This window comes from Schistocerca piceifrons, chromosome 3, assembly GCF_021461385.2.
Source record: "Schistocerca piceifrons isolate TAMUIC-IGC-003096 chromosome 3, iqSchPice1.1, whole genome shotgun sequence".
Lineage (NCBI taxonomy): Eukaryota > Metazoa > Arthropoda > Insecta > Orthoptera > Acrididae > Schistocerca > Schistocerca piceifrons.
The window spans coordinates 726,815,680-726,887,768 of NC_060140.1; the positions used below are offsets into that span (position 1 = coordinate 726,815,680).

The 72,089-nt window shown below is 43.0% G+C and overlaps 1 protein-coding gene and 2 non-coding genes across 3 annotated transcripts; 2 read left to right on the forward strand and 1 right to left on the reverse strand.

The window, feature by feature from the left end:
• The first annotated feature begins 11,058 nt into the window (after window positions 1-11,058).
• On the forward strand, window positions 11,059-45,304 carry LOC124789346 (protein yellow-like). The gene is made up of 6 exons (XM_047256671.1): window positions 11,059-11,209; window positions 19,434-19,715; window positions 22,388-22,587; window positions 24,046-24,225; window positions 36,818-37,135; window positions 44,829-45,304. Exons 2-6 carry the CDS (start codon window positions 19,451-19,453, stop codon window positions 45,147-45,149), a joined length of 1,284 nt encoding a protein of 427 aa, XP_047112627.1. The 5' UTR covers window positions 11,059-11,209; window positions 19,434-19,450; the 3' UTR covers window positions 45,150-45,304.
• Window positions 40,618-40,692, reverse strand: Trnas-cga. Its single transcript has one exon. It is a non-coding gene; the product is annotated as a tRNA-Ser (tRNA).
• Window positions 40,857-40,931, forward strand: Trnas-cga. Its single transcript has one exon. It is a non-coding gene; the product is annotated as a tRNA-Ser (tRNA).
• Window positions 45,305-72,089: the final 26,785 nt, after the last annotated feature.

Genomic DNA, 72,089 nt, shown 5'->3' on the forward strand with positions numbered 1-72,089 from the left:
CCATACCCTTACACGTCCATCCGCTCGATACAAATTGAAACGAGACTCGTCCGACCAGGCAACATGTTCCAGTCATCAACAGTCCAATGTCTGTATTGACGGGCCCAGGCGAAGACTAAAGCTTTGTGTCGTGCAGTCATAAAGGGTACACGAGTGGGCCTTCAGCTCCGAAAGGCCATATCGATGATTTTCGTTGTATGGTTAGCACGTTGACCCTTGTTGATGTCCCAGCACTGAAAACTGCAGCAATTTGAGGAATGGCTGCAGTTTTGTCAGGTTGAAAGATTCTATTCAGTCGTCGTTGATCCCGTTCTTGCAGGATCTTTTCCCAGCTACAGCGATGTCGGAGATTTGATGTTTTACCGGATTCCTGATATTCACGGTACACGTGGGAAATGGTCGTACGGGAAAATCTCCACTTCATAGCTACCTCGAAGATGCTCTGTCCTATCGCTCGTGGGCAGACTGTAATACCACGTTCAGACTCACTTAAATCTTGATATCCTGCCATTGTAACAGCAGTAACCGATCTAAGAACTGCGCCAGACACTCGTAGTCTTACATCGGCGTTGTCGACCGCAGTGCCATTTTCTGCCTGTTTACATATCTCTGTGTTTGAATATGTGTGACAATACCAGTGTATAAGACTTCTAACTCATAGTTTGGTGTGTAGATTGTTATCAATATGTACGACTCTTTCCATAGAAAAAGAGGCACTTTAAAACATCCATTGTGCTTCCTGCCTCTTGTTGGTGGACTAACAAGAAGGCAACAAAGCAATCTACTTTTTGTATTTTTTGTATGGTATGGTATGTGAAGTTCAGAACTCAAATATCAACGACCCAATCAAAGCAACTTAAAAACTTTCGGGTTGGAAGAGGCTGATAGGTAAAGTAAGTAAACTGTTTATTACTTCAAATTCAATCGTCGTAACTGCGAATACATTTATCTTACTGCCAGTAAAGCTACTCATTGACTTCATGGAAAATTGTTTTCGGCGGTCTACGGAACCATGATTGAACTCAGGCGTGCACCTCATGATCTGAAGCAAGTCGACGAGCACGTATGTTTTTCTCTAGGGCTCTAAAGAATGGATCGCGATAGTATGGAGGGCAGAAGGAAACTTCTGCAGTATACTCGAAACAGCAATGGCAACACATGTTTCGCCTGCTCTGGGAAGCCCTTTCACATACTTCGTATGGTCCTGATTTCTCTCCAAGTTACTTTCGTATTTGTGTAGTCCCGAACAAGGACTTCCTCGGCCGTTGCTTTGATTTGGACATAGACGTGCACTCCTTGGTGTAATGGGATAAACGTATTCACAGCTAAGGTGATTACTTTTTAAATGATATACAGTTTACCAACTTCTTTCCATTTGTCTCAGTTTAATTTTACTGCCCTTTATAGGAACAATAAGATGTGCAGTTTTCACAAAAATAATAGTTAAATGAGTTAATTAACATATATTTAAACGACGTAGAAATTGTAAGTGAACGAAAAAACAACGAAAACCTTATGACGAAAACGAGAATCTATCCAACGATTACCAGTCTCGAGTATTTCAATATTTTTTCTTTGTATTCAGCGATTTGTGGCGAAGCTCGTAGAACATGCAGCTTTGTCTAAAAAGTTGATTCCGACAAGTATCAAACAGACACCTCCCTTTCTTGCATCCAAACGAGCACTCTAGCTCAGAGTCACACTGTTTATCGAAAAATCTACCTCTATTTAGCTTATTAAAGATTGTAGGAAAACTCCAAAGTGGATTTTCTCGAGAATTTTTGAGAGTTACATCGAACTGCTTCGGGTTATTGATATATGAGTTCTGGAATTAAAGCGCATACATACAAAAAAAAAAAAAATACAGAAATCCGACTGTTGTCTCCTTGTAAGTAAATTTATTTACATTGAAGGTGCTCTAGCACGTAACCAAAGGCTGATGATAGTCGTTTCACAGTGAAACATTTTCTAAACAGTGTTCTTTAAAAACGATTCAGTTGTGCGCAATTTTTTGTGTCGACAAGTTTGTTATCCGCTAAACGGACTGAGAAATGATGAAGAAAGGCAAATATTTTGCTGATAATTTTAGTAAAATTGCAAGTATTCAAGTATTCGTATGCAGTAAAATAGCTTGGCAAGAGCTGTAAGATGCTGAAGATACACTTACAATGTTTTCTTCTTGAAGTACACGAGGTTTCTGCCTCCTTAGATTATATCATATGCCAAAAAATGCTGTTACAATTACCGTTAATCATAGAAAACTTTCGTCTGTAGGTCTAGACTTGTGCGATTCGAAAAATGAACATTATTTTCCAGTTAAGCAACCAGATACATTGTAATAGCATCTACAAACGAACATAAGTATTCGGTTGGTGCATAAGTTCCTAGCGTTTTTCCATAAGTTTAATAAACACAGGAGATATACAGCGTACATAACAGAGACTTTAGACAGTGGATGCAGGATGACTGCCAACTCAACTCCTGTACAGTGTTTTCTGTCAGTCTAGGAGAATCCAGGCGGACGTTATCATGATGCAGCATCACTTCACAATGTCTTCCTTGTCACTGTTTTTCGATTGCGTCTACAAGATGTCTCAGCTGTCGACAATAAATGTCAGCAGTGATGGTTACACCTTGGGGAAGCAGCTCGTAGTACACCACAGTGTCGCTGTTCCACCAGAAGCATACCACTGTCTTGCCCTGACAGATGCTGCTTTGTTTGGTCTCAGACAATCCTTTCTTTCCCTTACGTTAGTATAAATACACAATTTCGCGTCACCAGTAACGATACAGGACGGGAATGGTCGGTGTCGATCACGATCCAACTGATGACGGGCACACAGAAATGCACATACGGCCACCCACAGAGTTTGTGATTTTGGCTTAGAGCATACAGTACCCTTACACCCGAGTTTTGAACCTTCCCCATTGCATGCAAATGTCGTACGATGGTGGAATGATCACAGTTCAACGCTTTAGCCAGTTCTCCAGTACACTGACATGAATCATTGTGGATTAATGCGTTTAAGCGATTTTCATCAAACCCCGAATGTCTTCTGAACGTGGAGACTCACTAATGTAAAACGATCTTCCTTAAAACGAGGTAACCATTATCTTGCCGTGTTCAGCCCAATAACATTATCCACATGCTCGGCGCAAATGTTTCTCGCTGCCTCTGCTGATATCATCATCCCTCTACTGAATTCAAACATAAGAATATGTCGGAAATGTTCCAGTTTCTCTACTTGTAACGCCATTTTCTAGCGTCCATAGTGCCACTTGCTACCCCCGAATGACGAAATTATGATGCGTAAACTAGAATAGCAAGAGCAAACTACAAATAAAAAAGGCAAACTATAAATAAAGCCATAGCAGTCGGAATACCAACACGCAAAACAAAAACACAATGTACTTATGCACTACCTCTGTCGTTGATCCCATAGTCCACACAACGAATCACTTGTTAGAGCTCTGGCTAAAGCAGGATGTACATTGAACATAAAATGATTGCGACGAGTTATTTGTCTGGTGGACAGACTGATGGCGTTGTACACAGGTGGACACTTGCCCAAGTGGAGGCGTGGTAGCCTACAGCGCGGACTCATTTGGCTTCCGGCTGACAGTGACCGACCTCGCTAGTGGAGCCTCCAAACATATGGGCTTGAACATAGGCTTATAATACGCAAAGTCATCACAGGCAGATAGCATAAAAGAAACAGAATGCCGAGGGCATCTACCGCCACTGCCAGACTTACGGAGTAGACTAACAGTTGTCATTCGTTTTTATTATTAGAGTTTGTCGATGTTAGTTATTTATGAACTGTTGTAATCTAGTTTGTCAAGTTTGTTTACAAATATGCTACACTCACTTAGTTGTTGTCAGTAGTTTCAGTATCCGTCAGTAGCTCAAGAGAATGCGATACCCCTCTCGCGTTTTCTTGCGACTAATAAGGTAATTTACACTGCCATATGATCAGTACTTATTGGTTTGCACAAAGTAATCGGCTACTCAGACTCCATACGACAAGATCCAATTACATTCTGTTAAACGTTCCTATAAGCCTCATCTCATAATCACAAACTGTTGCAAGTAGTCGATCAATAGCATGTAGGTATGTAATTCTGAAATATCAATGAGCCTTAACTAATTGGAAGTTGGCCTCACAAGGGCTCAGTACAACACACTTGTTAACAGCGCTTATGTAGGTCATGGCAGTGCAGTGGTGTGTGTGTGACAGTACGCAGTCAGTTGTATGGAAGCTGCACAGAAAGATGGCAGAATGTCGGAGAGGTAATGTTGTCTTTCAAAGCGTGCATGAAGATTCTCAATTTGTTGCTTTGTTATCACTTATGTTCAATGCGTATACAAGGAATCGTGTTGCACTCGCAGCCACCCTTTTTCTGTAATATGGTGTAATAACAGTGGTCGTAAAATACATTCAAACCAGCAAAGGTTGGAGACGATTGTTACTCCTTGTCAACGACAATCTGTTTCAAAGACGACAGGAATTGCTGATGTTTGTGAATGAAGGTATTCAGTTTCCAAGGATATGCGGTGTAGAGAGCAGCTCGCAATGAACATATGGAGTCAGGTACCTCGCAGAAGCCATTGCTCACATAAGGCTGCAAGTCTTCGAGGGTCCGAAAAACACAAAAAATGTCCAATAGGTAACTGTAGACATGTGATATGGTCTGATGAAGCGCGATTTGCCTCTGTTTAAATGAGGCAAGGGATCGAATGCGCCGGTGGTCACATGAACTGTTTAACGTATACTGTCTGGAGTATAGACTTCAGGCTGGAGGTGGTTCTATAATGTTTTCGGAGTGTTTTTGGAGTGTATTTCGTGTGATCACAGGTTACTGTCTCCGTATACCTAGTTGTTTATTTCAAAATTCTTGCTGGCCTCTTTCGTCTTTCATTCTACATTTGCCAGACGTAACGTAGGATGAAATGTCTGGCACTATCTGGAAAAGCAGGTGGAGCATAGGAGTCAATACCCCCACAACGTAGTAGCTCCGCAACAGCATATCACCTGCGAGTGGATTCAGCTCCACATGTCATACCTGAGAAAACCCTTTGGATTCTCTTTCTCGCCGACACCGTTATCAAGCCCAGTGTTGGTGTGCATATCTTGTTTGGATTGAGGTATAACATCTCCCTGTTCTAATAAGAATATCTAGCTCTGCTGTGTCTGCTAAGTCCAGCTACTCATCCAAGCACAAAGGAAACTGTAAAACATTGAATTGAATACCCTGCTACTCTACTCAGCCCTTTTTTCTTCATTTTCCAGTCTTTTACTTCAATTATTTATTTCTTTTTGACTGGATAGATGTGGCCCTCCACGAATTCCTCTTCTGTGCATCGTCACAATCTCGAAGTGGCCTTGGCATATTGTTCACAACGCAGTCGAGACGTTGTGACTGAACGCTGTTCCACTTTCCGATGGCGGCCCCGAGGTTGACCATGTGTGACGACAGCTACCATAACGAAGCACGCCAGGTTCCAACTGGTCCAAATGGCTCTGAGCACTATGCGACTTAACTTCTGAGGTCATCAGTCGCCTAGAACTTAGAACTAATTAAGCCTAACTAACCTAAGGACATCACACACATCCATTCCCGAGGCAGGATGAGAACCTGCGATCGTAGCAGCCGCGTGGTTCCAGACTGTAGCGCCTAGAACCGCACGGCCACTCTGACCGGCTCCAACTGGTCCCAAGCTTCTCAGGTAACGGTGGTACTGCCATTCCGTGGAATCTTACCTCCTGGAGGAAGGTGTGCCCATGAACGGCACCGTGTGCACGTTCATTATTTTTTTTTTTTTTTTTTGAATGATGAAATCATCGGGGAGATGTTGACCGACGGTCTGGACAATAATCTAGACGATCCTGTTCTAATACTGAAGAGCGATGAGCACCGTCAGGCATCTATACATGATACTGTAGAAATGCATGACTGATGCACATCTGTACTGAGTCGTATGACTTTTGGCGTGTCCGAGAGAAGCATTAGTACCCTGCCGCTTCCCCACTCTTCTCCGACGAACACCAGGCGTCAGTAAAACACTGCTTTCACGCGAAAAGACTCGTCATTGACAGATGTTCTGCTCCAAGTGTTCCATTATCAACAGTCACGTACCACAACGAGTGGGACACAAAAATAAATAAATAAATAAAATGGAAATGATCGTATGGCATTGTTGGCCGGGAGTCCCCATTCGGGGGAGTTCGGCCGCCGTTTTGCAAATCCTTTTTAGGTGACGCCACGCCGGTGACTTGCGAGTCAGTGTGATTATATTGATGAACAAGGACACACAAACACCCAGATCCCTGCCGGGAATCGAACCCGGGCCCCTTGCGTTGTAGGTGGTAACGCTACCGCTATGTTACGGAGGCGGACAGTGTAACAAAATATGTACACGAGAAAAATTATTTAAACAGAAAAAACTGTGGGTGGTTGCACAGGACACCACAAGAAACGTTCTCCTCTAATGTCACAATTACCTGCGAGGGTTTTCATCCGGTGTACGGCTTAATTGCTCTCAACATTCAGCTCCTTCACGAGCAACTGTTAATCCATTTGACTTACAGCGTGTGCACATCCTGGAACTGGATGATTATGCACCCTGATCACTGCATTCGCAGTATTCATGTAACAGCTTGAAAATGCATCCTACACTTCCGTTCTTTGTGCTATTTACAGATGAGGCGACGTTCGGAAACATGTGCTTCTGATTCCAAGTTAAACTATAAGTAACCTTTACCCGGTTTGATATCTGAGATAAGTTAGGTACTCGCAAGCCGCCGAAGTGCCGCCCAATAGAAAGACATGCACCAGGGCATTCAGCCACACGAAATAATTATTGTTTACAGGTCCCGGTACGTAATAAAATGGATCATCTGTACCCGTCCTTGCCCACTTTTTTTAGTATATAGATACCAGTTTCCGTGACTCAATATGCCACCTACTGGCCGTAACTGACGCTGAGGTGGTGAACTCCAATCACATACACGATACAATCAGATAATAACATTTATGAAACAGTTTCCGTAGACTGTTGTAACAACGACGTTGTGTCTACAATCATCAATTATTATTATCTACTAACATAATTCAGTTTGTACGGAATCCTCAGAGCGCGAGTCTTACTCACACTTTTTCGGTATTTTAGGTAAACTATGCCGAGGTGGATTATATACGTGAGTACTCTTCACATAGTGTGCTACATAACGAAGGGTCATTACGCGCTTCCCTAGGTAATTATATGAGACAAAATGCGGTTTAAAATCTGAAAGATGAGAGTGTCCTCGCTATTTACGAGTAGATCATAAACATATACATAAGCATCGAATCAAAAGCGGAAAGCAATACTTCCACCAGAAATTTCCACGACCTGAAGTGTTGCCAGTTCCTGCAGCTTCTTGTTACTTGGCTTTATTTAAGTGATTACAAAATCAAATCAAAATCACGCATTGGTTAGCCAATTTGGACGTACAAGTAAATGAATGTATCGAAGAGGTCGTAATCAGCCTTCAACGAATCAGAATTGTCTTTCAGTCTGAAGATACTTGTTCACGACATAATCATGAACTGTCCTTTTGTGTATGTTAGAATGCTTATAGTGCGCTTGCTTAAGGTCTGAATTCGGCTAACACTTCAGGTAATAATATTTAACAAACTGACGCTCTTCACCTCTAGTAAAGCGATTTGAACAATGTAGCCTTGCACCGTGATTCCAAATCCACATTAAGCATGACTTTCCTTCGCTACCTATTTTAGGAGAGTCGGTGTGGGTTGGACCATGGCAGAGGTGAAAGTCACGCCAGGTAGAAACTCTGTAACCTGTTTGTTTCCTTCCATGAGATTTCTTTTGATATTAGTGAGCTATTTGTCATTCAATGTCGCTTATTCATTAATGTATCTGAACTCCAGCTGTTGAAATAATTGGTTCAGGGCTGGTATTCGAGTAAGGTCTCTCCTTTTTCTGGGTGTGACTCATTTGAGACGACGCAGTTCCATTGTTTTATTGTTTCCCCAAGATTACACACTCATCAGTCTCCACGAAAAACAAGTGTTTTGGTTCGAACCTTGGTCTGGAGCTAATTGTTTCCATCGTGTCATTTTAGGCTGTAGCACACGCGCAACAAACTGCAGGTGTCGGACGGTTATAATTTTTTATGTCTCTCTTTGCTTTTCAACAATAACGATTGGTGCCGCTTTCGACACCCGGTGAGAAGTTTCAGGCAGACCTAGAACTTTTAGCCAAATCGTTTCAGGTTCATACCAGCCACATTTAGTTACTAATGAAAAATAATTCCATAGTCAGCGCCTCTTTGTGTTTGATCAATGACGATGATATGTGCAGGGTTCGACTCCCAGTCAGCAAAGAACTTTGTGTCATGTTATTTTTATTTCAGACACGTGCACATCTCGGTGCTGGTGAAATTAACCAATTTTTAAAGTCTATTCGCGACTAGACGTTAAATTTCGGTAAGGCAAACTTTCTTCGTATCGTCATTTCAGTTTCAGTGATCTGTCCTCTGGTGACAATTTTTGATAGTTAACATTCGACTGTGCTTCGTTTACAATCCGATTAAGTTGCAAGTTCGAATACCCATTCAGCACAATACTTTATGCCGTGTCGTTGCAAGTTTAAACCTGAGCGCACATTGTGACTTAAGCCATGACCTCCGTCGCTAATTAACAGGAACAGCAGTTGTTGGATTGGAGTCCCAGTTACCACCCCAGTACAAAACCGTATTAAATGCAAGTTCATACTGATACTTGCTTTTTGAAACGTCATTTACCGTAATAAATTTGAGTTTACAAGCGAAATAGCTTTGTCATCTCTAATACTGTGTTCTCAGATGTTTCCATTATAGTAATACTAATTTGTATCTGGATTGACAGCCATACAGAGCTGTTAGTTCTTGTGACCTCTTGTAGTAACCATTTTTTGTTGTCAAATGACTGTACCGAAAAGAAGAAGACCTGCAAGACAGTTACGTTATGCCGGTGGTACACAACGCATTTCAGGCCGTTCGCGCACTTTTGAGCACGATAGAACATAGTTTAAGGTGTGGTAGTGTAGTGTATTCTGAACATAATACGTCATATGAGCATTTGTCCTCTTCCCAATAGCCTCCGAGGAAACTAATGAAAAGAACAGGGAACGGGAAAAATTCAGTGATAGTAAGTGAATCACTGTGATTTAATGTTTTGTTTGGTTTTGTACATATCCTCACAACATACGTCACTGCATTGCATTTTGCAGCTGTTGCAGACAGATGCTCTGTTGCTGATCTGACCCCATTAAACCAGTCGTTTACTTAAACACACGTATGTAAAATATGAGTGATAAGTTCCATGTAGTAAAGAGTGACCTATTTGCTGTTCCGGTCGAAATGTCCGAAATTGGAGTAGCATCAGCTCAACTGGTGTACATGTCAGTTGCCGTGAAGACACGTCTGAACCCTGCTGCTAGAATGTGCGCAGAACCAAGTCAAAAAATAGGGAAAAACGTATGTTTGCAGAAAAATGACCTATGTTCAATAAAGACCACATTATGCAGACTAACGTCACTTTGATTGTATCTGCATGTGAGTGCAGCTGAAGAAGGACATGCGAGTGACGTGCTTCGTTTTCAAATATCTGTATGACGGATACAGCCGGAAAAAGGGCGTATGTTCATTTGAAGATTTTTGGTCACAATCATCAATACTATCACCTCTAAATCTGTATACTTTTCCTCCTGGTTCACCCTGTATACTTTCACTGTGCTCTACAAAATACGGAAACATCTGAGCGCAACATAGATGAAGCTTCAGTTGACGATATACAAAAAAAAAAAAAAAAAAAATGGCTCTGAGCACTATGGGACTTAACTTTTGAGGTCATCAGTCATCTAGAACTTACAACTACTTAAACCTAACTAACTTAAGGACATCACACATATCCATGCCCGAGGCAGGATTCGAACCTGCGACCGTAGCGGTCAGGCGATTCCAGACTGAAGCGCCTAGAACCGCACGGCCAGACCGGTCGGCGACGAAATACTGACAGTTCTCTACTGCTACACAGGTAGTGCGTCGTGCTTCTTCTACTGACCCCGAGTCAGAACTAATGTGTTCTTTAAATGAAGGTATTAATTTTAGAAAACTGTATATAAAAGAATTTTCGTAATTATGTAGATTTTTTCGTAGTTATGAATAACTAATAACTGTCTGTTACGTGAAGTATCATTTAAATCAACGATATTGGCCTCAAATTAAATGTATTCTTTTAGCATTATTTACTGAATTAAATTCAAGTATATTTCGGTTTGTTAGAAACTAAAAGCAATCACAGGACACACATTCCCACCGACCGCCTTTCCCCATAGCTGTCTTTCATTACAACGTGTCCCTCCCTCCCTCTGCCACCCTCCACTGTCACCCTTTTCATTCCGCTGTCACCTCAAGAAACAAAAATACCCTCCGTTGATCTATATGGCAGGAAATTTCAAGTATTAAAATTAGTTTATAAAGGAGGCATTTGTTGCTGAGTAACTGATCTTTCAAAATTATTGAAACCTGAGATTCTTTGTACGTTTGTAGGTATCAACGAGAATAGAAACTGCCAGCTGATATGAAAAAAAGATCAGTAATTAGAGTCTTAACTGAGGATAAATGTCTTTCTTAGAAAACAAATCATTATATTCTTCATCAAAATAAGAAAAGAAAAGAAGAAATAACGAGCTGAGGCAATAAAAGACGACAGTAAAAACTTGTGAAATGTTAGAATTACTTTCCAGTTGTTAGAAACTTCTATAAGCCTTAGAAAATCTTGGGATTTCCACTTTATTAAAAAAACGCGAAAACCTACGATATAAGCTTGGAGAGGGTACTAACCAAGGCAAAGTATAGTCTTTCAGAACCGGTTGGTTACGGAGTGCACTAAGACAAAGTGTCGTCGTCCTTCACTGCAGCTTTCAGAGCCGGTTTCAGATAAGATAAGTGCCACCGTCCTATTTTCAGTATCGTTTGACTTTCAGTCAACCGGTAATATTCCGATTATTTACACACGTAAGTGAGCTACGGCAGTATGTTGTCAGTATAAAAATGTGATGGCGACGGCAGCATCAACGTCGTACCTTCAAAACACAGATTTCATAGTTACATCTGGCGATTACGTTTACTGTTGGCTAACTGACACGTTTCACTAACTTCTGGTGAGTATCGTCATCAAAATTCCCTAATTTTATTGAGTAGTAAGATAGGCGAGACTTTTACCAGAAATTAATGGAACTGCATTTATGCAGTACGTTAATGCACTAATTTGCTGAACTGATCTAATGTTTGTCATATGACATTTATTAATTACTGTAACTTAAGCATTAATAAATCGCGATATTTAAGTCTTAGCAAAGTTTTCATCCTCTTGTTCCTCTATAGATCTAAGTTTACGAAACCGTAAACTGTTGTTTGGAGTTAGTCGCAGTGTGGAATCACGTTAATGAATCGACCGTTAACTGCAAGTTAAAAAAATCGTTGTAGTAACTTATGACACCTCCACTTGCCTCGGTGTCAGCTGCGATTCTCTGTGATACTGAATGAATGAAGTCATCAATCTGTAGGTGAATGATTCTGCAAGGATAAGTGGGTTACCAGTACAGACTCACTTGCTGAAGTTGCGAAATGTCATCATGTTTGTGAGGGTGGTTGTTGTACGCTTCAGTCCAGAGGCTGGTGTGATTCAGCTCTCGATGCTACTCTATTATGTACAAGTTTAGTGTGTTCATCTCTTGCAATTCCTCCTCGATTTTCACCCTTCATGCTGCCCTCCAGTACTAAATTGGTGATCCCTTGATGCTGCAGAACATGTCCTGCCAACCAATCCCTCCTTCTAGACAAGTAGTGCCACAAATTACTCTTCTCCCCAATTCTATCCAGTACCTCCTCAATGGTTATGTGATCTACCCATCTAATCTTCAACATTATTCTGTAGCACCACATTTCGAAACCTTCTGTTCTCTTCTTGTCTAAACTATGTTTCGTCCACATCGTCCACGTTTCTCATCCATACTTGGCTACACTCCATACAAATACTTTGAGAAAAGACTTCCTGACACTTAAATCTATACTCGATGTTAACAAATTTCTCTTCTTCAGAAACGCTTTCCTTGACATTGCCAATCTACATGTTATATCCTCTGTACTTCGACCATCGTCAGTTATTTTGCTCCCAAAATAAGAAAACTCATCTACTACTTTAAGTGTCTCATTTCGCAAAAAAATTCCCTCAGCACCACCTGATTTAGTTAGACTACATTCCATTATCACCGTTTTGGTTTTGTTGCTGTCCATCTTGTAGCCTCCGTTCAAGACACTGTCCATTCCGTTCAACTGCTCTTCCAGGTTCATTGCTGTTTCTGACAGAATTACAATATCATCGGCTAACTTCAAAATTTTTATTTCTTCTCCGTGGGTTTTAATTCTCCAAATTTTTCCTTTGTATCCTTTACTGCTTGCTCAGTGTATAGATTGAATAACATCGGGAATAGACTACAACCCCATCTCGCACCCATCCCAACCACTGCTTCCCTCTCATGCCCCTCGACTCTTATAACTGCCATCCCAAAGTGGCCGTGCGGTTAAAGGCGCTGCAGTCTGGAACCGCAAGACCGCTACGGTCGCAGGTTCGAATCCTGCCTCGGGCATGGATGTTTGTGATGTCCTTAGGTTAGTTAGGTTTAACTAGTTCTAAGTTCTAGGAGACTAATGACCTCAGCAGTTGAGTCCCATAGTGCTCAGAGCCATTTGAACCATTTGAACTGCCATCTTGTTACTGTAAAAATTGAAAACAACCCTTCGCTCCCTGTATTTTACCTCTGCCAACTTCGGAATTTGAAAGAGAGTATTCCAGTCAACATTGTCAAAAGCTTTCTCTAAGTCTACAAATGCTAGAAACGTAGGTTAGCCTTTAATTAATCTATCTTCTAAGGTAAGTCGCAGGGTCAGTATTGCCTCATGTGTTCCTACATTTCTACGGAATCCAAATTGATCTTCCCCGAGGTCAGATTTTACCAGTTTTCCGTCCGTCTTCTGTAAAGAATTCATGTCGGTATTTGCAGCTGTGACTTATTAAACGCCGCGCGAGATTAGCCTAGCAGTCGGCACGGTAGCTCAGCGTGTTCGGTCAGAGAGCTGGCTGCAATAAAAAAGCTGAGTGAAAAGATCAACAACGAACTTCTTTAACGGACGTAACGTGACGTCCGCGACGACGAAATACAATGAACCATAACGAGAAAGACAAGAAAGCGGTCTAAGGCGCTGCAGTCAGGGACTGTGCGGCTGGTCGCGGCGGAGGTCGAGTCTTCCCTCGGGCATGGTTGTGTGTGTTTGTCTTTAGGATAATTTAGGTTAAGTAGTGCGTAAACTTAGGGTCTCATGACCTTAGCAGTTAAGTCCCATACGGATTCGCACATTTGAACATTTTTGAACTTATTAAACTGATAGTTCACTAATTTTCACACCTGTCAACACCTGTTGTAATAGACCCCCTACGTATTCCTTCCTCCTTTTGCTTTCCCTTCTTTGCTTGGAACTGGTTTTCCATCTGAGCTCTTGATATTCATACAACTGGTTCTCTTTTCTGCAAAGCTGTCATGAATTTTCCTGTAGGCAGTATCTATCTTACCTCTACCGATATATGCCTCTACATTCTTACATTTGTCCTCAGCCATCCCTGCTTAGCCGTTTTGCAGTTCCAGTCGATCTCATTTTCGAGACGTTTGTATTCCTTTTTACCTGCTTCATTTACTGCATTTTTGTATTTTCTCCTCTGTTCTCATCTGTTACCCAAAGATTTCTACTAGCCCTCGTCTTTTTATCTTCTTGATCATCTGCTGCCTTCAGTATTTCATCTCTGAAATCTACCCACCCTTCTTCTATTGTATTTCTTTCCCCTGTTCTTGTCAATCGTTCCCTAATGCTCTCTCTGACACTCTCCACCAACTTTGGTTCTTTCAGTTTATCTAGGTCCCGTCTCCTTAAATTCCCACCTTTTGTGAGTATAAGACTGAAAAAAAAAACATTCTTAATAATGTTCGACATGTTCATTACTACACCGCAAATAAGAATATCCGTCATTTCGCAATCTACTGGTCACCCTTGTGGAAGCATGCTTTTACAGGGTAGTCATACAACGTTATTTACATTTTGCACAATCTAGGCTCTCACTGCTGACCTTTCTGTGGCTATAAGTATTTTATTGGAAAAGAAAGTGGAAAGTAATGAATGGTTGTCAAATGGCTCTGAGGACTATGGCCGGCCGGGGTGGCCGAGCGGTTCTAGGCGCTACAGTCTGGAACCGCGCGACCGCTGCGGTCGCAGGTTCGAACCCTGCCTCGGGCATGGGTGTGTGAGATATCCTTAGGTTAGTTAGGTTTAAGTAGTTCTATGTTCTAGGGGACTGATGACCTCAGAAGTTAAGTCCCATAGTGCTCAGAGTCATTTGAACCATTTTTGAGGACTATATGACTTAACTTCTGAGGTCATCAGTCGCCTAGAACTTAGAACTAATTAAACCTAACTAACCTAAGGACAACACACACATCCATGCCCGAGGCAGGATTCGAACCTGCGACCGTAGCGGTCGCTCGGCTCCAGACTGTAGCGCCTAGAACCGCACGGCCTCTCCGGCCGGCAATGAATGGTTGTAGCCTGTTAGTTATTAACTACGTGATCCGTTTCTCGTAATGAAACCCAAAGTGCGACCTCTTAGTTCTTGCCGCGCGACAGAGTTGAGAACTATGAATAGCAAACTAACTCAAGGCATCCCCTGCTAGAGGTCTCTGAGTGAGTTCCGATACGCAGCAGTTTAAATCGATTTATTCTTATAATGCTTTCTGCATAATATTTACATCAGATTCAGGTAACAAAAAAGTTCCCCACTTGTTGAAAATTAGCTTACGTCATTTATTAGGCCGTCAGTGAGGCAACATCTTCCATCTCCGTAGCTGAACAGGTGAGTGAAACGTTCGTTTGATAATTACTTTTACAAACTTCAAACGGGAGCGGCTTATTTCCAGTTACATGAATGGTTACTGGCACAAATTTTTGAATTTGTTGCATGTTTGAATACTTACTAGGAGCAGCCTCTCTTTGCAATAGCAGTCACAGTATGTGATCAAAAGTATCCGGACACTCCCAAAACCACACGTTTTTTGTATTAGGTGCATTGTGCTGCCACCTACTGCGAGGTACTCCATATCAGCGACCTTAGTAGTCATTAGACATCGTAAGAGAGCAGAATGGAACGCTCCGCCGAACTCAGGGACGTCGAACGAGGTGAGGTGATTGGGTGTCACTTGTGTCATACGCCTGTGTGCGAGATTTCCACACTCCTAAACATCCCTAGATCGACTGTTTCCGATGTGACAGTGAAGTGGAAAGGTGAAGGGACACGTACAGCACAAAAGCGTACAGGCTGACAGAGACCGCCGACAGTTGAAAAGGGTCGTAATGTGTAATAGGCAGACATCTATCCAGACAATCACACAGGAATTCCAAACTGCATCGGGATCCACTGCAAGTACTATGAAAGTTAGGCGGGGGGGTGAGAAAACTTTGATTTCATGGTGGAGCGGCTGCTCATAAGCCACACATCACGCCGGTAAATGCTAAACGACGGCTCGCTTGGTGTAAGGAGGGTAAACATTGGTCGATTGAACAGTGGAGTCACGAATCACGGTACATAATATGGCGATCCGATGGCAGGGTGTGGGTATGGGGAATGCCTGGTGAATTTCTTCTGCCAGCGTGTATAGTGCCAACAGTAAAATTCGGAGGCGGTGGTGTTATGGTGTGGTCGTGTTTTTCATGGAGGTGGGCTTGCATCCCTTGTTGTTTTGCGTGGCATTATCACAGCACAGGCCTACATTAATGTTTTAAGCACCTTCTTGCTTGCCACTGTTGAAGAGCAATTCGGAGACGGCGATTGCATTATTCAACAAAGTCGAGCACCTGTTCATAATGCACAGCCTGTGGCGGAGTGGTTAGACGACAGTTACATACCTGTAATGGACGGGCCTGCACCGAGTTCTGACCTGAATCCTGCAGAAAACGTTTGTGATGTTTTGGAACGCCGAATTCGTGCTGGGCCCCACCGACCGACAACGATACCTCGCCTCAGTGCAGCATTCCGTGAAGAATGGCCTGCCCCAAGAAACCGTCCAGCACCTGATTGAACGTATGTCTGCGTGAGTGGAAGCTGTCATCAAGGCTAAGGGTAGGCCAACACCACTTTGAATTCCATCATTATCAATGGAGGGCGCCACGTACTTGTAAGTAGTTTTCAGTCAGGTGTCCGGATACTTTTTATCACATAGTGTATGTGTAAACTACTGCTTCTTGTATCGACACTTGTGTCGTCCAAGTGTTTGTTTGTCTGTTTTGGTTAGAAAAGCTCATTGTTCAGTTAGACTGTCAGTGAGGCAGCCCTAACCGTTCCCGCAGATGAACAGGCGAGTAAAGTTTCCGTTTGCTAATTATTTTACGAGCGTCAGGCGAGAGCGAATTATTACTAGTTTAAATTAATTTCTTACGTGTTTGTGTGCGTACTAGGCACATTCTAGCGTAGTGTACAGTTTTGCCATCTTTGGTAAGGACAGCGACTGTGATTGCAGTGTTCGGATGCGGACTGAGTTAGTGACGATTTGCTACAGATCCAGGCGTTGCTGGCTTCTGTCTTGCAGCTTGAGGCTGTTGCCAATGTTCCTCACTGTGAGATGCCAAACGTGGAGATCCGAGGGACGTCTAGCACAATCCACGTCTCCCAAAATCGATCCAATGCTGTTTATGTCCTTGCTACTGCCCGGGCGGAGGCTTAAAACTCACCAGTGGTTGATTGGGTTGTTTCCGAAGTGTGACAGGCAGCAGAAGACTTTCCAGAGGCCTATCGAATGGTCAGACAAACGGGTTCAAAGTACTGTCTTGGGTGATACAGGCCCTGAGCCACCGCTTGTCACATTTTAGAGGAAGCCTCTCGCCTTCAAGGAGCGGACATTCACACAAGGCGGGATTACTCGTAGTCGTAGCTCCAATTTTAGGCACTTAACGAGGGCCCTTAGGTACGTGGCTGCTAAGGAGGGGACGAAATCCAGTGTACAGTCCGCGTGCGTCCAGGGGGAAAACTTCCAGGATGTGGAATGGGTCCTCCCACACGCCATGAGGAGAACAGGGTGCAGTCAGTCTCTAGTCGGTCCTAATTATGTATGCCGCTTTGGGTTGGAGGAGTTTCTATCCGCTTCGGGCATTTAGCCGAATTAGCTAAGACTGCCAGTTGTGCCATCCGCGGGAATAGCATCGACGACATTACCGATTGCCGACCTTTGTTACAGAGCAAAGTCTGAATCAGGCAACCGTGTAGGCTGCTGATTCCTCATCTTGCGTCGTAGAGTGCTGGGCTATCAGGTTCCGCTAAATAGGCGACGCTACATACGCAGGGTAGACGGAGGCTGTATGGATTGGAGTGGAAGGTTTTTTAGGTTAGAGGGTCTCAGCAAAGAAGAAAATGTCAAAGGTTGCCGGTCAAAGACCACACAAGAGCCACAGAAATTATAGTATAAACTCCGACAGCTATGTTGAGAAAAGAACAAGAACTCCATACGTCAATGCGACGGGTGTTCAATAAATAATTGGTATTATTCGAGATTTCAATATACCATATTATTCCCAATATTTCTTGTCTATAAAACCCTGTATTTCCTCATAATATCCATTCAATGCGAGGTCCTTACGCCACCTTACTGAGAGGGCCCGCATGCCTGCATGTTACCACTCTACTGGTCAACGTTGCAACCAAACGCATCCTGCATCGATGAACTCCCCATCGTCCACAATCGCTTCCTGTGGAGTGCATTCATCATTGAAAGATGTGAAATACTGGCTGTAGGGTGGATGAGAAAGAAACTTCTAGGGTGCGGAAACTTCTGTGAGGGCCTTTGTTGTCATGAGAAGGAGAAGTTAGTCTGCATTTTTATGGCGACGAAGACGCTCAAGTCGTTTCCTTGATTTCTTGAGGACAGCACAGTAAACTTCTTAGTTGATCGTTGCAACGTGCGGGAGAATATCACACAGAATAATGCGTTCAGAGTCTCAAAAGACTCCCGCCATAATTTTGCTGGCTGAGGGTGCAACTTTGAACTTTTAATTCGGAGGAGACATGGTGTACCGCTACTCCATGATTGCCGTTTTGTTTCCGGTCCGAAGTGATAAATCTATATTTCTTAACCTGTGACGATGTTCGACGAAAATTGCTACGAAAAACCACATAGTGCACAAGCAATTCCTCACAAATGGTCCTTTGTCGCTCTTTATAGTCTTCTGTAAGGTGGCTAGGAACCCAGCGGGCACGCGTGTTTCACTACCCCAAATGGTGGACGAGTGTGTCAACAATACAGACGTCCAGTTGGGCAGCGAGGTGTTTGTTTGTGATCCATCGATCAGATCGAATGACAGTGGCCGCAAGTTCCAACTGTTGTGGATTGGCAAGAGAGCCAACCCGGTATGAGAGGAAGACGAAAGGCACGCGTTTTAGCTCAAGCAGGCTGCCGTGAGGTCTGGAACAGGTCAAGGAAATTAGACTAGCAAAAAAGGACGTAGCTGTGGAATACTTAACTTTAATCCATAAATGGTGAACATCGCTCTGGACGGTACATGTTTTACAGCATCAATAGTAACTGGTAATGGCACCTTGCTAGGTCGTAGCAAATGACGTAGCTGAAGGCTATGCTAACTACCGTCTCGGCAAATGAGAGCGTATTTTGTCAGTGAACCATCGCTAGCAAAGTCGGCTCTACAACTGGGGCGAGTGCTAGGAAGCCTCTAGACATGCCGTGTGGCGGTGCTCGGTCTGCAATCACTGATAGTGTCGACACGCGGGTCCGACGTATACTAACGGAGCGCGGCCGATTTAAAGGCTATCACCTAGTAAGTGTGGTGTCTGGCGGTGACACCACACCAACACAGCAGGAGTCACAGCTATCGCGGACTGCCTGCATGCGGAAAATCGGACAAGTTTGTAATACCGACGACTCACCGTGCTTTTGTTCACTGACAGTTCTCCGAGGACATTCTGCAAGTCCTATTGACATTTGCGATACTGTAGTTTTCCGCCAAAATGGACTCAATGACAGTTCTCTGCTTGGAACACTCCTCCGTTATAGACGCCATGGCCGTACACCTTTTAATGGCTTGTGGATACCGCAGTTAACTGTGTCCTTCATGCAAGAAGTGGTAAGCCATGTTACTGTTAATACTTTCTCTAGCGTACAACATAATATAGAAATACCGATTTCCATACTGATGGTGATTTCGCACGTTAGCCACTACATTGGTAACAGAAGTTAATTACTCACGTTTTTTGACATTAATCGTGTACTCAATCCACAGGTGTGTAACCTAAAACAATGGCACGCAAAGATTGTGGCATTGCACTGCTGCTGCTGTTATCGCTAGCAATTGCAGGTGCACATCGGAACCGAAAAATCAAAAAGACAGCGGTTAACAGCGACGAATTGAAGGACGATTCCAGGTCAGGAGAACCTGAACTAGTGACCGTTATTGCCTTAAAGGAGGCGAAATTCGACTTTGGTGACAACGCAACGGTGGAGCAATATCTACGCGACAGCGGCAACTACGATCCCAAATCTGTTCTACCGTACGATGTAACAGGTGAGTTACAATAGCTGTTAGCGTGATACTACCCTTTTGTACAGTCAATCATTCAACGGAATACGGTTCTAGGCGCTTCAGTCTGGAACCGCGCGACCGCTACGGTCGCAGGTTCGAATCCTGCCTCGGGGTTGGATGTATGTGATTTCCTTAGGTTAGTTAGGTTTAAGTAGTTTTAAGTTCTAGGGGACTGATGACCTCAGATGTTAACTCTCGTAGTTCCAAGTCTAAGTAGTCCATATTTTTTACTGTAGTTGCTACATCGTCATTCCTGTAAAGGAGCGCTATGAAATAGTTATTATCTATATACCCAACCTTAAAAGTAAAATAACCTAAGTAATACTTCTTTGTACAACTGCTTTCGGCTGCACCACAGCTCATAACCTGAATAAAGTAAATTCAGTTTATTGATCATTCAGTATTTCGAGGAGTGTTCGGAAAGTAACGCAACAAATTTTTATCTGAAACCAGGATAATTTTTTTAGGATTTCAGAAAACCACATTGTTACCCACTCTACTGGCTATAAAAAATGTATTTTTGAACAAAATCTCCATTCAGTGAGACGACCTTACGCCACCTCACAGGGAAAGCCTGTTTGAGCATATGGTACCACTCTAGTGGTGGACGTCAGAGCCAACGTGTTGCTTCAGTAACCTCCCATATCGTTCACGTACTGCTTGCCGCAGAGTGCATCCTTCGTTAGGCCAAACAGATGGAAGTAGGAAGGTACGAGCTCCGGGCTGTAGGTTGGATTGGGAAAACTGTCCAATGGAGGTTCGTGAGAGCCTCTAGGGTGTGCAGACTTGTGTGAGGCCTTTCGTTGTCATGGAGATGTTCATTCTCATCATTGTGGCGACCAACACACTGAAATCGTTTCTTCAAATTCCAAAGCGTAGCACAACACGCTTCAGAGTTGATCGTTGCACCGCGAGGGAAGATATCAAACAGAATAACCCATTCAGAATCCCATATAACCGTCGCCTTGACTTTACCGGCTGAGAGTGCGGCTTTGAACTTTTTCTCTGGAGGAGAGATATTCTGGTTCAAATGGTTCAAATGGCTCTGATGGCTCTGAGCACTATGCGACTTAACTTCTGAGGTGATCAGTCGCCTACACTTAGAACTACTTAAACCTAAATAATCTAAGGACATCACACACATCCATGCCCGAGGCTGGATTCGAACCTGCGACCGCAGCAGCAGCGCGGTTCCCGACAAGAGAGATATGGTGCCTCATTCAATCGACTGCTGTTTTATTTCCGGTTCGAAGTGATGAACCTGTTTCATGGAATCTAACGATTTTCCATAAAAATTTTGCCACGATCAAACTCGTAACGCACATGCAGTTCCGTACGGTTGGTCCTTCGCGGTTCTTTTGGTCTCCTCTTAAGCGGCGAGGAACCCAGCGATTACACTCTTTTGAGTAGGCCAACTCATGGACGAGTGTTTCAGCACTGCCAACAGAGGCGTCGAGTCGTCCAGCGACGTGTTTGATTGTGATCAGTCGATCACCTCGAATCAGAGTGTCCACAGGTTCCAGTGTGGCGGAATCACAAATGTGTGCCGACAGCGGTCACACGGAAGATGGGACACCTTTGTGCGACCTCGTTGCGGTGCAAACGAGTCACCCACCTTTCGCTGAATTCTGCAAGCGCCTATGAATATCCTCCATGCTCTGGTTTTCTGCTAAAAGAAACTCAATGACATCTCTTTTTTGGTAATTCTCGTAATTTACAGACGCCATTTTCAAGGGTAACTACACCGCCCCCATCCATCAGCTTTGTTATGGTATATCACATCAACAGCACTGCGTTGTAGGGTTGCCACAACATTAAATGTTCAAAAAAAGTGTTCAAATGTGTGTGAAAACTTATGGGACTTAACTTCTAAGGTCATCAGTCCCTAGGCTTTTACATTACTTAACCTAAATTATCCTAAGGACAAGCATACACACCCAAGCCCGAGGGAGGACTCGAAACTCCGCCGGGACCAGCCGCACAGTCCATGACCGCAGCGCCTTAGACCGCTCGGCTAATCCCTCGCGGCGCCACAACATTACAATACTATCAACATTAAGTACCGTCTTCGAGTAAAATAAGTAATTAGCTATAATTTTCCAACAGTTTGTGTGTCTTCACAGCCACTGAGTTGGCCCTTCCAAATTTTGACTTGACTGTAGCAATTTATTCATATTTATTACATTATTTCTGCGGCTTTTATTTCAGAAAGGAGTAAATAGGATCATTTTCTACATCAGTCGCAAAATTTATTGTCAGCCCATGGCAGTAGAAGAACTTTTCTTCAAAAGTCTCCTACAAACTATCTCAAGGTTATAGCGTACATGTATGTTTGCAGCTTTTTAATGTCTTCATGGATTCTCTTCAAAGCATCACAACGACCATTAGTAGGGTTTCCCATATTGCAAGTAAGGTAAAGCTAATAGAGAAAAGCTAAAAACCTCAAATGTGTCCATATGACACATCTATGACAGGTCTATATGGAAATGTTAATAACACGAAGAGACTGAGATACAAGTTGGTACAGGGACTGTGTGTCATGCATGGGACATGCAGTAGATTGCAGCTCATTCGTTTTTCTTTAACTATAGAACAAACCCTCTGTTGACTCGTCAAACGGATGGTACTAACAACATCTCCTCTATTGACTGCAGTGGACACAGCAGCTCGCAACCGCATATTTGTGGCGACGCCACAGGTGGCGCGAGGCATCCCGGTCTCTCTCAGCACTTCCCCATTCCACGATCCAGGCAGCTCGTCGCTGAAGCCGTATCCCAGCCTGGACGTGCATCGCACAACAGAGGATACCATCACAGACTGTAACACGCAGCTGGTGTCCGTCTTCACTACCACGGTGAGACGCGGGCGCTAGCGTTCCCAACTGCCTAACATTCGCAGTGCTGTAGCCAAGCCACCTGACTTTCGAATTAATGGTGTTACTAACAAATAATTTGAATAAAGTTTATCGATATGGATTTGAGAGGGGGTGGTGAATAATTCAGTGGAACCGAGAGAAAATTTAGTGACTGCAGAGACATGATGAAATGTGTCCAGTAGCCTTACACACTGGGTCCATCCCTATTCTTTACATACAGTGTATGTCAGAAATACTGAGAAAGACTTTTAGAAGTTGTAGAAGTTACCTTGAGGAAGAATTCGAGAACAGGAACCAGATTGTGGAAACGTCATCCGTCGGTGCTACACAGCTTAGAACTTACAGGCGCCGGCACCTGCCATTAGGCCACTCCTTTGGCAGCCAACGTGACTTTGTATGCTAACGGACCATGGGCGATACGTCTCGCAATGTTGTTTGTTATTCAGTGATCGCGACTTATTGACACGATCACGTGGAACCATCTGGAAAATCTCAACAGTTTCTCCGTATAGAAAAGACAAAAATAAACTGCAGCTGGAAACCCGTTTCCAAAACCGTAATTCACCAAGGCAGCAGGGCAACACAATAATCGGAGACTAGGCCTGTCTACACTGCAGATGGCTCCATCTTCTCCATTGTCGATCGTGCCAATCAATGGCGATCACTGAATAACAAACGACACTGCGAGTCGTTTGACAAAGTTCCGTTAGCATACAAAATCACATTTGCTGACGAAAGGGTGGCCTTGTGGCAGACGCCTGCAACTATAACTACGACGCCACATAGTATCGTTGTATGACGTTTCCAGACATGGGCTACTATCTTCCATTTGTGCCTCAAGAGACTGACTACAGCTGCTTGAAGTTTATCGCAACATTTCTCGAATACCCTGTGTATGAATAATCTACTACTTTACACAGATTTGGTAGTTTTTGCAGATGAGACCAAGTGTTACAATTAATATCTTTCGTAGAATTAATAAGTGTTTCTCTGTAAACGAACTCTGTATTCAGTTCTGTGCTGTAAGTAGAATAACATCGCAAGTTAAAATATACAACATTTTAATGACTCAGTGAAATCAGTAGAATTATTGTGGTGTGCATACAGATGGAATCCTGAACTGTATGAAACGTGTTATAGAGACTATCCAACAACTATACTCAGTAACTTCTGTTATTTGCATTATGCCTCGTGTTGGAAGCATATAAATAATTTTAAGTAACTGAGTCTGCAATTTTGCACCCTTTATGGTATTACGGCATAATGTTATGAGGTATCTGATGTCTTAGGAAGAAATCACTGATTGCATCAAAACGAGCAGAGAGAGCGATATGTTGTGAAGTCGTGTGATGGAGACAAAAGAGGAGTCATTCTAGCGTCGAGGAGCAGGTGGAATGCAAATGGGTGAATCCTCTAATGTAGACGATTTTGTTTCAGAAAACTTCGGCAGATGAAGATACGCTCTTTGCCGTGGACAGTGGCGTTTTGGACATAATCAAGAACCCGAAAGCGGTGTGTCCCCCTAAAATTGTCAGCTTCGACTTGCAAACCGACAAGGTCAAAAACGTGACAATAATAGAGAATGCTGCCTGCAACACTATTTACACCTTAATTCGGGTGAGTTTCAAAGATAAATGGTAATCCGTTATTTTTATCGGTCTAATAAGTTGTTCAAGAGTACACGCTGCGTTTTCACAAGTGCAAATTAAGCCATTTTCCCTAGGTACCAGTAACTTTAGTTAAGGAGATCGGCTTATCAGAATCTTGTCAGGTTGAGTCCTTTTTTTAATATCGCTTGAAATTCCTATCGGCAAAAACTTCTCTTTCCAAACATGACTGCCTTTTACTTTTCCTATAAATTAATAACTGTATTTACACTATTTTTTACTTAATAGTTATCTACCCTCTCCGCTGGTGGGGAGGCTTGCTTGCCTCAGCGATACAGATAGCCGTAACGTAAGTGGAACCACAACGGAGGGGTATCTGTTGAGAGGCCAGACAAACGTGTGGTTCTTGAAGAGGCGCACCAGCCTTTTCAGTAGTTGCAGGGGCAACAATCTGCATGATCGACTGATCTCGCCATGTAACATCAACCAAAATGGCCATGATGTGCTGGTACTGCGAACGGCTGTAAGCAAGAGGAAACTACAGCCTTAATTTTTTCCGAGGGCATGCAGCTTTACTGTACGGTTAAATGACGATGGCGCCCTCTTGGGTTAAATATTCCGGAGGTAAAATAGCCCCACATTCGGATATCAGGGTGGGGCTACTCATGAGGGCGTCGTTATCAGGAGAAACAAAACTTCTGTTCTACGTATCGGAAGGTGGAATATCAGATCCCTTAATCGGGCAGGTAGGTTAGAAAATTTAAAATGGGAAACGGATAGGTTTAAGTAAGATAAGGGGGAATTAGTGAAGTTCATTGGCAGGAGGAACAAGAGTTCTAGTTAGGTGAATACAGGGTTATAAGTAAAAAATCAAATAAGAGTAATGCAGGAGTAGGTTTAACAATGAATAAAAAATAGGAACGCGGATAAGCAACTACGAACAGCATAGTGAACGCATTATCGTAACCAAGATAGACACGAAGCCCACACCTACCACAGTAGTACAAGTTTATATGTGAACTAGCTCCGAAGACGTCGAAAAGATTGAAGAAATATAAGGATAAAAGAAATTATTCAGATATTGAAGAGAGTCGAAAATTTAATAGTCATCGAGGACTGGAATTCGATTGTAGGAAAAGGAAGAGAAGGAAAGGTAGTAGGTGAATATGGAATGGTCTTTAAGTGTGAAACAGGAAGCCGCCTGGTAGAATTTTGCAAAAGCTTAACTTAATCATAGCTAACACTCGGTTTCAGAATCATGAAAGACGGTTATACACGTGGAAGAGGACTGGAGATACTGGAAGGTTTCAGATAGACTATATAATGATAAGACAGAGATTTAGGGACCAAGTTTTAAATTGTAAGGCATTTCCAGGTGTAGATGTAGACTCTGACCAAAATCAGTTATATACTGTAGATTAAAACTGAAAAAAACTGCAAAAAGGTGGGAATTTAAGGAGATGGGACCTGGATAAATTGAAAGAACCAGAGTTTGTAGAGTGTTTCAGGGAGAGCATTAGGGAACGATTGACAAATACGGAGGAAAGAAATTAAGTAGAAGATGAATGGGTAGCTTTGAGAGATGAAATAGTGAAGGCAGCAGAGGCTCAAGTAGGTAAAAAGACGAGGGTAGTAGAAATCCTTGGGAAATAGAAGAGATATAGAATTTAATTGATGAAAGGGGAAAATATAAAAATGCAGTACATGAAACAGGCAAAAAGGAGTACAAACGTCTCAAAAATGAGATCGACAGGAAGTGCAAAATGGCTGAGCAGGGATGGCTAGAGGACAAATATAAGGATATAGAGGCATATATCAGTAGGGGTAAGATAGATAATGACTACAGGAAAATTAAATAGAGCTCTCTGGAGAACAGAGAACCACTTTTATGAATATCAATAGTTTAGATGGTAAACTAGTTCTAAGCAAAGAATGGAAAGCAGAAAGGTGGAAGGAGTATGTAGAGGGTCTATACAAGGGCGATGTACTGGAGGGCAATATTATGAAAATGAAAGAGGTCGTAGATGAAGATGAAGTGGGAGATGTGATATTGCTTGAAGAGTCTGACAGACCTAAGCTGAACCAATGCCCCAGGAGTAGACAACATTCCAGTAGTGTTACTGATACCCATGGGAGAGCCAGCCACGACAAAACGTTTCCATCTGGTGAGCAATATGTATGAGACTTGTGAAATACCTTCAAACTTCAACAAGAATATAGTAATTACAATTCCAAACAAAGCAGGTGTTGTCAGTTGTGAAAATTACCGAACTATCAGTTTAATAAGTCACGGCTACAAAATACAAACACGAATTCTTTACCTACGATTGAGAAACTGTTAGATGGCGACCACGGGAAAGATTAGTCTGGATTCCATAGAAATAATAGAACATGCAAGGCATTACTGGCCGAACGCCTTATCTTAGAAGATAGGTTAAAGAAAGGTAAACCTACGTTTCTAGCATTTTTGGACTTGGAGAAAGCTTTTGACAATGTTGACTGGAATACTCTCTTTCAAATTCTGAGGGTGGCACGGAGAGCTGCATCAAACCAGTCTCTGGAGTGAAGACCACAACAACAACAGTTATGGGCCAGTATCGATTGTTATATTACGTAATTTACCATTTCAATATAACAATTTAATGAAAGTATTACAAGTGATCCTTATGAGACAATGGTGGTGATGTGAAGTGAGTATTCCTGACTTTGAATATCATATCATGCTGGTTTCTGGTGACTAATGACGGGGAATGATATGTGGGAAGTGTTGGACAAGATGTTGTATGGAAAAGGGTGTGGGATCTCTCTGTGGGAAAGAATTGAGAGACGAGATGTGGATGTTACGAGGTGTATGGAAGCCATCTGGCACAACCATGGCTGCCTTGGATTTAGTGGCGTGAGTCAGAAAGAATAAAGCAGTTTTAGAGTTTGTGCACAAGACAGGACAACAGCACCACAGGAGAAAAAAAGAAATCCTTAACAATGAACTGTACAGTGAAAGGGGGAATTTCTGTACATTAAAGAGGTGGAGATCGATTTTAAAGAGCCGTGCAAAATATTAGAAGGGAACCGGGATTACAGAGGAGAATCGTATCTGATAGTTTTGGTAATAGCGAAAGTTATAATTTGAGTCTGTTGTCTCAAGTAGATATATAGGAGTCTCAAGTAGATACAGGTCTGGCTAATGCTCAACAGCTTTTCAATAGGAAACGAGTTGCTTCAGAGAAATTTTTGCAAGCCGAATTATGTAACAAACACAAAATTATGAACTTCTCCTAACAAGGTTCATGTGGTAGAAGAAGTAAGTTTATTGTGCAAGAATTTTGTGGAGGATCATGTTAACAGTGGGTGGGGACGGATGCAGTAATAATAGTGATCAGTTCTACAGTACAGATAGTGAACATTTAAAGATGGCTTCAGCAGTGAGCCCCACAGATGCTGAGCTGTTTCTAATTATTTTGAGACCTTTGTGAACTGAGTCAGCAGCCGGCACATAGATTTTCTGTCTGTGCTATTGGCTGCTGGCGCTTTTCAAGTAACGGCGTATACATTTCATATTAGGAAGTGGAAATGAAAATGAAAATTTTGTATGTTCATACTAGAATCTCTAAGAGGGACACTACCACTAATGGGAGTGTACTTGAAAAACAAATTTAATATTATTCTAACTTAATCTGATAATCTGCAGCCTGCAGATAAGGTAGATAGGAATTGTATTTCAAAATGATATTTGACCACTGAAATCAGAGAAGAAATAGTGAATGCAGCATAGGATAAAATACACGAAAAGAAGGTCTAAAAGAAGCCCTTGGATAACACAGCAAATACTGAATTTAATTGACGAAAACAGAAAATATAAAAATGCAGCACATGAAGCAAACGAAAGGGAGTAAAGAAGTCTGAAAATGTGGTCGAAAGATGGCTAAACTCTAATAACTAGAAGATAAAAGCAAAACAGTAGAGTCACGTATAACGGGGGAAAATATAGGCACTGCCTATACGATGATTAAAGAGACGTTCGTAGAAGAGAGACGCAACTATACCAAGGGCTCAGACGGAAATAAATGTTGTAGAAAGGTAAGCATTTTGTATCCGCCTCATATCGGTAACTATCATTTATACGGCTAAACTCTAATAACTAGAAGATAAAAGCAAAACAGTAGAGTCACGTATAACGGGGGAAAATATAGGCACCGCCTATACGATGATTAAAGGGACGTTCGTAGAAAAGAAACGCAACTATACCAAGGGCTCAGACGGAACTAAATGTTGTAGAAAGGTAAGCATTTTATATCCGCCTCATATCGGTAACTATCATTTATACCAAAAGCTCAGACGGAACTAAATGTTGTAGAAAGGTAAGCATTTTATATCCGCCTCATATCGGTAACTATCATTTATTACTGTAGAGGAAGACAGAGATTGGAATACGTCAATCAAATAATTGAAGACGTAGGTTGCAAGTGCTACTCTGAGATGAGGTTAGCACAGGAAAGGAATTCGTGGCGGACCGCATCAAACCAGTCAGCAGCTGATGACCAAAAAAAAAAAAAAAAAAAAATCATTTATTTTGTTGCCCAAATATCAAAACTTGTCTGTCACATTTAGAGACTTATTGCCGAATATGACTCCCATAATGCCGTGTGATTTATGTCGGCTACATTCCATTACTGACGTGTGCCGGCCGTGGTGGTCTAGCGGTTCTAGGCGCTCAGTCCGGAGCCGCGCGACTGCTACGGTCGCAGGTTCGAATCCTACCTCGGGCATGGATGTGTGTGCTGTCCTTAGGCTAGTTAGGTTTAAGTAGTTCTAAGTTCTAGGGGACTGATGACCATAGATGTTAAGTCCCATAGAGCTCAGAGCCATTTGAACCATATTTTACTGAGGTGTGAAGCGGTAATTTGATTTTCCTTTGCTTGAATATCCTCTTTGCCTCATGCACTGATCAGCCAGAACGTTATGACCACCAACCTACTATCGATATAGATCCGTCCAGACGATAGCAGCGTCACCAGGTGAGGTGTATGTAGTTTCAGTGAACGTACTGTCAGGATGTAGAATGGGGAAGGCGCGCTATCTATCGGACTCTGATTGAGGGCAGATTGTGATGGCCAGGAACCTCTGCACGTGCATATCGCAAACTGGTTGACTTATCGGTTGTTCGAGGAGTGCTGTGATGAGCGTCTTCAACAATTGACGAAACCAAAATGAAATCACGCCCAGACGTCGTGGAGTTGGGTGTTCACCCCTCATTACAGATGTCGGACGTTGTAGGGTCGGCAGACTGGTAAAATAGGACCGGCGGCGAACTGTGGTGGAACTATGATCAGACTTTAATGCTGGGCAGAGTACAAATATGTATGAACGCACAGTGCAACCGACATTTCTAACGATGAAACTCTGCAGCCGACGACCCACGCATGTAACAATGTTAACACCACAACATCGGCAACTAAGACTGAAATTGTCACGTGAGCATCGGCACTGGACTTTAGCGTAGTGGCAGAGTGTTGCATGGTGTGATGAATCCGGATACTTTCATCACGCCGATGGTAGGGTGCGAATCCGCCGCCTTCGAGGGGAATAGCTCCTTGACACCTGAAATGGAGGACGGAGACAAGCTGGAAGAGGCTCCATTATGCTCTTAGGAACATTAACGTTAGCATCCATGGTTTTGGTGAAGCTTGTGCAATGCACCTTGACGGCCAAGGAGTATCGTACAGTGGTTGCAAATCACATACACCATTCATAACATTCATGTTTCCCGACGGCAGTGGCGTTTTTGACCATGTCACAAGACCATGAGCGGGATGGAGTGGTTCGGGGAACACATTGACAAGTTGTATTTGATGTGCTTGCTTCCCAATTCGTCAGCTCTGAATCCCATCAAACACATCTGGAAAGTGATTGAACTTGGCATCAGATCTCATCGAACACCTCCCAGGAATTTACGGGAGTTAGGTGACATGTGTATGCAGGTTTCGTGCAAATTCCCTCCACCGACCTACGAAGGCCTCTTTGCTTTCATCACACGACGCGTCGCAGCTGTTATTCGTGCCAAAGGTGCAAATAGGGGCTAATTGGTAGGTGGTCATAATGTTCTGCTAATCAATGTTCATCGATAGTGGTCAGCTCTTTGGATGCGACTAGAGAGTATGATGGAGGGGACCAGATGCCCTGGAGTGCTCGCTTGGTGAGCGACTAGTCGAGAGTTAAATAAGGTTCCATTGCGTTCGTTTTGAGGGCGTGAGCTCTGCTGCACTCGAAGGGGTAGTTGTGCACTTGTTAAGGACTCGAGTGCCGAACGGATGGAGCACGCCCGTACTGCCGTGGTGTTTTGAAGCGCACCGCGAGAGGCTTCATTGCCTTGCCCACAACGGACGGAAATTTCTACTGCATCCCCTGGGAGGAGCCATGGCTGTTGCGATGCAGCTGTGCGATGGGGAATTCTCTTCCGGAGCGTGGACACCCTCTGGATATCAGTAGATTTCTCCGCTTGTTATGCAGTTTCCTTCGTTTAATGGTGAGCTCTGATAAATTTCTTATCGAATTTGTTATTGTTACGGGGAAACCTACTAACCTTGTCGCTCCCTCATCGTGTACCACCGTGAAAGTCTTTTTTTTTTTTTTTTTTTTTTTAAAGGAAGAGTATAGGAAGAGTTAAATGTAATTACCCGGGATGTGATAAAATTTGTCCTGGTGCTTGTAAAGTAATTAAAGTGTGCTGCGCAAGGACAAGTTTGGTGAAAAATTCTCGTAGTCGTTAAATAATTACCTAATTGTTTAAGACATTTGTCGGAGCCGTTGATACATTTAAATGGTTGTTTCGATTCGGTTTCTTAATCAGCACGATAGTTTCTAAGGACCAAGTAGTTAAATTTAGTTACTTTGTGGAATTTTGAACGTGTTGTGTGTGTCATTTGCTCTGAGCCTGTGCTCAAATTTCCTTCAGGTGTTCCAGGGAACTTGATAACAACGCTCGCAAATCCTAGAGCTTATACCGATAGCTGATGAGCGTTACGTACGTCAAGGCTTACTGGTCCCATGTCACAGCTACACGTAACCCGGTGCCTCTAGCTACTCCCGCTCCTTCTGGGTGTGATGTATGAGTCTGTGGTTACTGTGATTCTTCAGACAAAGTGCAACCTTACAGTTGTGTGTAATTCAATTCCTTAAGTGTCGCAAAAAGTAATTCATTTAATAGGATGCTCTGTAAGCCTTTAATTGGTTTTTAACTTTGTTGGTGTTTTGCAGTTTAAGTGTATTGCGGATGTGATCTATTAACAGTGTTATTGATATCCTTTGTATCCTCTAGAAAATTTTATCTGTAATATATGTGTTTTAAAGTATAATACATTTATTAGCTAATCCAGCCCCTCACCATTATCTACCTCTTGGCTACTGCATGCCCAATTACCTTTGTACTTAATTTTGTTGATACTCATAATATTTCAAGTCATAATCCATTCCATACTACAGATCGCCCAAGTCCTTTGCTGTCTCAGACAGAATTTCAGTGTTATCGGCAAACAACAGAGTTTTTATTTATTCTCCGTGAACTTTAATTCGCTCTCAACATTCGCCTGGTCTCCTTTGCTACTTGTAAATGTACCGACTGAATAACATAGGGGACAAGCCATATCTCTGTCTCACTCCCTACTCGACTACTGCTTCCCTTCCACTCTTTACAACTGTAGTCTGGTTTCTGGACAAACTGTGTGTGATCTTTCGACGCTATACTTTATCCACGCTACCTTCAGAATTTCAGACAGTGTATTGCAGTGACCAGTACTGAAATCTTTTTCTAAGTCTACAAATACTATAAACATGGATTAATTTTTCTTAACTCATCTTCTAAGAGAAATTGTGGGGTTAGTATTGCCTCGAGTGTTCCAAGGTTTCTTCGAGACGGAAAATGATCTTCCTCGGTGTCAACGTCTACCAATTTTTCGAAATTTCCGTAAATAATTCGACTCAGTATATTGTAGCCATGAGTTATTACAGTTTACTAATGTCCATACCTTCCAGAAGTTATTTTCTTTGCAATTCGAATTATTACATTCTTCATGAAGTCTGAATGTATTTCGCCCATCTCATGTATCTTGCACAGCTGGTGGACTAGTTCTGCTATGGCTGACTCTCCCAAGGGTAAAAAAAGTCCTGAGGGAATTTCCTCTTCTTGTTTCGACTGAGACCTTCAGTGTTCAGTCCAGTTTCTCTCATAGTTTTATATCCTCTATCTCATCGTCAGCTTCTTCCTCTTACCTTTCTACCACATTTCACTTGTAGAGTCTAAATATTCTTTCCAGCCCTCAGCTTACCATTCTTTTCTTAGTACTGGATTTCCATCTGAGCTCTTGATACAGCAAGGAAAGCATTTATAAAAAAAGGGGCATTGTTAGCATTCACTATATTAGAAAAACTTTTTGCTGACTCGACCGTATAGCGTAGCACGCAGCGAGCTGACTCGTGGGATAGGGAGGCGTGCCGTAACCGGATCGAATCCATGCGGGAGTTTAAGGGAACACGCACCTGAATAGCTGCATTTTTTGCATTATCTTCACCCTTATAGTGCAACTAATCTATAAATGGCAGATAGCTCAAAATACTTACACACAGTTAGGGTCATTAGTCAAAGCATTTCCAAAAAATCATTGAGATATTTATTATATTTTGGCACTAACAACAATATTTATATTAGGTCAAAAACTTTGCATCCGTCGTTTTGCAATAGACGGCAGTAGTGGCAAGTATTGGTGCAAGTCGTAGGTCTTAAGTGTCATGAAGCATGCTTAGGCATTTGAGAACATAACGCCATCAAAATATCAATCGATTTTTGATTGCATCATAAAGTTATTCTCGACTGAATACGTATACTTATGAGACCAGTTCTCGTCATCTGCGGATGATATAACTTTCCGCTTTGATATGAAGATATCTGCGCCTGAGGCTCATAAAGAACCGGGTAAAACGTATTATGAGACGCCTGTTAGTGACAGAACTTCGCAGAAAATGGTTTCCATGCTTCAAGAATGGTGATTTTGACGCTGAAGACCGGCGTGGTTGTGAAAGAGAGAAAGCTTTCGATGCCACTGCAACCGACGGGAATAATCACAGAAGATCGTTATCGAAAGCAATTGATGTGTTTGAGCCGAGCACCGAAAGACAAACGGCCGCACTACAGCGATAGACATGAAAAAATGATTTTGCAGCATGACAGTGCACGACCCCACGTCGAAACCCCGTCAAAACATACTTGGAAACTTTGAAATGGGAAGTTGCTGTATTCTCCAGATATTCCTCCCTCTGACTGCCACTTTTCTCGATCTATGACGCACGACCTAGCTGCAAAGCACTTGCAGTCACATAAAGAAGTGCAAAATTGGATCGATTGATGGCTCCCCTCAAAAGATGCCCTGTTTATACACAGCGGTATTCGTATGTGCCCAAAATCTAGGAGAAAGCAGTGGCCAACGAAGGCCTGTACTTTGAATCGTGAATTGTTTTGTAAGTTTTTCACAACAAAGTCTCTAACTTCGAGAAAAAACGGCGGAAGCAAAGATGTTGACCTAGTAATAGCATAAAAACGGAACACTATTTCACAGGAGTACCACTTCCTTTGGAACCACTGACTGCACAGCTTGGAAAAACAGTCAGAGTACAGACAACATTCACCTAAGCGTTTCATGAATCCAGTTTCCTTCCCTGATGCTGATCTGTGAAAGAGACAATTAATTTATTCTACTGCAAACAAAATATTTAAAAATGTAGCTCAAATATCACCGACATCATCATCATGTTATAAATTTTTCAGGAAATAGTATGCAAGGAAGGTAGAACAGGTCATTCTAAATATCTGTACCAATATTTGTGAGTTCGACTTCAATGATTTAGGAGGAAAGTGTACCTGAATGATGAAAATTAAATTTTTCGGTAAATCGCAAAAGATTTAAAGATTTATTAACTTATCACTATGCTCGTTTAGAACAATCCAGCATACTCCATTTGTCCTCCTGTTTCCTTATACTCTTTCTCTTCATCCTTTTCCTTATTCTTGACTCCTTGGTAGCAGCTTTTGCAGCTGTCTCTGCTTTGGTTACCTGCCTCTTATCAAAAGCAGTTAGAGCTGAAGCCATATTCCTTCCCCTCTGGATGTTCAATTACTTCATAACATTGATCCTTGAAATTGTTATTACTGCATTCATTACATCAGTCTTCAGCACTGTCAGCTCAACAAATACATTTTTGGGTATTCTCTCCCATAAACAGTTGCTGAAGCTTTCATTTGCATTCTGAAAGAGACCATGCATACATTTCCTAAGTAGATTTTTATTTGCCAGATCCCTACATATAGACCTAATTGCCTTCATTACAGCTAGTGGTAAGGAATGCTTGTGGGTATACTGTATGACGGTAGCATTGCTCAACCAGTAGTTGCACCATGAATCTTTCCCTTTTGGATACAAACCATGCCGTGGGGTTTCATCTGCTGACACTCTGTGGAACCATGTTGCCCAAACAGCTCACCTCATGTTCTCCAAATCTCCTAAATTTCTCCCGTCTGACAGTTTTTTTTCCATTGAAGTCTTTACATAATTTTCTCAGCTGAGCTCCCATTCTTTTTTGTAGATGCCCAACACATTCAAGCTTTTCTATCAGAGTGTCCCCATATGGTTTGTCATTAACAACAGCAGTGTGTCCTTTATAGTCTCCATCCACAAGATAGCCTACATACCTCACACGACAACTGACCTCTGATCTTCCGAAAATGTTTAGAACTCCTGTCATTACCATGTTTCCACTTGGGCAATAAAAGTTCTTTACACAAACATGGGTGCCAATAAATTTACTTGAACAACTCTTCAGTGCTTTGTTAGACATTCATAATCTAGTACCTTACGAGTTTCAATAAATGTGGCAGTTATAATCCCATTCAGAGGAGTATGACCTCTCTTCTGTCAAGATCCATCAAATGCTGCTACAATGTCTGTATTCTCAGACAAGGGTACTGCTTCTTCTGATCCTCATTTCATTGAATGTTCACTTAAACCACAAAACAATTATGTATCAATTTATTGTATCTGTCAAACCTCAGTGGAGGTGGAGGCAAATCCATCACTGCACAAAAAGTCTGCGCAGCTCTCCTTCTGTCATAGTATCATTGTGCATATTACACGAGTTACAGGCAATCACTAACCGACTTGAAAGACCCTTTCTTCCTGAAATGTGCTCAGAAACGTCAATACTATCTGAAAATTGCAGTACTTACATTTCACAGCACTCTTCAAAAGTCTTGACAACATATTTAGCTTCACAATAACATTTCCGTCGTTATTGTTGCTCATAATACTATTAGGCTTCTTCTTATTACATTCAGAAAGCGAAGGCTTACATCTAGAAGCACTGCCTGTAGACACAGTTTCCGCAGGCGACTTTTGAAGCAACTGATGTGTATTACTCGGTAGTGTTTCGAACTGGTTGCCGCGGAACTTTCGTTTGGGGCTAAATTTCTTTACTCTCGGCATTTGTAGCACAAGAACCACACACACAGAAACAAAGCAACACCCAATAACTACAAAACCACACGCGTGTGAAATTCCGAAATCATATACTCTCAGCTCTTTGTTTACATTCTAACCATAGTCTTCTAGATATGCCTGTACTTTGGTTCCGTGAGTCAGTGCCTTCTAGAATACACCTGTGTTAACGATCCGTAACTAACGATGGAAAAAATGGAAGAAAACATCACGTATTCTGTCACGCTTCAAACTGACAGATGGCCGTGGCCCCTATGCAACATTACCTTCAACCTTAATTTTAGAAAGAATGGAAAATTAAAAACTATACATGTTTGAAATCAGCATGAAATGCTCTTTTCTATAGACCAAGAAATTGTTTTTCAAATTTTTCACGAGCATGTCCCCTTAAAGACCGTCGCTCAGGCCAGCTTTAGTACTGTTTTTAAGCGCCTTCTCGCGCTCGTTTCGGTAAATGCTGCCATGGTCCCCTCAGGCAAAACGTCACACAAAAAGTTAAAATGCGATCCACGCAGAACAGAGTTTACACACTGTCGTTTTTCGTGAGTTGCACCTGTTTTTTCTTTCTTTCTGAGATGCGTAGATCTTCCCTTCGCTTCTACACTACCCCTAAAAGCAGGATTATTTCTTCTGCCAGCTCTGCCTTTCGGATGATCTCTATCTCCGCCTTCACTGTCGTTGAATTCTTCTCTTAGAATCTGAGTTTGGTTTATTTATGTCTGAGGTTAAAAGCTACTGAACTTTCTTTTTGAAGGACTAAAGCGTCATTTGACTGTGTATTACCGTACTTATCTTCTGTACGGTCTACATTTCGGCATTTGTGCCATTATCATGTATAACACTAAAAGTTCTCAGACCATTAACATGTCACGTAAGTTAACAGAAAAGAAGACGAATATAGTAATACTCAGTCAAATGGCGATTTATTCTTTAAAAACATGTTCTATGACAATGGCTCATAACCATCGAAAAGTTATTGAACTTTTTCAGTTAGTTTCTTTATTAACAACGCATAATTGGAGCGACTGAGTTACAGAATGTACTGACACGTGGCTTTGTACACAGGTGGAGCAGTGTGCAGATGGCAGATTAGTGGCCTACATCGCCGACACCGTAGGCTTCCAGCTGACGGTGACCGACCTCACCACTGGGGTCTCCAAACACCTGCAGAGTCAGTATTTCTACCCCAAACCGGGCTACTTTTTCACCAAGGCGGGTGGTCCTTCTACTTACCTTCCGTATGGTCTGTACGGGATATCAGGAGATGACAGATGCGATGGAAAACTGTACATGCAAGGTCACGCGACTAACATTCAAGTTGCCGTGAAGAAGGAGGCCATCCGGAACGCGAATGACGGTGACATTCTCGACACCATGACACAGGTACCTTTATATCTATTAGAGAATCATTAGAAGTATAACAATACTCAGAATCTGTTGGGTGAAATCTTACATCAAAGTGGAAAGAAATCTGCAATAAATGCTTTTTTTGTTCATACTATTACGGTCTTGATGGGACCAGTGGTTCGCCTCCACAGTTGAGTGATCAGCGTGGCACAATGCTATGCGAGAGGTCTTGGTTTGATTTCCGGCTAAGTATAAGATTTCATCCTTTCGGGGACTGGGTGTTGTGTTGTCATCATCATATTATCCTCATCGACACGCAAGTCGCCGAAGTGGCATCAAACAACAGGACTTGCAACATGCCAATGTCTACCCAGCGGGGGCCTCAGCCTCACGACATTTCTTTTCATACAAACAGTATGTCAGGACCTAAAACATGCAACTAACGTCCCTGCTGCTGCACTGTCAAGTACCGTGTGCACATGTACATCTATGTACTACGTATCCCCTCTATTTTGACCACCAGACGTTACTTATTGGCCAGAAGGACAGTAAAATAAATTATCAAACAAACACTGTTTCGCAACAAGGGGGGCAAACACGTACACAGAGACCGCACGCCGCTCTAGAGTGCATGACGGAAAGCAAATACACTGAACAGCCGCAAAAAATGGTACACCTGCCTAATATCGTGTAGAGCGCCGACGAGCACGCAGAAATGGCGCAACACGACGTGGCATGGACTCAACTAGTGTCTGAAGTAGTGCTGGAGGGAATTGACATCATGAATCCTGCAGGGCTGTCCATAAACCCGTAAGAGCACAAGAGGGTGGAGATCTCTTCTGAACAGCACGTTGCAAGGCATCTCAGATAAGCTCAATAATGTTAAAGTCTGGGGAGCTTGGTGGCCAGCGGAATTGTTTAAACTCAGAAGAGTGTTCCTGAAGCCACTCTGTAGCACTTCTGGAAGTGTGGAGTGTCGAGTGGTCCTGCTGTAATTGCCCAAGTCCGTCGGAATTCACAATCGACAGAATGGATGCAGGTGATCAGACAGGATGCTTACATACGTCTCAAGTGTCAGAGCCATATCTAAGCGTATCAGTGGTCGACATCACTCCAACTACACCCGCCCCACTCCATTATAGAGCCTCCACCTGTTTGAACGGTCCCCTGCTGACATGCAGGGCCCGTGGACTCATGAAGTTTTCTCCATACATGTACACGGGCATCCGCTCGATACAGTTTGAAACGGGACTCGTCCGACCATGCAACATACTTCCAGTCATCAACAGTCCAATGTCGGTGTTGATGGCTTTGAGTCGTGGAGTCATCAAGGGTACCCGAGCGGGCCTTCGGCCCTGAGAGCCCAAATCGATGATGTTTCGTTCAGTGGTTCGCACGCTGACACTTATTGATGGCCCTGAATTTAAATATTCGTCAATTCGCGGAAGGGTTGCACTTTTGTCACGTTGAACGATTATCTTCAGTCGTCGTTGGTCCTCTTTTTACAGGATCTTTTTCCAGCCGCAGCGATGTCAGAGGTTTGATGTTTTACAAGATATCTGATATTCACTGTACATTCGTGAAATGTTCGTACGAGAAAATTCCCACTCCATCGCTACCTCGGAGATGCTGTGCCTCATCGCTCGTGTGCCAATTATAACATCACCTTCAGACTCACTTAAATCTTGATAACCTGTCATTGTAGCAGGAATAACAGAACTAAAAACTGCGCCACACACGTGTTGCCTTAAATCTGCGTTGCCGACCGCAGATCCGTGTTCTACCAGCTTTTTTAAAATCTCTATTCTTCATCTTTATATTATACATATGTAACCTACCACCTCACATTATTAGTGGGTTCTTAAGTGTTACAACATCATTATTCAAAAAATTGTTCAAATGGCTCTGAGCACTATGGGACGTACATCTGAGGTCACCAGACCCCTAGAACTTAGAACTACTAAAACCTAACTAACCTAAGGACATCACACACACCCATGCCCGAGGCAGGATTCGAACCTGCGACCGTAGCGGTCGCGCGGTTCCAGACTGAAGCGCCTAGAAACGCTCGGCCATACCGGCCGGCCAACATCATTATTGTTAGCAGCTAATTACAGTAATTACAGGTGAGCTATAGTACAGTATAGTGCATTACAATAGGCAATTTCTATTCTATTAGTACTCTACTTAGTTCTAATGGCTACTTATGACTAACCTCTACCGCCTGCAGCGTCACAGGTGTGTCAGTGGTTTGTATGAACCCACTGCACGGCCTTGCTCACAGAGCTAACCCCGACGAGCGTGCACCTGACACTTGGCAGGCCAAGGATGTTTTGAATCGCTGCAGGTTCCTATTTTTGTTTCCTATTTTTAAGTCCTACTAACTAAGATCCTGTCCTATGTCAAGTCCGGTGCCTCTTTGTTGTGCCCCATCCTCCTAGTCCTGCACGTGGTGGATTCCAACTGTGTTGTAAGTCGACCTATCCTCGCACAGGCTGTACTGGATCACGGTACTGGGACACATTTGTTTATTTGTTGCCATTCACGATTGTCCCTCAGATATTCTGATATTACTTTCCGTGATACCGCGTTTGCTTTGTTCAGAGTTCGAAATGTCTCCTCACGTCTCAGTAGGAAGTACCTGTCATTGTTTGGTAGTTGAAGTCGTAAAGCGGCTGCTACATCACTGAAAAGGGGGCACTCGTAAACCACATGGTCGGGAGTACCCTCTGATGCGCCACAGTCACACGCAGGCGTAACCCTCCTCCCAAACCGACATAGATATGTCGGATAACGCCCATGACCAGTGAGAAAGTGGAACAATCTCCGAGTTGGCTCAAAGTACTTGATTCATAACCTTTCTTTCACGTCTGGCAAAAGTTGAAATGTTCTAAGGCCTGTGTCATCAATGTCCCACGATTCTTGCCACAGCTCCTCACCTCTTCTCTTAATCGTACCCTTGTGCCCAATCCGAACACCCAGACTGTCCTCTGTTTTCTGAATGGTCCCTTCTTGGACCAGAACCATGCTGCTTGCTCTCTAATCTTACTTTCCAGAGGGCAGAGCCACATTATCATTAACAGGGCCACATCTGGAGATGTTCTGTAGGCATCCACTGCCCTTAATGTCATATTCCTCTGCACCCTTCTCATTGACATGCGGGCACCGCCCTCGTGAGTCTGTGCGCCCAGACTTCCGAGCCGTAACCCACTATTGACGTTATTTTGCTGTTATAGTTTTATCAAATGAGGGAGAGTACTCTGCCCTTTTACACATCCCCATATTTGAATACGAATACCTATACCAGTTTCTGTGGCGCTTCTGTGGTACCAGTCTTATTTTCTATTCAATTCGCTTATCGAGCGAGGGAGAAATGGCTGTCCGTAGACCTCTACACGTTCCCTGATTTCTCTTATTTTCATGATTCCTATTTGAGATAAACGATTGTGGCATATAATACTTTCACTGTCTTCTTCAAACACATCATCTCTATGAAACTTCCTGGCAGATTACAACTGTGTTCCCGACCGAGACTCGAACTCGGGACCTTTGCCTTTCGCGGGCAAGTGCTCTACCAACTGAGCTACCGAAGCACGATTCACGCCCGGTATTCACAGCTGTACTTCTGCCAGTATCTCGTCTCCTACCTCCCAAACTTTACAGAAGCTCTCCTGCGCAGGAGAGCTTCTGTAAAGTTTGGGAGGTAGGAGACGAGATACTGGCAGAAGTACAGCTGTGAATACCGGGCGTGAGTCGTGCTTCGGTAGCTCAGTTGGTAGAGCACTTGCCCGCGAAAGGCAAAGGTCCCGAGTTCGAGTCTCGGTCGGGAACACAGTTTTAATCTGCCAGGAAGTTTCATATCAGCGCACACTCCGCTGCAGAGTGAAAATCTCATACATGCTCTCTATATTTATTATATATTTATTATACACAAATTGCATTCTGTTTTAAATTCCTTGGGCATTTCCGTTAAACTTCCTTATGGAATACATCGCCCTGCTACCGAGTAACACGTCTCTGAATTCGCTTCAAGTCCGTTGTCATGCCTGCATGATAAGGACTCTAAACACTGAAACAACACTCTAAAGTTTGGTCGCACTGGTGTCTTGTATGCGTTTCTGTGTCCCACGAAGTAATTTAAAGAATGTAGTTGATGATGCTGCGAATGATAATGTGATATTTGAGTACTATCTTGACGTAAATTTGGTCAATGCGGAATTCAGGGACACATGCAGTGTACAATCACTAACTTAGTATAGTTGTCACTTGTGACTTCAGTATTAAGCGTTTGCTGTTGGATAGGCATGACTGCCTCATTCCATGACTGAGGTACACCGCCAGAACTCAACAGACACTTTGGGACAGAGCAGTTTTCCAACCAATACGAGCACATGATATAATCGATTAGGTAATCTAAAAATAACTGGAATGTGTTTTGTCGTTTTCATCGTTACCATCACATATATTGAAAATGGAAATAAATTCATAAATAAAAGTGTGGCTGTAGTGGAGGCCTGAGGCAGATTCTTTCGTCCGTTAATTAGAGCCAGAGTTTTAATCCAGCGTATTTTCTGCTTCACACGGGACTACTACCCCGTGAGTCAGAGCGCAGGTATCTTGTAAATCGGCAGATAGACCTTTAAACGTCTCTGGTCGTTTCTTTATCTGAAAAAATACGTAATTCCTTCGAACTGCTTTGTCGCCGCGTCCAACTTTACATTGCAAGAAATCTATCCTGAGATATCTTGGAAATTGCTCTGTCCAAAGACTGTGTTCTATAACGAAAAAAGTAATTTGTTTTTCGACGTATACCACCACTGGATCAATGTACTTTGACCCACATTTTTTCTGTGAGAGTATAGCAACATTGAAGGGCTTGTGCTTAAGACATAACTACGACCGTTATAATCGGTTCAACAGGCTCATGACGTACTCAACCAATAAATTTCTTCAAATTCAGTATTGGGAGATAGTCCGATAGTTTCTAATATTATTTAATGTTCTTACACCTGAATACAGAGAAACAACCTGTTACGGGCCGTTGAGGAGGACACAGGCTACTTGCTGCATAAACACTAAATAATCGGAATAGCGGAAGCGTGTAGGCAAAAATGGAAGCTTACTAGCTCTAGAATAACATTCAGATGTAGCACGTGAAAGATAAAAAACTAATTTCACAGTTTGGATTTGGAAAGGGAGGAAGAAGGATGGCAATGATGGAATCTGTAAAGAACATCACTCACTTAAGAACTTTAAATGAAACCCCATCTGATCAAAGGTCTCACACTGTAATTATTTCATGGTAGATTCATAAGCTTCACCTATTATAATACTGTTTTGTGTCATTGCAGTTTTTTTATGTTTTTCAGTACGTTGGCTTCGTTAGTACTGACCAACTATATTAACCGTAAATTCACCGCCATACAGCTTCTATTGCTCTCTTCTTTATTGAAATACATTGTTCATCATAAAGTTTACAATTAATTGCAAGGAAACTGGTGTTTATGTTTATCTCTTCCGCCAGAAACCAACAAATCGACTGTCGTACACCTCTGAATATTTTGTTTAGTTTCATTCGAGCCCTTTCCTTCACCAGTCTGTAATAACTTTTTACCATAGATAAAAGCCCTAGAAGCGGAAACTATTATTCTCCATTGTGACAACCACTCTTTGTCAGTGAACGACATTCTCCTTTCAGACACATCCTTTCAGCCAGCGCATCTTTCTACAGAGACTACAAAGGATTGTAGTAACCAACCTCGACCACGTGAACTTTTGTCACGGATGAAAAGTGTTTGCGTTGCGAATTTAAGGAAACCGTTTCGCTCTAAAGATACGACTATAGTACCTATGTATCGCATCCATCAATCGCCACGAAGCAATACTCTTACAGACATAAAAGCAGTGACGGAGTAGACGTCAAACTAGTTGCTGGTCAAGCTATCGACCTTTCTTTGACTATCTCTGTTCCTCTTCTGAATGGCAGCATGCAGCACCAACGTTTAGCACGTACACGTTTGTAAAGTTTCAGTTAGGTGGTTGTTATCATGAAGTTTCACTTGTACAACTCGTATGACTGATATTCTTCTGAGGGTAGAGTAACTGTAAAAAGGTTTGTGGATAACTGGGAAACAACGACAGTTGATGAATACATTAGAATGAGCACGCAGTAGATTAAAGAGAAAGCTCATACTTGTACCTAACAATGTACACAAAAAACTGAGGAACATTGTGTGGACATCGGCTATATTAGACTTCCCCGTTCGGTTGAGCGTATCGTGTCGAATACTACACCACTGTCAAAAGGAATGAAATAAAGTAAACAAGGGATTCGCAGCTTTCGTTTCCCACTCCTTCCCAAACCAGGCTTGCGCTACGCCTCTAATGACCTCACCGACGACGGAACGATAAATATTAATACATGCTGTTTATAAATTAGTTACAGAAAAGTAACATGTAATTGTGAAAAGGACACACGACTTACAGAAATGTTTCATACAGATCTAAATACAGTGTATCTTAGAGTCCTATTCCCGCCCAAGACTGTTAGTTTCCGAAGTTCCCATTAGGTGGCATGCACAGTTGAATCGTGGTGTCTTATTATGATGCATAGTGTGCGCAGTGTTGTTTATGCTTTCATGAATCCAAATCCACTACTACATTTCAGAGAAAATTCAGGACTAAATATCAGAAGACACCATGTGAAAGACAAACTGCTATTAATTAGCAGAATGGCCGGCCGAGGTGGCAGAGTGGTTCTAGGCGCTACAGTCTGGAACCGCGCGACCGCTACGGACGCAGGTTCGAATCCAGCCTCGGGCATGGATGTGTGCGATGTCCTTAGGTTAGTTAGGTTTAAATAGTTCTAAGTTCTAGGGGACTGATGACCTCAGCTATTAACTCCCATAGTGCTCAGAGCCATTTGAACCATTTTTCTGAGTGTTTAGGAGATAGGAATTCAGATCGTCGGCAAGCAGAACATATACAACTAAAAAAAATAAAATTATTGAGACCACAAATTATTTTCAAATGTAAAATTTTCAATCTCGTCCTTCACTCCGAGTTGTAAACACGCAACGAATGTAACATATGCATTCCAAATATTTCGTAGCGACGAAATATGCGAAAGCACAAAGAGATAAAACACATACAGAGAGCAGGTTTGTCGTGTGTAGCTTCTAGGAGCTTTCGTTCTGTTCCATTGTTTACACTGTATTACAATATGTCGTTCTTTCGATTGAGGCGATCTGGGGGATCACACAAAGTGGTCCACTATTTTCATTTCCTTCTCTTTTCCATTCACGTTCGCAGCTCGTGGTATTGCGGTAGCGCTCTCGCTTCCCGCGCAGGGGGTCCCGGGTTTGTTTCCCAGTGGGTTATGGATTTTTCCTGCCCTGAGATGACTGGGTGTTGTTGTGACGTCATCATCATTCATCCCCATTACGGTCGGAGGAAGGCAATGGCAAACCACCTCCACTAGCAGTTTACCTAGTACAGCGGTGCGGAACTCCCGCATCGTCCCCTACGCTCCTCGGAGTATGGGACACCATCATTTCCATTCACTTTTCTGAATCTTACTAGCTCTCCTTCTTTTGTCCTTTCCTCCATCCAACAGCCTTTTAATCTTTTTCTTTCTTCTTTAAAATCTTAGATTTTTTTCTTGCTAACTTGCAAAACGTAGCTAACTCTGCAGTTTACTGCTGTACTCCGTTTCCCTGGTTCTCTCTAGGTGGCGCTGCCCGGGCGCCTGGCCGGCCCCAGCGGTCCCCTGGCGGCGGACCCCAGCGGCCAGCTGCTGTTCTTCCCCCAGCAGGACGCGCTGGCCGTCTACTGCTGGAACACCAGCAAGCCGCACCACCCGCACAACTTCCGGATGATCGCGCGAGACAGCGAGAGGCTGCAGTACTTCAGCCACATGGAGGTGGATCCCACTAGTATGCGACTATATCTAGGTACCAATCGCTTCACCAAATACCTCTCGAAGACTATCGACTATTCCGACTACAACTACCGACTTCTGTACATCAATCTGAGTGGAATTACGTGTTAGATAAAGGTATTATGTTGTTCAGCTGTGACTCCCTCTGGATTTGGTGATTCAACGAGAACCAAAGCATGGAAAATTTGTTCTTTCACACATTTTTATGTTCAGGATACCGAAAATGAAGTAAATAAAAAGTATCAAGCAATAGAAAGCTTCCAGAATGAGATTTTCACTCTGCAGCGAGTGTGTGCTGATATGAAACTTCCTGACAGATTAAAACTGTGTGCCGGACCGAGACTCGAACTCGGGACCTTGGCCTTTCGCGGGCAAGTTCTGTACCATCTGAGCTACCCAAGCACGACTCACGACCCGTCCTCACAGTTTCAATTCTGCCAGTACCTCGTCTCCTACTATCCAAACTTTACAGAAGCTCTTCTGCGAACCTTGCAGAACTGCCACTCCTGGAAGAAAGGATATTGCGGAGACATGGCCTAGCCACAGCCTGGGGGATGTTTCCAGAATGAGATTTTCACTCGCAGTGGAGTGTGCGCTGTTATGCAACTTCCTGTCAGATTAAAACTGTGTGCCGGACCTAGACTCAAATTCCGGACCTTTGCCTTTCGCGGGCAAGTGGTCTAGCATCTGAGCTACCGAAGCACGACTCACGATCCGTCAATTGAAAGCTTACTTCGGGAACAAAATCCCGCACAGGCAACAGTTTCGCAATTATGGACTGTTATAAAGTCAGCAGAGCACACGCTACTTCATTTTCTATAATTTCTGTATAAAAGCCAAATGTTCTCCCAACATCGTCTCTATCCTCTGTTTCAGTACATGCATGTACACCGAGGTTACAAAAATCATCGGATAGCTATAAGCACACATACAGATTACGGTAGTACCGCGTGAACGGTGTATGAAAGGACACTGCATTGCCGGAGCTGACATTTGTTCTTTTCTTGTGACAATTTTTCGATGTGATTATAGACACGTAACGGGAACTAACAGACTTTGAATACGGAATTATAGTTGGTGCTTGACACACGAGATATTCCATTTCGGAAATCGTTAGGTGCACGACATCGCCTGCAGCGCCTCTCTTGGCTCGTAACCTTATATCGGCTGGAAACTACACAACTGGAAAACCGTGGCTGGGTCAGATGATTCCCAGTTTCAGTTGGTAATAGCTGATGGTAGGGATCAAATACAGCGCAGACCGCACGAAGCCATGGACTCAATTTGTCAACAAGGCACAGTGCAAGTTTGTGGTGGCTCCATAATGCTGTGGGATGTGTTTGCATGAAATGGACTGGGTGCTGTGGTAAAACTACTTGAGAACCATTTGCTGTCATTCATGGACTTCGGGTTCCCAAAACAACGATGGAATTTTTATGGGTAACAAAGCTCCATGTAACCGTGCCACAGTTGTTTGGAGTTGGTTTGAAGATCACTGAAGAACAACCTGGACAAGTAGAACGAATGGTTTGGCCACCCACATCGCTCGACATGAGTCCCATCATACACTTCACCGGCAACAGTTTCGCAATTGGGGACTGCTATAGAGGCAGCATGGCTCAATATTTCTGCAGGGTATTTTTGGATTTTTGGGTCCATACCACTTCGATTTGCTTCTCTATGCCGGGAAAAAGAATGTTCGATACGGTATTCAGAAGTACCCCATGACTTTCGTCACCTCCACTTCATTTAGAAAAATCTGAACATTCATAATTTGAGCGACGCAATAACGCAATGAAAAAAAGGAAAACTGGAAACAGACGTGAAGATGTGTGAAAACATTTTCCTGAATGACATACCAATGAAAACTAACTAAAATCGAAGAAGAAGATTCATACTATTAGTTAGTTTCAGGACAGCTACGCTACAGGCCATTATAATCGCATCACCAAGAAGAAACGCAGATGATAAACGGGTATTCATTGGTCAAATATATTATACTAGAACTAATATGTGATTACCTTTTCACGCAGTTTGGATGCACAGATTCTGAGAAATCAGTAACCGGAACAACCACACCTGGCTGTAATAACGGCCATGATACACCTGGGCATTGAGTCAGAGCTTGGATGGCGTGTACAGGTACAGCTTCCCATGCAGCTTCAACATGATACTACAGTTCATCAAGAGGAGTGACTGGCGTATTGTGACGAGCCAGTTGCTCGGCTACCACTGACCAGACGTTTTCAATCGGTGAGAGATCTGGAGAATGTGTTGGCCAGGGAAGCAGCCGAACATTTTCTGTATCCAGAAAGGACCGTACAGGACCTGCAACATGCGGTCGTGCATTATCCTGCTGAAATGTAGGATTTCGCAGGGATCGAATGACGGGTAGAGCCACGGGTCGTAACACATCTGAAATGTAACGTTCACTGTTCAAAGTGCCGTTAATGGGAACAAGAGGTGACCGAGACGTGTATGTAACCAATGGCACCCCATACCATTACACCGGGTGATACGCCAGTATGGCGATGACGAATACGTGCTTCCAATGTGCGTTCACCGCGATGTCGCCAAACACGGATGCCACCATCATGATGCTGTAAACAGAACATGGATTCATCCGAAAAAATGACGTTTTGCCATTCGTGCACCCAGGTTGAGTACACCATCGCAGGCGCTCGTGTCTGTGATGCAGCGTCAAGGGTAACCGCAGCCATGGTGTTCGAGCTTATAGTCTATGCTGCTGCAAACGACGTCAAACTGTACGTGCAGATGGTTGTTGCCTTGCAAACGCCTCCATCTGTCGACTCAGGGATCGAGACGTGGCTGCACAATCCGTTGCAGTCATGCGGATAAGATGCCTGTCATCTCGACTGCTAGTGATACGAAGCCGTTGGGATCCAGCACGGCGTTCCGTATTACCCTCCTGAACCCACCGATTCCATTTTCTGCTAACAGTCTTGGATCTCGACCAACGCGAACAGCAATGTCGCGATACGATAAACCGCAATCGTGATAGGCCACAATCCGACCTATATCAAAGACGGAAACGTGATGGTACGCTTTTCTCCTCCTTACACGAGGCATCACAACAACGTTTCACCAGGCAACGCCGGTCAACTGCTGTTTGTGTATGAGAAATGGGTTGGAAACTTTCCACGTGTCAGCACGTTGTAGGTGTCGCCACCGGCGCCACCCATGTGTGAATGCTCTGAAAAGCCAATCATTTGCATATCACATCATCTTCTTCCTGTCGGTTAAATTTCGCGCCTCCAGCACGTCATCTTCGTGGTGTAGCAATTTTAATGGCCAGTAGTGTATTTCCAGAAACCGACGGTTTCATACTGACTGTACAAAACCAATTAACAACGACAAGGAACAGTCTGAAGTACATTTTAGGATTTCTGTTTCAGACGGCAACTTTAGGTATGGCTGAAATACTCTAGAGACCACGCAGTACACAACCGCGGGCTGCGGCGTAAGACAGAATTCAACTTAAAACCAGTCAAACGTCTGTTGCAAAACACAGGGCATCAGTAATTAGCACTGAACACGACTTGTACTCTGCTGATTTATAGTAATATCGTATTTGCAAACTTCAATAACAGTACTAAACTTTTACATTAAAAGTTACTTATTTTAAGACATTTAATAATGGGCTAGGAATCGATTTGCTGTTCGCCATTTTCTAACGGAAGGAACCTGCCAACAAATGATCTTTAATCATTACAAATGTAACAGTTTTTTCTACTTTTTGGTTATTTTCCGCTTGCTGCAATTCTTAAACAGACACAACCAAGAAAATCGAAGATCGTCAGTCAGGAGTATTTGTTTCCGCTTTCAGACAAATTTCAGTGCATCGCAGTCACCATAACACAACTAAAAGATCATCATTTACTGTAAGACTATACGTTCAGGAAGAATATTAAGTGCAGTGTCAAATATTTCGATGAATGAGTTACTTTAACCGAAGGAAATGAGCTGAAAGAATTTTCTCAGAACCAAGAACGACATTTCAACAGAAAAGCCTTCAAGATGATATATTAAATCTCAATGAGTGATGTGACAGTGATCAGTACAGTGTACTCGCCTTCGGTAGTCCAAATGTCCCTTCCGTCTATTGCGATTTAGGTTGTCTATGGTGTTTCTAAATCGCAAAAGGGAAATACAGAGATCGTACCTTTGAAATAGACACTGGCTACTTTCTTCCATACACTTTTCCAATTCGAGCTTGGTCTCAGTCTCAGATGACGTCGAAAATTTGCGATTTATCAGTAAAGTCTACACATTATTTGGGAATTCTTCCAAAACGTGTAACCAGACTTTATTTTTTTTAAATAATTAACAATATATTCACAATATAAGGATTATTACTCTGTAGCATGCACTGAATCGATGCTACAGTTCATTTGAAGCGATCTTAATCACGAATAATGTAAACAAGCAGATAAACGATGCTGTCAGCGTAAGATTCCCCCCACAGTTAAACAAATGCTTGAAATACAGCTCGTAGAGCCGCGGGTTTAGGCTCTCTGACCTCAGTTCCGACACATTTTACATGACGCCAAAGGTAGTGTTACAACATTAACTAGCGTATCGTCTTCAGTGATATGTTTTCCGAAGTTACATCTTCAGCGGCGCGCTAAGGCTGTCGGCACGAAACACAGCGCTGTCGGCACACGCCACGAGCTGGTGATTTCATTTTGCACTCTCCGGCGGCAGTGGTCGGTATTACTTGACTCACAAACCACGAAAATGGACGCTCTTAGAATTCCTCTTCACCATATGCTAGTCGTATTATTCTGTCTGTGGAAAAATGGAAATGTCGTGTGGCTAGGGCCTCCCGTCGGGTAGACCGTTCGCCTGGTGCAGGTCTTTCGATTTGACGCCACTTCGGCGACCTGCGCGTCGATGGGGATGAAATGATGATGATTAGGACAACACAACATCCAGTCCCTGAGCGGAGAAAATTTCCGACCCAGCCGGGAATCGAACCCGGGCCCTTAGGATTGACAGTCTGTCACGCTGACCACTCAGCTACCGGGGCGGACATTCTGTCTGTGGTGTACATACTTATAACTTCAATATTCGCGAATAAGGCGAAAAATGAAAGATATATGTACATTCAGTAAGGACATATGATTATAAATGTTCCTGATCGAACAAACTCACTCGTAACCGAAAGCGTACTTATATTTAAATAACGTCAAATACTACAGAAATTATTTTTATTAATTTCGTAGGAAAGTCCCACAACCTTCTAGGAAAAGAGAAGTTGAAAAAAATGTAAACAGTGGAACGAGAACTCTCTACGTACCTACTTTCAATTCCTCAGCGACGCGTCATGACCAACCACGCTGTGCTGAAAGTCTGAAAGTAACGACCTCGTTGAAGCCTCAAGATACAGGTTGGGATAGGAAAAGAATCACATGGAAAGGTGGGTCCACAATTCTTGCATCATTTGCCCTTGAATCATCACATTTATTTACTTTGCACATGACAGCAGTAGTTAAAATTCAGTACACACCCAATATCTCTGAACACAAGAGGTCGTTAAATGAAAATAAGCCTTTTTAAATTTCAGCAAAGCCTGAAATCACTAAACTTCAGTTCCTGCTGTCCGAAGGGAATCAGTGCCAGCAACAAACAAATAGTTAACAAAACCTCTATTTAACAATAATAAGTAAAAATAACTGTTGCACAATATTCTTAAACAGTCACCGTTATTAAGTTAAGAATTGTAATTTAGAATAAACACGCAAGCATGGCAGATCTGACAAATTTATTTACATCCATACTACGAATTCAGTGACAAATTAAGTTTGATGCAGGTCTCCACGCTACTATATACTGTGCAAGCCTCTTTAACTCCGAATAACTACTACAGACTACATCCTTCCGAATCCGCTTAGCTTATTCATGTACTGCTCTCCCTCTACAATATTGACCCTCTACACTTCCCTCCGGTACTACATTTGTGATCTCTCGATGCCTCAGAACGTGTGCTACCAACCGACCCCTTCTTCTAGTCAAGTTATGCCACGAATTCATCTTCTCCCCAATTCTATTCAGTACCTCCTCATTAGTTACGTGATCTACCCATCTAATCTTCAGCATTATTCCGTAGCACCATATTTCGAAAGCTTCTATTCTCTTATTGACTCAACTGTTTATCGTCCACGTTTCACTTCCATACATGGCTACACTATACACAAATACTTTCAGGAAAGACTTCCTGACACGTAAATCTATACTCGATGTTAACAAATTTCTCTTCTTCAGAAACGCTTTCCATGCCATTGCCAGTCTACATTTTATATCCTCTCTACTTCGACCATCATCAGTTATTTTGCTCCCCAAATAGCAATACTCATTTACTGCTTTAAGTGTCTCATTTCCTAATCTAACTCCTTCATAATCACCTGATTTAATTAGACTACATTCCATTATCCTCGTTTTCCTTTTTTTAATGTTCATCTTATACCTCCTTTCAAGACATTGTCCTTCCATTCAACTGCTCTTTCAGGTCCTTTGCTGTCTCTGACAGAATTACAAACCTTAAAGTTATTATTTCTTCTTCATGAATTTTAATTCTTTCTCCAAATTTTACTTTTGTTTCCTTTACTGCTTGCTCAATATACAGATTGAGTAACATCGGTGATAGATTACAACCTTGTCATATTCCCTTCTCAACCACTGCTTCGTTTTACTGCCTCTCGACTCTTATAATTGCCATCTGGTTTCTGTACAAATTGAAAATTGCCTTTCGCTCCCTGTGTTTGACCCATGCCACCTTCAGATTTTGAAAGAGTGTATTCCAATCAGCATTGTGAAAAACTTTCACCAAGTCTGCAAATGCTAGTAACGTAGGTTTCCTTTTCCTTAATCTGTCTTCTAAGATAAGTCGTTGGGTCAGTATTGCCTCACGTGTTCCAACATTTCTACGGAATCCCAACTGATCTTCTCCGAGTTCGGCTTCCGTCAGCTTTTTCATTCGTCTGTGAAGAATTCGTGTTAGCATTTTGCAGCCGTGACTTATTAAACTGTTAGTTCGATAATTTTCACACCTGTCAACACTTGCTTTCTTTGGGATTGGAATTATTATATTGTTCTTGAAGTCTGAGGGTTTTTCGCCTGTCTCGTACATCTTGCTCACCAGGCTATCAGTAGTTCTAGTGGAATCTTGTCTACTCCCGCGGTCTTATTTCGATTTAGGTCTTTCAGTTCGCTGTCAAACCTTTCATGCAATATCATATCTCCCATTTCATCTTCATCTAAATCCTATTTCCATAATACTGCCCTCAACTACGTACATCACCCTTGTATGGACCCTCTATGTACTCCTTCCAGCTTTCTGCCTTCCCTTCTTTGCTTAGAACTGGTTTTCTATCTGGGCTCTTGATATTCATACAAGTGGTTCTCTTCTCTCCAAAGGTTTCTTTAATTTTCCTGTACGCAGAATCTATCTCACCCCTAGTGATATCTGCCTCTACATCATTACATTTGTCCTGCAGCGGTCCCTGATTAGCTATTTTGCACTTCCTGTCGATTTCATTCTTGAGACCTCTATACTCCTTTTTGCCTGTTTCATTTACTGCATTTTTATATTTTCTTCTGTCATTAATTAAATTTAATATCTCTTCTGTTAACTAAGGATTTCTACTATCCCTCGTCTTTTTTACCTACTTGATCCTCTGCTGCCTTCACTTCTGCTGTATTTCTTTCCCTCGTACTTGTCAATCGTTTCGTAATGTTCTCTCTGAAAGTCTCTACAATCTCTGGTTCTTTCGGTTTATCCAGGGGTCCCACGTCCTTAGATTTTCACCTTTTTGCTGTTTCTTCACTTTTAATCTATAGTTCATAACCAACAGAATGTGGTCAGAGTCCACATCTGCCTCTGGAAATGTCTTACCGTTTATAACCTGGTTCCTAAATCCCTGTCATCTATCTGAAAGCTTCCAGTGTGTCCAGGCCTCTTGCGCGCATACAACCTTCTTTCGTGATTCCTAAACAAAGTGTTAGCTATGATTAAGTTATGCTTTGTGCAAAATTCTACCAGGCAGCTTCCTCTTTCATTCCTTACCCACATTCCATATTCACCTACAACTTTTCCTTTTCTTCCTTTTCCTACACTCTAATTCCAGTCCCCGATGACTATTGAATTTTCGACTCCTTTCGCTACATGAATAATTTTTTTACCTCATCATACATTTTTTCAATTTCTTCGTCGTCTACGGAGCTAGTTGGCGCATAATTTTGTACTACTGCGGTAGGTGTGTGCTTCGTGTCTATCTTGGTTACAATAATGCGTTCACTATTCTGTTCGTAGTAGTTTACCCGCACTCCTATTTTTTATTCATTACTAAACCTACTCCTGCATTACTCCTATTTGATTTTGTACATATAATCCTGTATTCACCTGACTAGTCTTGTTCCTGCTGCCACCGTACTTCAGTAATTCCCACTATATGTAATTTTAACCTATCCATTTCCCTTTTTAAATTTTGTAACCTACCTGCCCGATTAAGGAATCTGACATTCGTTGCTCCGATCCGTAGATCGCCAGTTTTCTTTCTCCTGATAAGGACGTCCTCCTGAGTAGTTTCCGCCCGGAGATCCGAATGAGGGACTATTTTACCTCCGGAATATTTCACCCAAGAGGAGGCCACCATCATTTAACCTTACAGTAAAGCTGCATTGCCTCGGGAAAAATTACTGCTGTAGTTTCCACTTGCTTTCAGCCGTTCGTAGTACTAGCACAGCTAGGCCTTTTAGGTTAATGTTACAAGGCCACATCAATTAATCATCCAGACTGTTGCCCCTGCAAACTACTGAAAAAGCTGCTGCCCCTCTTCAGGAATCACACATTTGTCTGGCCTGCCAACAGATACCCCTCTGTTGTGGTTGCACCTACGGTACGGCTATCTGTCTGTATCGCTGAGGCACGCGAGCCACCACACCCACGTCAAGGTCCATGGTTCATAATTAAAAATTGAAATCTAAGGAGATGGGAACTATAACGGAATTACATTAAAATTTTTCTGATCACTTCAAGTATACACAGAAATTTGGACAGAGAAAGGAACTATCTCATAAATTATTTATAGCATTGCTCAGATTTAAGCCTTTACGCAGAATATTTAGAAGTTAAATCCAGTTCATCAGAGCCTCATGAAAGGAAAGGCGAAATACAAAAAAGGCAAACCGTGAAGGTGAACAGTTCCGCTGTAGCAATGACGGACACACCTCAAGTACAGGTGGAAGCCACGTACAGGGACACCACAGCAACAGTTCCGCACGGCCGGCAGCAGTCGAAATGCTGCGCTCGTGCTTCACAAGGCTTAGAGGCGCTGCTAACCAACACCACGTAGGTGAGACATACGCTACAGAAATACAAATTACATGAAGAACAATCGCCGCCTTCTTAAGAGATCACGGCTATAAACCCAAAAAAATCCATCATAAAATAAGGTAGTAAATATTACTCCGAAAGGAACTGCCTGAAGGAAATCACTGGTAAGGGAGTATAAAAATATAATAATTAACGCCTTCCCAAACAATTTAGGTAAACTTTACACAAAACCTGCACATCCAGGTCCTTATTTGAAACAAACAAATAGAATAAAATGATTAAGCTTTCCCTTTCAAGGGAATACTTAGTGTCTAGTCATTACAAACAGTGTCTTTGAATGAGTCTTCAGGCCTGGCCACCATCTAGAACCTAGTTTCAAAATACCCATATTAATACAGGGAATTCCCTCAAAATAATTAAAAGGTAAAATCAGAAACCTTACAAAACGTAAAAATCTCCAACTCAGTGAACAGGAACTATGGCCCACTGCTCATAACCAAGGTAATAAAACCGGGTAAGAATTTCATTAAACAATAAAGCTGAAACAACAAACTACCATACAGACGAGGTGAAACTTTAGTTTCACTAACGAACTACTGAATTTGAAAGTGCTGCACGGCATACGGCCTTGGTAATCCACAAATGTTAAAGTCTCAGTGGTACACTTTATCGCCAAAGCAGGGAGAGTCACCAGTTTACACTCAAAATCTCACCAATGAAAAAAATGCAATGTACAATACGGTTTCTGTCGAGATTAATCACAATAAATGAAAATATTGCAGTGATCCATGAGCACCGACACCAGAGACGCAGATATTGGAGCGCGACCACTTCTGCCCGCAAAATCTTCCAGTAATGGTCCTTGCATACGCGGAAACGATGAGGGAAAAACAGCAATCGACCGGAACCGCATAGCATGGGTAAACACGGAAGTGTAAATCCACTGTAGGTCTCGGCACAAACGGAACTAACGGCGGAAGGCATCGCTGAGCGGGAAAACCCACAATTGATACCCCTATGCTGCGACCCTCATGCCCGTTCTCACCACACAACCCAATGCCGGCCTACTTCAGACTCTCTGAGCCAGCGATCATCTACGACAACTACAATTTAAATTCGTGCCGCCAGTGAAAAAGGCACCGGGAAGCCACAGCTAAACTGAAGTGGAAGGCCTACTAGTATTTCATGTTACGCTGTGCAAAGGCTTTATGCGTCTAAAGGTTATTATTTGATATCTAATTATAACAAATGCTAACGACGACGACACGTTTTGATGAATATTCAACGGGTCTGTCCCTTAAAACGGTTTACTCTCGTAACTCGCGAGTTTGAATCCTTTAACGAGAAATAAATACGAAAATTCTTTTACTACCAATATCACGTTTTTCGTCATCTTATTTCAACAAATAGTACCAATACCACTTCGTTCTCGACACATTCACGTGCTGGTGCTTAGAGACAGTGTATATTCATGTAACATAAGACCTACAGAACATGAGCTTCTCCTGAATACACAAATGGCATCCTGGTTTCTGGTTGTGACGCAGAGCGTCTTCTTTCTTCCTACTAGTTCCAGAATACGTGACATGTTACCGGAATACCACTAACCTTATTTCGTATTTCACATGACGAAATGACTCCTCAACGTGAAATAGCAAGACAACGTCACAGAACCCTTTGAGCCCCACATCAAGGTTAGCTAAGTCGTCCCATGAGCCGACGGCTTAAGTCACTTTCGGGTCCCCTATAAATACAACAACTCATTCCAAGAGGAGAGATCACCGGCTCTCCAGGCCAGCGAAGTGGGCGGATCTCACGCGGAAGAGACACCCGTGGCTGACCGCAGTCGACGTCTCCCTGTTACATTCAGGACATTCTCTCTGTGAGTTCTGCTCGCGTACTTGGACTGGATATCTTTTACGTTCAGGCGAGCCTGATTCTTGTTTTCTAGCGACGATCACACCTGAATTGGTTTCTCAAAAACATAATTCTAGTGTGTGTAATCTATCCGATCACGTTTCATATAATATACCAAATAGGTTTCGGTGTATAACTACCAATGTGTAGGCAGTATTCTACTTCACAGAATGAGTTTTTATACTGCAACGGAGTGGACCTGATTTGAAATTTACTGGAAGATTAAAACTGTGCCCCGACTCGGGACACGAACCCGAAGCATTTGCCTTCCGCTGACAGCTGCTCTGCCAACAGAGCTATCCAAACACGACGCATGACCCCCCTTCACAGAATTACTTCGGACATCATTTTTCTCTCACGTTCCAAGCTTCACAGAAACTCTTCCACATATCTTTCCGGATTAGTACTCCTCTGTAAAAAAGATATTGCGAAGAAATAGCTTAGCCGCCGTCCAGAAAATGTTTTCCTGAATGGGTTTTCACTTCATAGTGAAGTGTGCGCTGATTTGAAACTTCCTACGTCAATCAAGTTAATTTATCAACTCAAGACCTCGGCTGTAAGTAATGGTCACGGACAAGTGGGTTGTTTTGAGAAACTGCGTATTAAAATTTCAATAGAATCTCATAAATAAGGATTTTCAAGCACAATCGTTATGATTTCATACTGAGATGGAAATATTTCTTTCGTAACGACATATTTTTACAATAGACTTCTATTCAAAATTCTATTTTTAAAAATACGTCAGTGGTTACTGAACATTGCTTGCCTGTAAACTAAGTGCAGTTAACGTGGAGCCACAACGTTTACTCGCTGGGCGGGTTAACGAAACACTAACGTGAAACGTCTCAAAACTACTTAAACGGTCTGACTTGTTTTAGTTATGGAACCAATTTTTGCAATAGTAAGCGTGAGAACCTCCAAAATTACAGTGTAATTCAGCACAATATTAATTTGATTTTATCGTCGTCTTTAGTACAGCACGTTAAAAATGTTAAGGAAGACCGTTAAAGTTCTGTCATCATCGTGTCACGTATTTATTTAGCGTATGGCTAATACAGACATATCATGAAATTACATATACATATGTACATATTGACACACAAGAAACTTAAGTTTGTCTTTACAACTGAATATCCAGTCCTTCAATCCAGCGCACTGCATCTGGAGTTGCTAGCAGGAAGTCCTCTTTGGCGCCGTGATAGGCTCGAATCCTGCATTCACTGACAATGTGGTGAACAGTCTGGTATGGAGCCCCGCAGTCACAAGCTGGATCAGGCAGCTTCTTCCACTTAAAGAGGGCATCCCTGCATCGCCCATGGCTAGTACGGATTCTGTTGAGAGTAGACTACGTCTTGCGTGGTAAGTCGAATCCACTTGGAAGTTTAGCACCTGAGAAGATGTTATGCAGGTGCACATCTGTCACTGCTTCCCACCGACCTTTCCATTCTTCAATAGGTTTGAAATTCTTAGCAACCATGTCAGCAGCATCGCACAGAGTTGGATGACGTGATTTCAGTCTCTTGCGATTTAAAAGTGGCAGGTCGCTATGTACGGGTAGGCTAGAATTCCTGGAGATCTTGTGGAATTCTCTCATAAGGGCAGTACATCTGCGTAGATCAAGAGGCATTATATCGGTTAACAGTGGAAGCCAATAAACTGGAGTAGATCTGATTGTGCCAGATATTATGCGCATTGTCGTATTCAGCTGGGTATCAACAAGCCTTGTATGATGACTATTCATCCAAACAGGTGCACAATACTCAGCACTTGAGTATAACAAGCCCAGAGCTGAAGTTCGCAGGGTGGTTGCTGAAGATCCCCAGGTAGTTCCGCATAGCTTATGGAGGATGTTGTTTCGAGTCCTCAGCTTTTGAGCTAAGTTAAGAAGGTGTTGTTTGAAGCATAGTGTACGATCCAGGATGACACCAAGATATTTTGGGTTCCAGTTGTGACGAAGAATTTTGCCTCTGAAACTTACCTCCAGTTTTACGTTCGACAACTGGTTATTTAGATGGAAGCAACACACTTCTGTTTTACTCACACTGGGTTGGATTCTCCAGATTTTGAAGTAATTGTCTAATGCAGACAGGTCATTGGCTAAAATCTCTTCTGTTGTCTTCATTTCCTGGTGTTTGACGGCTAGAGCCAGGTCATCGGCATAGCAGTATTTTCTGGACGAAATGTCTGGTAGATCAGATAGGTATAGGTTGAACAGTAAGGGTGAGAGAACTGATCCTTGAGGCAATCCGTTGTTCAGCTTCCTCTCCTTACTTATGTTGCTTCCAGTGATTACCTGGAACTTCCGATCACTTAGCATGCTGTTAATCAGTCGAGCCATTGTTCTGCAGGGTATGATGCGGAGAAATTTGTAGATAAGGCCTTCCCTCCACACAGTGTCGAAGGCGGCAGTTAGATCAACAAATGCCACAGATGTTTTCTGCTTCTGCTTCATTTGGTATCCTGACTCTATGAAGGATGTGAGAGACAATACTTGGTCTGAAGCCTGCCTGATCAACTGGAACGTTCTCTAAGATAGCGCTACTTATTCTGTTATATATTAGCCTTTCAAAAAGCTTGTAGCAGCAGCTGAGTAGGGAAATGGGGCGATAGTTTTCTACCCTGTTGCTGGGTTTGCCAGGTTTCAGAACAGATATTATCTTCACCTTTTTAAAATCAGATGGAAGTTGACCAGTCAGCAGGATGTCACGTAAATTGACGTAAACAGTGGAAAATTAAAGGAAGTCCGAAATAAGATGAAATTGCGGTAGAAATTTATGTCTCCTATGAGGATGGAACACAGTCAATGCAATTAATAAAAAGTAGAGCAACTACCATAACAGAGGAAAAAAAAAACACCAGTGACAGAGAACCATGGAGTTACTAAGGCATTGTTAAAAAATTATGCGCAGTATTATTACGTATTAAGAAAAGACTGGAAGCTAATATACACCAATATTTAGTGGAAGACCAGTTTCGAAATAGGAAAGGAACTACGAAAGCTATAAAGAAATACCTAGTGATCGTAGAACGAATAATCAAGATGAACAGAAAAAAACACTGATTTACCTAGATAACGCTTTTGATGGAGTGAACTGGAAGTCACTGTTGGAAAAATGAATAAAACTGAAATACACTGGAGAGATAAAAGCCTGATTCTCAATTTATACAAAAACCAAACTACAGAAACACGTATCCACAGGACTAAGAAAAAGGTGAGGATAAGAAGATGAACGTGACAAGGCTGTCCTGTAACTATCCATGTTTATTTTATTTGCTTCTAGAAAAATCAACAAAGGAGCAGTGAGAAGAAATGGACCAAAATTAATGGCAAAAAAATACACTGTTCTCTATCTTCACATTATATAATACTCTTAGCCGATTTTGTTAAGGGACATGAGTTTTACGTTAAAAATTTTGACGGACGTCCTCGACAACACAAACTCATAATAAACGTAAATAGCGAAAAGTAATGATGACGGATAAATCGACGAGACTAGTAAGATAAAACATTAAGATGAAAAGCAAAACAATAATATAATTAAATTTATTTCGCTACTTAGGAAAAAAATTACGAATGATAACAGCGACAGCAGCGTCGCCTGGCGAGGAGTAAGTGCAACTCAGACACACGCGCGGTGCATGTGTTATCAGTGAGCGTACTGTGAGCGTGTAGAATGGGGAAGGCTGGCACCTACCTGAGTTTGATCGAGGGCAGATAGGGATGGCCCCGAGTCTCATCAGGGGCGTTTAGGAAACTGCACGATTTATCGGGTGTTGGAGTGCTGTGATGAGTGTCTTCAACAAGTGCTGAAACCAAGACGGAAACATATCCAAACATAGTGGGGCCACCGCTTATTACAGATGTCGGACGTCGTACGCTGGGTAGACATGAAAAACTGTGTGGTGGGACTAACATCAGACATTAATGTTGGGAAGGCTAGAAATGTCTCTGAACACACATTGCACCGAACACTCCCAATGATAGGACTTCGCAGACGACGACCAGTGCGTGGACCACCACGACCTCAGCAACTATGACTGAAATGAGCACGCGACCATCGTCATTGGACATTGGCAGAGTGGCAGAGCGATGCATAGTCTGATTCAATACCTTCATCATGTCGATGGGAGGGCGCGAATCCGTCTTTTCCCAGGAGAACAACTCCTGGACACCTGCATTGCAGGATGGAGACAAGCTGATGCAGCTCCAATACACCCCAGGAAAAAAATCACACGGGCATCAGCGGGTACAGTGGAGCTCATACAAGGCACGATGACGGCCAAGGAGAATCATACACACACCCTTCATGACGATCATGTTTCCCAATGGCAGTGATGGTTTTCATGAAGATAACGCAAAATGTCACATAACCAGGAGAGGAATGGAATGGCTCGAAGAACACAGTGGCGAATTAGAATTGGTTTACTGGGCCCCCCCATTTCGCTAGATCTGAACCTCATCGAACATATCACAGATGTGATCTAATGTAGCGTCAGAGCTCTTCGCCTTGCTCCCCCAATTTTAGGGGAACTATGTGACATTGTTCCAGCTCACTCCAGCGACCTACCAAGGCCTCATGGCTTCAATTCCACGACGATTGCTTCTATACCACAACTTGTCATCAACGTTATCTGTGCAAAAGGTGAACATACCAACTATTAGGTAGGTGGTCATATGTAGTGGGGGCAACAGAACTGCCACCCCACTATCCATTGCTGCCATATTTATTGAAGATGGTTGATCCAAAACGGCGGCCATAGATGTGGCAACATCGCAGTCATGTCAAGGCGCGAATTTCCAGTTTTGACGGGAAAATAGATCAGCTGGGCAACCTCCACTATTCTAAGTCCAGCCCCCTTACCTCCCCTTCCCCAACCCTCCTCCTCTCCCATCCCCTCCACTCCCCCATCTGGAAACTGGGACGAAAAGGACTCACTCTGTGCTGTGCTGATAGATAGGAGAGATGTATGTCTTCAGTTTTTATGTATTGTTTATTCAAGCAATTTGAGTTGTCATAGCTAGAAAATTCATCCAGTGTATTCACAATGAAGTGTGAAGAGCAAGTAGTCTAGTGTTCACAACACTGCCACCAGAGGGCGCTTCGGCCCTCCCCTCTTCCCCTCATGACGTAATCCAAGCTGGCAGTCTGGGAGTAAATGGCAGGAATTAGCTTAGTCATGTCTAGCTGCTGGACTCGGAGTATGGATGTAATTTTGTACTGTATGTACTATGTTCTCAGTGGATGAGATGTCTGTATCGGAGGAGGAGGAGATTAATGGATACAGAAGCTGCAATCATGCAGCTGAGGACTGTGTCCGTAGCCACCTACATGATGCTTGGAAAGCAATGATATTTGGTGAATGCATGAAGAAGATGAATATGCTTCGTTGTCAAATAATGGAGATGGAGCAGGATGGGGCTAAGTTACACTTCACAACTCATGCTGATAAATGCATGTGGTGTAGCGGTACATCATTCAGTAAAAGTCCAATCAGTCTTCCGAGACGCAACAGGTAAGATGTTCACACCAGTTTCTCTGCATCTGCAGTTAGAGGCCATGTACCTGGCTCATAGTGCTCGCATGTGGTAGCCGCAGGGGTGGCTGGACTAAGTGCTACCTGGCATGTTGCAAATACCCGCAGCCTCCCTCCTCCCCCTCCCCCCCCCCCCTAGCGTATGGATACCCCTTGTCATTGAACACAAACTGTCTCAGGAGATAGTACGTCTGATGTTTATGAAATGTGTGGAGTACTGTCACACACGTAACTTAAAGATGCACACCACTATACAAAGAGACAGAGAGATTTGCAAATGATGCAAGAATATTTAAACACTTTGCGACGTAATTACACATACTATTCTGATGAATGCCACCAACACAGCACTTGAACACCGACCTTAAAAAAACTGAAAAATATCTCAATACACTTGTGAAACCTCCCTGGGACACTTAACATGGTATTGTGAGAAATAGATACCGAAACCGATAGCAGCAGCAATATCTGATTTTACACACCAAAACGACGATATTTGCAAATCGACATAGATATCTCTGTAACTCTAAACAGGACGCTCACCACTTTTTGAGTCATAACTGCTGCTCTGAAGGCACTGCCAGAGAGAGAGAAAATACAGCTGCTTTGCTGTTCATCACTTTTCTTGAACAGTGAGTTGGCTTAATGTATATTTCCTGCTGGAGTCAGGGACATTATGTTCCTCACTTCCCGAAGCACACACTAGTGTCGAAGCACAGGTGGAAAAATCAGAACAAATGTATAGAGGGATACAAAGCTGTAGTCACGCACATTTTACAGTAGAAAAATCAATGAATCAAGCTACAATAAGCCCACCCAGCTAGCTGCTCCCCAAGTGGAAAGGCGTGCCGGTCCCCGGCACGAATCCGCCTGGCTGATCAGTGTCGAGGTCAGGTGTGGCGACCAGCCTGTGGATAGTTTTTAAGGCAGTTTTCCATCTACCTCAGTGGACGTGTGTTAGTTCCCCTCATTCCGCCTCAGTTACACTATGTCAGCAATTGCTGTGCAAATACTGTCTCCACATACGTGTACACCATAGACCCGCCAGGGCAGCCGAGAGCGCTAACGCACTGCTTCCTGGACTCAGGTAGGCACGCCGGCCCCAGATCGAATCCGCCAGGCGGATTAACGACGACGGCCAGCCTGGATGTGGTTTTTAGGCGGTTTCTGACATCCTACTAGGTGAATATCGGGCTGGTCCCCACGTCCCGCCTCAATTACACCACTCGCAGACATTTGAGACACATTCACACTATTTCACGATTTACACTAGATGCAGACAGCTGGGGTACACTAATTCCGTCCCGGGGGGTATGGGGAGGCGGCAGGAAGGGCATCCGGCCACCCCTTACAATTAACCAAGCCAAATCCTGCCTACCCTGCGCACACTGCGGGATAAAGGTGGTCGCAAAAGAAAGAAAGAAACGTGTCCTGGTTTAATACACAACACAAACAAACAACAAAACAGGAAACCTCTCCTGCGGCTGATAGTCTGTGAGATATGGTTCACCTATGAAACTTCACACTGGTTTGTGCAGCTGTCTTTGGTTACTGGTCAGCTGCTCCAATTGAGCAGTGTCTGTTTATTTAATACGATCGCCAGATAAGCTCGATGCCAGCACACAGACGGTATTTGTTTCCAAAATTTATATACATATTGGTGACAGGGGCATGGTAAAATCTTTTCGACTTCTCTAACAGGTGATGTTAGTGGCGTTTTCTCTGTTGGATGGTGCGAAATAACGATGATAGGGAGACAATGTTTCGGAAACAGACTTGAATGCACCATGAGGAACGCAGATCTCCTTCAGACAGCAGTAATTGTATGTAAGTTGGAAACACGTCGCAGTCAGTAGCAAAATCCTCGTCCTCCGTCCAGTTCCAGTAACTGGTAATATTGTTGCAGGAGACATGTTCGTTTCGCGTTGGCTTGACACACTGTTCATGGATGGCGGAACTACGACGACATGTACCTATTTTTCACGAAGATGGTCCTGTCGCATTAATCAGCTCACCCCGTATCTACACAGATTGTAGAAGGTGACAGATACAGCTCTCTTCAACTTCTGCTCAGTTCCGACTTGAATTGGGACGATCACATGGACAAAGCAGCAGGGAGGGCGGCATATAGACTGAGGTTCAAATGGCTCTGAGCACTATGGGACTTAACATCTGAGGTCATCAGTCCCCTAGAACTTAGAACTACCGAAACCTAACTAACCTAAGGACATCACGCACATCCATGCCCGAGGCAGGATTTGAACCTGCGACCGGAGCAGTCCGCGGTTCCGGACTGAAGCGCCTAGAACCGCACGGCCACCGCAGCCGCTTATAGACTGCGGAACAGTTACAAGATGCAGAGGGACTGACTGAAGTCACTTTGGATTTTTAATGTCGCAGGAAGTTTCGAAAAAGGTGACTCGTTTCAAGATATTAGAGCGCCACGAATATGATTCACTAGCGGCTGTAATCATTAAAAGACATCTCCATAGGACCCAACGCTGGTATGTGATTTAATAGAGCCGGCCGAAGTGGCCGAGCGGTTCTAGGCGCTACAGTCTGGAACCGCGCGACCGCTACGGTCGAAGGTTCGAATCCTGCCTCGGGCATGGATATGTGTGATGTCCTTAGGTTAGTTAGGTTTAAGTAGTTCTAAGTTCTAGGGGACTGATGACTTCAGAAGTTAAGTCCCATAGTGCTCAGAGCCATTTGAACAATTTTTTGATTTAATGGAAAGATGCATGTAAACGTGCAGGTTCCATGCAGCGTTGAAAGTTTTGATGATACTGACATCTGGCATCTGCAAATCATAAAAACAGGTTGCATGACAACATGTGTATAAATTGCCATGTGGCGCTTTCTGCATCTGGGTCGACTTCTGCAACATCATAGTAACAGCAACTATTCTGTGTGTTGTTAATCAGAACAAAAAACAGTTTCTATTCATTCGTCAGAAGTGCAAAAATAAAGACATGTCACAGGCATGTAGATTAAAATTATGAGCGCCAGCTGCAATGGACTTGAAAGTAGTGGTGGAAGGAAGAATGAAAGAAAGGGAAAAATAATAAAACATAGCAAATGGTGATAGCGGAAAAGGTAGTGACGTACCTGGCTGAGAAATGCAAAGAGGGGAAGCATTAGATGGGAGCCTCTACTCCACTGTTTGGCAGAGAGAAATGCCATATACGTTAATTTTTGGGGAACACGTCCCTGTTCAATAAATTCTGTTATTTTGGAAGGATTGTTAACAGTTATTTCGTGCGACATCAGTCAAATTATGCTGAAACCAGCCAGTAGTTATCAAGGTCGTATGACATGAAAGAGTGTATAGTGTCGGTAAAATTGGCTGTAGATTCGCTAGTAGCAGTGGTCATTAAAGTTCAACTTGACGTTGCCCTAATTAAAGCTGCACAGTTTACAAGCGAGTAAAAGCAAACGGAAATAATAATAATAACATGAATATCATGCGACTTGACTGCCCACAGGGGTGATTCATCACAGAACACGCAGACTTAACGCAATAGGAAATCCGTTGGCATCCGAAGTGATCTACTATCGGTTACTGTGACCTAAAGGTATAACTTTATCAAAGAACATAATAAAGCAACGACGAAATAGCTGTTGCCATGAAGGGAAACTTACCTTCCGTAATGTGAAACAGCTGCTAGGAGAAAGCATAGCTTTGCCGAGCTTCACAATTCGTACAGCATGAATAAGGATTACCATCGAACTAATTAGTGATTTGAAGACATAAAATCGTTTGGCTTGTTATTCTTATGCACTGCAATAGTGCTAAACCTTATGTTTACTCAATATTATCGTCTTGAAAATCCATACCTCTTTAAATTAACTTGATGGAAGGAACGAAATAGAACCCAAGATTTGTAATTTCCTGTTAATTTAGCAGTTATTAAAAATGGTTCAAATGGCTCTGAGCACTATGGGACTCAACTGCTGAGGTCATTAGTCACCTAGAACTTAGAACTAGTTAAACCTAACTAACCTAAGGACATCACAAACATCCATGCCCGAGGCAGGATTCGAACCTGCGACCGTGGCGGTCTAGCGATTCCAGACTGCAGCGCCTTTAACCGCACGGCCACTTCGGCCGGCAGCAGTTATTATTGAATCCTAAGAGTGAAAACACAGACACTGACACAGAAAAATCATATTAATTCTACATGATTCACGTTGTGTGCTCAGCATAATCATAGAAAATCCTACACTATACTGAAAATTTGAAAAGTATACAAGATGCGAAATCTTTAGGTAAATAAAATACCGGCTTCCTAAATCTGATGAGAGTCAGAATACACAGACAGTAAAGACTGTGCACCACATTTTTCGTAACGACAAGCGTCAATCTGTTACTCATTTGCAAAGAGTACCAAAGCAACCTCATTGTTCCAATATAGCTAGGCAGGACGTAAAATAAAGAGACATATTGTCTCCAATTCTGGAGTCGGTGTATAAAAACTATTATCTACTACCCTCGGTATTACAGCATGAACATGAATTATAAGCTCCTATTAGTTATCACTATCTATCTTCCTCAGTGTAATTTAATGCAACTTTTTTCCAAAAGCATCCTATACCACACACGACCAAAACACATTTTCACCCCCTCAATCCGCACATTGAACATTCGGTAAAGAAAAACAAGGAGAAAATTGGAATGGAAGTTCCACGAGAAGAAATAAAAGCGTTAAGACATGCCGAAGACGTAGTATGTCTATTAAAGACAACAAAGGACTTTGAAGATAAAGTGAATGGTACGAATACTGTCTTTAAAGGTATTCAAGATGAACGTCAACAATATAAAAGCAATGGCAATGGAGTCCCACCTACGGAATAAAGTAGCAATCTAAAAACCTAAACACCCCAAATAGCTAGGTGTTACCAGACACATCATTAACATCCAAAGCCAATTATGGAACGTGGCAAACAAAATCGAAGCTCCGAATACTATACTCCAGAAGATAACAGGAACTGCTTGGGGTGCCATTGCAGCACTCCACATACCATCAGATTTAACTGTCTCATACTCAGTCGGAGAATAATTACACTACCTGATCAAAAGTACCCGGACACACCCAAAAACATACGTTTTTTATATCACGTGCATTGTGCTGCCACTTACTTCCAGGTACTCCATATCAGCGACCTCAGTAGTTATTAGGCCCCGTAAGAGAGCATAATGGGGCGCTCCGCGGACTTGGAGCGTGGTCAGGTGATTGGGTGTCACTTCTGTCATACGTCTGTGCGCAACATTTCCACTCCTCTAAACATCTCTAGGTGCACTGTTTCCAATGTGATGAAGAAGTGGAAAAGTGAAGGGGCACGTACAGCACGAAAGCGTACAGGCCGACCTCGTCTGTTGACTGACAGGGACCACTAACAGTTGAAGTGTGTCGAAATGTGTAATAGACAGACATCTATCTTGACCATCACAGAGAAATTCCAAACTGCATCAGGATACTATGACAGTTAAGCGAAAGGTGAGACAACTTGGATTTTACAGTCGTGCGGCTGCTCATAAGCCACACACCACGCCGGTAAATGCCAAACGATGCCTCGCTTGGTGTAAGGAGTGTAAACATTGGACGATTGAACAATGGAAAAACGTTGTGTGGGGTGACGAATCAAGGTACACAACGTGGCCATCCGATGGCAGCGTGTGGGTATGGCGAATGCCCGGTTAAAGTCATCTGCCAGCGTGTGTAGCGCCAAAAGTAAAATTCGGAGGCGGTGGTGTTATAGTGTGATAGTGTTTTTCACGGAGGCGGCTTGCATCCCTTCATCCTTCCCTTATCGCAGCTTGTACTGCGTCTCTTATGACCTCGTTGTAGACAATCTCCTCCTCCTCCTAATGTGGATTTTTCAGCATGGGTCGATACCTGATAACTCAGAACCGCTTTCTTACTTGATCTGTATCTGTAATCATTCATGTATTCCATATCCACTGTTGGAACAGTAATTAATGTTGAGTGAACTGGAGACCTTCTTAAAGGGCGTACTATTTTTTGAGGCTTTTGAAATGTGATGCTACTAAATAATTTTGAAGATTAGGTGGGCAGATCGATTAACCGATGGGGAGGTACTGAACTGGGGTAAAAACATTTATGGCAAAGTCTGGCTAAGAAGGGAGGTATAAGTTGACAGGATATATTGTGAGGCAGCAAGCAGTCCTAAATTTGGAAAAGGTAGGACGTAATTTAACGGTGTGTCCAAATAGTTGACATAAACATATGCAAAAATTAGGTATTAACCGATACCCTAGTTTTCTAAAACGATATAAGAAAACTACAGACACGGTGATATTGCACTGCAACGTTACCTGACTTCGACAGATGTTGTTAAGCTGTACGGCGGTCGAACAAACACTGCTTGAGATGTTGGCGAGGCAAAGTGGACAGGCAGATACTTACCTACCGGTATCATTATTGCAGCAAGTGAGACTGCGCGTCTACATCAGAGAGGACGGACCCGCGGATCGGCTCGCACCGCTGGACCGCAACCGCTGCATCATACAGGCAATTACCGCCTGTCACGGCCACGGGAGGAGCCGTTAATGGTGGTACAAGATCTCGTATCTTCATCATGTCCATCATTACAACCAGCGAGAGCATCAGCAGTGGTGCACGTACCGGTCTAACAGATGCCACATCGCCTCCAAACGCTCAGCAGCTGCTGCCTGATGTTTCCCTGTGCTCATCTCACAAGGTGTTCTTGCTTTATGTGCCATTTCGAACAGTTTTAGAAAATTTGTGGCCTATTCATCTATGTAATTTCTCTGTTTAAGTTGCTCAGAAATTTATACCGTATTATTCTTTTGAAAAACCTTCGTTTTCTCATATGCGGTCCTTTTTGAACAGCTTAGATTCGTCATGTATGTAGGGTTATTGATAAATGTTTCCACGATTTCAGTAAATTATTGGTCCAAAATTACAGGATACAAGGAAATCAGACAAAGGTTGATGGAAAACAATAACAACACCAATAAATAGTTAAATTACAGTAATTAAATCACGGGAATGCATTTATCTAGATAACATATCACGTAGTTAACATTGCACATTCACACGTTAACATAAGAGTCCGATAACTGCGAATATAAAATGCTGGTAGATTCATAAGCGGGGTAATCGCCAAAATATTAAATGCAAGCATTTAAACGGGCATTCATTCCATTGTACAGGTGCACCATGGACCTTGCCGTTGGTGGGGAGGCTTGCGTGCCTCAGCGATACAGATAGCCGTACCGTAGGTGCAACCACAACGGAGGGGTATCTGTTGAGAGGCCAGACAAACGTGTGGTTCCTGAAGAGGGGCAGCAGCCTTTTCAGTAGTTGCAAGGGCAACAGTCTGGATGATTGACTGATCTGGCCTTGTAACAATAACCAAAACGGCCTTGCTGTGCTGGTACTGCGAACGGCTGAAAGCAAGGGGAAACTACAGCCGTAATTTTTCCCGAGGGCATGCAGCTTTACTGTATGATTACATGATGATGGCGTCCTCTTGGGTAAAATATTCCGGAGGTAAAATAGTCCCCCATTCGGATCTCCGGGCGGGGACTACTCAAGAGGATGTCGTTATCAGGCGAAAGAAAACTGGCGTTCTACGGATCGGAGCGTGGAATGTCAGATTCCTTAATCGGGCAGGTAGGTTAGAAAATTTAAAAAGGGAAATGGATAGGTTGAAGTTAGAGAGAATACTAACACTTGTTTCTGCAGCCATCCAACCATAGCGTTCCCCGTGTCTACGCTCACATGCTTGTGATACTTTTAATAGGACAGTGCTAAATTTCTTTTTCCATTGTGTGTTGTTAATATACGATTTAATTTATTACTTCAGTGTCGATACGAACAGAGACAGTTATAAAGTGATTACAAAACTATATTTTTATTAGCATGTGAACACTATATTATTATACACTTACGTATTTAAAAAAAAGTCATAGTTCTGAATTGTGGTCTGTTACTTAGGCTGCAATAATCTCTTATATTGAGAAAAGCTGTATTTAGCTAATGAAATTAGGAAGACTTTAAACCTGTTTTTTTTTGTTTTTTTGTTTTTTTTTTTTTTTTTTCATCAGTCTACTGACTGGTTTGATGCGGTCCGCCACGAATTGCTTTCCTCTGCTAACCTCTTCATCTCAGAGTAGCACTTGCAACCTACGTCCTCAATTATTTGCTTCACGTATTCCAATCTCTGTCTTCCTCTACAGTTTTTGCCGTCTACAGCTCCCTCTAGTACCATGGAAGTCATTCCCTCATGTCTTAGCAGATGTCCTATCATCCTGTCCCTTCTCCTTATCAGTGTTTTCCACATGTTCCTTTCTGCGTAGAACCTCCTCATTCCTTACCTTATCAGTCCACCTAATTTTCAACATTCGTCTATAACACATCATCTCAAATGCTTAAACCTATGGACTGATAAGTATTTTCCCTGGTACTTCCCGTTTCTGGGACGTCTTTTCTATGGAAGAAATGGGCGACAAAATGACCCAGAGGACAAGATCGTTATTGGGTTAGCAAGTGGTGGTCTGATAGTTTCCGTTCCTGGAACGAGGAGTACAGCAGTCGCCAGTTAAGAGCAACTGCGTGAAGTAATGTATCAGTGCCCTCCTCAAGAATTTAATGTTCTGTGCTAACTGCGGTGCTTTTTATGGAGAAGACAATAAATAAACATTTGAAGTAATATATTTTCTCTTGCAAACTGTAGTAGTGGATGCAAGATATTTTCAGGCAAAATGATGGTGTTTCAAGAACTGCACTGTCTGAACTTCGCGAACGGATCCAAAACTTAGACGGTACGGCATGTTTAGTCTGTCTAAATCAGGGATGGACACGAATTCAAATCATGATGGCATGCGCTCGCACGAGTACCATAGCGCGCAGCCTCGCTGCGCATTTCCGCAACCGCCACGGCAAGCTGTCTGAGCGCGAGGAGGGGGAAGAAGAGACTACGAACAAGCCACATTTAAAGGGCAGTGCAATCACATTGCATACGACTTATGTTTCATATTTCGTAGCAACATAGATCACGAATAAACAACTTGTCAGTCTTATTTAAGTATTATTAGTGCGCTCAAGATGTAACATAATTAGACTGTCGGCATATGGACAGATGCATAGAAATTCACACTTTTTCGCACTCAGGTTGCCACGAATTCGTGACTTCGTACCGTAATCGAAAAAAAGTCTCTCACAGAAGTGGTGATAATTATAGCCTCTTATTTCAGCCAAGAAAGGAAAACCGGAAAGCGCTGGACCAGTGTGGATAAAAAAGGCTCTGAGCACTATGGGACTTAACATCTGAGGTCATCAGTCCCCTAGAACTTAGAACTACTTAAACCTAACTAACCTAAGGACATCACACACATTCATCATGCCCGAGGCAGGATTCGAACATACGACTGTAGCAGTCGCGCAGTTCCGGACTGAAGCGCCTAGAACCGCTTTGCTACCTCGGCCAGTCGTGGATTTTGCACATTTCATTCACTGTTATGTTGCGGCCACATGTAGTAAGCATTGCTTCACGCAGTAGAGAATGGCAAAACAGCGGCAGCCTGCGATCGCGGCATTGCGAGGTATGCGCGGCACAGATAGCCTTGCTGACAGTTGCAGTCTACCAAGCGGCTGACGCAAGGGCGCACGAAGACCGAGCGCCGAGCGAAGCCTGGAGAGTGCTGAGTAAGGGAAGTCAGGCCAGCACGCTAAGTTATGCTGCAATATACTGGTGGAGTAATAACAAGAAGCTGCCACCGAGGGTAAGAAACGTCCTCTTGCTGGATATAAATAGTGGAGCGCAGGCAGCAACGGACAGAAGCCATTATGAAGCAGTTCGGATCTGAGGACGGACGTGGTCCGTGTCCGAATGTTCAATCTTCGTAGGTGACGATTCCGGAAGTCTGTTCCAGCTCGCAGGAGTCATCCGTTCGCAGCCAGATGTCATCTTCCGCTCTGGGGGTTGGCCCGAGTTTGGTCGGCACCATGGCTGACTAACTACAGCGAGAACTTCCAGCAGGACCGGCCGCAGCGCGGTCTTGGTCACAGGCGCCGCGGGGGACTCACGCCCGGAGCCACACCGCGTGGTCCATCCATGACGGGACCTCGCAGACATCGCGACTGACGGATTCCCAGCCGCCGGTGCACCAGGCGGTGGCAGCTGACCTCACGGCGACGCGGCTCCGTGGGGGTGCCATACTGGGCTGCCGAGCGGCGACGAGTTCATCTCAACCA

Coding starts and splice junctions, on each gene's coding strand:
- LOC124789346 (XM_047256671.1), top strand. CDS start 19,451: ATGGCACGCAAAGATTGTGGCATTGCACTGCTGCTGCTGTTATCGCTA. Junction 19,716..22,387: donor TCTACCGTACGATGTAACAG/GTGAGTTACAAT, acceptor TATTGACTGCAG/TGGACACAGCAGCTCGCAAC. Junction 37,136..44,828: donor TTCTCGACACCATGACACAG/GTACCTTTATAT, acceptor GGTTCTCTCTAG/GTGGCGCTGCCCGGGCGCCT.